The 72,089-nt window shown below is 37.1% G+C and overlaps 2 protein-coding genes and 1 non-coding gene across 3 annotated transcripts; 2 read left to right on the top strand and 1 right to left on the bottom strand.

The window, feature by feature from the left end:
- The first annotated feature begins 20,658 nt into the window (after positions 1-20,658).
- TRNAS-UGA (transfer RNA serine (anticodon UGA)) lies at positions 20,659-20,741 on the top strand. Its single transcript has one exon. It is a non-coding gene; the product is annotated as a tRNA-Ser (tRNA).
- A 24,032-nt stretch (positions 20,742-44,773) lies between these two features.
- Positions 44,774-46,134, bottom strand: LOC143555225 (uncharacterized). The gene is made up of 2 exons (XM_077044813.1): positions 45,716-46,134; positions 44,774-45,404 (listed from the first exon to the last, which is right to left on the bottom strand). The coding sequence occupies exons 1-2, from the start codon at positions 46,132-46,134 to the stop codon at positions 44,774-44,776; spliced, it is 1,050 nt and encodes a 349-aa protein (XP_076900928.1).
- Positions 46,135-69,220: 23,086 nt separating this feature from the next.
- Positions 69,221-69,796, top strand: LOC143555226 (uncharacterized). Its single transcript, XM_077044814.1, has one exon. The coding sequence runs from the start codon at positions 69,254-69,256 to the stop codon at positions 69,794-69,796; it is 543 nt and encodes a 180-aa protein (XP_076900929.1). The 5' UTR covers positions 69,221-69,253.
- Positions 69,797-72,089: the final 2,293 nt, after the last annotated feature.

The following is a 72,089-nucleotide window of genomic DNA, read 5'->3' on the forward strand; positions in this document are numbered from 1 at the left end:
TTTATTTTTAGTTAATTAGTTAAGTATTATTAGTATAATTAATATAAAAAAATATATAAAAAATCAAAAGAAGGTCTAGATTAGTAATCTTTTAGGTTTAATAATTAGAGTTTACCCATAGTGTCCTAGGTTCGATATCCGTTCTTACTTGCAAACTACATTGCGACCGGTACACTTGCCGATTGTGTGTGTTTTTAGGTGAATTCGGTAAAACTTGGTTTTTTAATATTATATACGTTTTTCACGTATCACTCTGTCACAACGTCACGGCTCGAGGTCAAAGCGAGGGAGTTGTTAATTTAAGGGATCTTTGGGCACATTATTGCATGAAGAATGTTGTCCCGTGTAACATCACGATGTTATTCTGTAAGCTTTTCACAACAAATGCAAACGGCCAAAAGAAACACACCGATCTTTGGCGGACCTTGGATCTACAACCTCTGTGAAGCTTATCGTGTGGATACGGAAGGAACCCTCAGCCCAGATCCGATAGCCCTCAGCCTTGTTTATTGTGATAGCATGCAGATGATTCAGCGAATCGGGCAGAACCCAGATGTGTGGAGATTTTGTGACAGATACAACCAGGTTTGGGATCCGGAAGACCCGGCAGAGATGATGACACAGGATGTACCCGAGAGAAGGACACCACCACCCAGACAGTACCGCCGCCGCACCTACCATCAGCGAGGAGGCCCGTCTTCATCAGGGGCCGGAACCAGCTCGTCACACGACAACCGATACTCTTTAGAGGGTATATATGGACTAATTGATCAATTCTCAGCTAACACCACCGCCTCATTTAACGGTATTACAGAGCAAATGGCTGCATCAGATACACAACGAGCAGCCGAGTATGAAGAAACGAAGCGAGAAATTGATCGATTGGGCTATCGCATGGATAAACAGTGGGGACCATTTGACCCGGACACGAGTAACTGATGATTGGCAGCACTGGTAGGTTGGGCATGGGCATGGGCATGGTTTGGTAGTACTTTATGACATTATTATGTGTTTTTAAACAATTTACTTTATGTCGTATTTGTATGTTTGTTTATTTGCTGGTTTGGATACTCTATGGCCATAGGTGCCAAGACATTATGGTAGGAACTAATTTAGCCCGATAGGGCAAGGTATGGATGATTCCATACCCAATTTTCAGCAGTTTATGCTTGTGGTTGTTTGCATTTTTATATTATACAGTTACAAAAACAGGAAAACGGACAATATACAGGGGACGCTCTATCGAAATTTCGTAAACCCGTAGGGAAGTAACTCTCCATTTTAACCCACTATACTCAATTAGAATTTTTATCTTGTCATGAATCTTTCCACATTGAGGACAATGTGAGATTCAAGTGTGGGGAGGGGAATTACTTGACCAATTGTTTGTTCAAATAATTATAAAAATTCTCTAATCAACAAATATTTTTGCAGCAAACAAAGATTATTTTTAGAAAATCAGAAGAGAATCCAAGAAAATATTTTGCAAATAACCAACTAGAAATCTGTTATAACCAAAAAAAGTGAAAAAGTAAAAAAGAAGTTTTGTAATATTGAGAATAAATTTATGCAAAATATGGCATTTATACTCAATTCCTCCGTTACTGTGAGATAAACCTCACGCCATATAAATATTTTTTCGGAAGCTTTGAGTGAGTCGTGTTATTTAGAACTTGTCGCAATTATTCATTTCAAGACCGCACGAAGCATTGTATAAAGAAGAAGGTAATATTATCACAATTCCGTCAAACCATTTGCCAAATTACAAAACCCAAAAACCTCAAACCTAAACCCTACCACTTTATCTATCTCATCGATAAAATACAACACTGGTCTTTCACCGGCAGACCCTAAAGAACTGGAAATGCATTCTTTCGATTTCAATTTCCTTTGCTGCATACACTTCACAAAACCTAGGTTGCCTCCAGAACTTAGGGAGAGAATCTTTCTCTTTAGAAATGAGGTGAGGAAAAAGTGGCGCCAAGATGAACAAAGGCCACCATTTTGTGGAATTTCCAAAAATGCAATGAAGAGAAGAGCGAAAAGATACGAACGATGCTTAGGTTGCGGAAACAGGTCCCACAAAGGAAGATGTAGAAAAAGTCAAACTCAGTCTCAGCATGAATATACCGAACTAATGAGGGTGGGGGCTATTAGGCTCAAAGCCGAACGATCAATTAGAGTTGTGAGTTATGTTCAGAACAGGATTGAAGAAGAACTGATCCACATCCTTGATAAAACTGGTCTTGACGATCTGACCTTAAAAGAGTCACTAGGTGTATAAAAAAATCCAGAGAAAAGAGCTAACCGTTGAAGACATCTTAAGACTCCTGATAATCAGCAGAAGTTGTATTTGCCGTCCTCATCCTCATTAACCGAAACCTCGGACCACCAATACTAAAAATCCCTTCTTACCCAAAACCAACCATTATTACCTTCTAATTTATGCAACCCTTCAAAAAGGTGGATATTTGAAATTGTTACAAGCTTATTTATCATAGGTCACATTTTGGCTAAGGAGTGTTCACATACATACATCACAGGTATGAACAGATATAAAACCGAGAGTGAGTGAACATTGTGAGAACGTGACGTTTTGCATAAACAGAAACTCATTAAAACAAAACCTTTTTTATATATCACTACATATATTCCTATGATTTAAGGTTGGTTATTTTGTTCCCATTTTCTTGGAACTGTCTTGGGGATTTACTATAGTCCCGGTTTGCTGTTTATAGAGAATATTTATAAGTGAATTGCTTGAGGACAAGCAATGTTCAAGTGTGGGGATGTTTGATGTACATAAAAATATACATCTTTTCGGCATCAAATAATCTCTAAAAACTGTAATTTCTATGAAATAACATAGCATAAAAGGCTACTTATTGATGCGTTGCAAAACACATAGCGTTTTATCCCGTTTTTGTGTCGTTTTGTGCGTAAACCGTTAACGAATATAACTTGTTCTTGCATGAAATTAAATTTTTGTGTATATTATAGGTCCCATATTGAAGAGAGCAAAAAAAGAGTTCAATGAAGAAAGAATCATCTCAAACGGGATTCGGATGAAGCCGGTATGCGCGTTTGAAGATAAACGAGTCAGAAAACGAAGAAACGAGCACCCAGGACCTGTTCGCGCTACTCGACCAGGTGAGGCAGCCATGCCCGTGCTATGCGACATCCCACATGTCCCAAAGGCTGCCAAGAATGCTTAGGAATCAGCTACCCCATTTATTTTGTCTTCTAGTGTGCCTTGTGGGCTTGTTTTAACCTATTTTATATTAGGAAAGAGATGTTTAAACTTATATATAAAGGGTTTATACCCTATGAACGATTTGGACATCATATTTCCAGCCACCACACATGCTCTAGAGGAGAAACCAAGGAGGACAAGCTTACGGTTCTATCTTTTATCCTCCGGTTGTCGGTTTTGCTTGTTTTAACGTTTGTGAGTTCGTTTTTGCGTTTTAGACTTTGAAACAAGTTCCCATCAGTTTTTAATGGATACTTTGAGCTTAATTATGATTATTATCTGCTGTCCAAAAGTTATGAATAGCTAATCTTGTTAGTTCTACCTAGGTTTGATGATTATTGTTCGGTTTTAATGAGTTTATTGGATTGTTTGATCAATATGACTTGAATTGCTATTAAAAGTTTGGTTTAACATTGAATTAGGTTGTTCTTAGTGGCGGTGTTTTGATTAATAATACTCAATTACCTCTTGCTTTGATTGATTGAATCGGTTTTAGTTGATTTTAGCTTGTTTAAACTCTTTACTTTGTGTTTAGAGATTGTTTGCGGGGTGTACAACCGTAGGGTTTATTTGGGTATATTAATTAGTTAAAATCAGTGGGTAGGCACCTTCTTAGAGACCGAGAGGTGATAGGAAGTAGGGTCGTCTCATAGCTTTTACTTGTTAGGATTAGGATCGTGCGAGAGCGGGTTCGGTTCTTGTCGGGTTTGGGTTTGTGAGCGACTAGTTGACCTAGTTTAAGTTAAACTAAATTGTTCCTCTATCCTTGGTTGCGTAGTATTCGTCTCCATTAGGGTAGTGTGTCGGTGAGACCGAGAGGAGAGTCGGCATTAGAGCACTTTAACAATGCGTTACCCGGTTAGTTTTAAAAATCAACTAAGTGTAGGTTAGGGTTTGTTAGTGAGACCGAGAGGTGATCTAGCTTTCTTGAGTGAACCTTAGTTGTGTCATCCTTAGGAACCGGTGTCTTGAGATTCTACAATCCATTAGCTTATTATACCTTCAATAGGATTCTTACCTAGGTAGACGTTTTCTCCATTAATAAGTTTTATTCTCACAGTTTCGTCTAGTTTTCTTAAGTTAAGTCTTTTAAGTTAATTAAAGTAAGTTAGGATAAGTAGTTAATAATTAAAAAATCATTTAAATTATATTATTCTTAGGTGAGTCTTGGTTAGGGTTAAGTATTAAGTACGTTTTCTCGTGTCCTTGTGTTCGCTACTCGGACTTCCTTAGGTCTATACTATCAGTGATCGGTACACTTGCCGGTTGTGTATGGATTCGTTAGGATTTTCGTTTTATAAATTTAAAGCTAGTTGTGAGTTATTTAAAAAGTGCATTCATTAAACACACATCAAGTTTTTGGCGCCGTTGCCGGGGACATGGTTAGAGGCGTATTGAGAACGACCCGAGTTAGGATTTACCTATTGTATTTTCGTATATTAGATTAGATTAGTTATTTTAATTAGTTTAGTTTTAGTTTAATTTTATTTTAAGTATTTTATTTTATTTTTATCTGGTGCCCGTGATCCTTTTCTTTTGAGTGTTCTTTAAAGGAAATATGTTCGGACGACACGTTGGAACGCCATGGTGCAAAGTGTGTGGCGGAGATCACTGGGTACATGATGCTTATGAGCGAAGGAGGATAGAAGTCGAGGCACGGAAAGCTCCATGGGAATTACTTTTGGCAAAGCCTCCTCCATACCAATTTGCATATGATCAAATGGGGAACTTCTTAGGGTATAAAGACTTATCGGGAAATATATTAGAGCCCACCCCAGAATTGGAATCAATAATGGATGATGTATTGTTTGCCATTAGAAAGGATTTGGAATATATTCCACCTTTGAATCCACCTTTCTTTGTAACCCTGAGTGAGATTGAAGATACCAGAATGGAGGAGCAGAGAGTAGAGGAGTATGTTCCCTCTTGGGAGGACGAGTTCATGGGTGAGTTTGGTGAAGAGTCTATGGATTTTGCCATTATGGATGAAGGAGAGTTTGACCCACTTGGTGATTTAAAGTTGCTTGAGGATCTATTGTATAACGAGCCAAGTGCGGGGATCAAGAATGAGCCTTGTGAGGAGATCCATGAGGTGGTTGGTGAATCAGTCTTTCCACCATTGCACTTTGAATGTGAAAAACCAAAACATGAACCGTACTCAATCTGCATTCGGGATATGTTGAGGTTTAAAAAATTGGCTAAAAGAATAAGGAGGATATCTAGGCTCAGAGATCATGGTGTGCAGGAGTTCGTCACTCTCGTTTCACTTTAGGGGATCATTTTTTGGGGGATTCAAGAGTTGGTGGGCCGAGTTTAATTCATATGGTCGTGCCCATGAGAGTTGTGCAATTGGTTTCTTCCCGACCAATTGTAAGAGGAGAGTATTGAGGAGCATCGAAGGGAAGAGGATAAAGGAGAAGCCTCCTGATTGAGGTTTCGGGAGCGAGTCCGGCTGAAGACTATTCAATAAACTTAGCGCTTCCCGGGAGGCAACCCGGTAATATCTTTCCTTATTATTTTATTTTCATTTTTATTTTTATTTCCGAGTTTTACCGGGTGTTTATTCTCTTACTTGCAGGTTATTCCTTGATTGGTTGATGACGGTTGATGACTTGGAGTTTAAAACAAGTGTGGGGATACAATTTGCTTAAGGATTGCCGCTTTTGTTCGTTAGTGATAGCTTGATAGAGAGCACTGGAGTTTTAAGCTTCCGTTCGAATAGGAGGGCGAGGAACATGATTCACCGCACACTTGCATGATCCATATACCAGGGGAGTCTGTTCCACTTTATTTTTCTTTATGTTTAGTTTTGTCTTTTCATTGTCTCACATTGAGGACAATGTGAAATTTAAGTATAGGGATGGGGAACTGACGTTTTCATTTTGAAGAAAAATAAAAGAATATTGAAAATCTTGGGAGTTAACATTAAAATAAAAAAAATTAAAAAAAATAAATTGATTGAAAAGTTTTAAAGAAAAATGTCCCAAAAATTTAATAAATATTTTTGCAAATAATGGAAGATGATAGTAAAATCGGAAAATGGTTTTTCAAACTACTAATAATATGAGATAAATAGAGAAAACGCACTTAACTTGGGATGTGTCGGTAGGCTCAGCCTTGAGAATGAAAGGGCAATATGATAAAATGGTTAAAACGGAAATCTTTTGTAGGTAAAGCGTTTTGTCCGTGGAAAATAAGTAATGAAAGGTCGGGCCATACTCAAGCCTCAAATTTTGGTATGAAAAAGTGGAAATATCATGAGTTTTAAAAATTTGAATACGTTATCATATGATGCTTGGGTAGGTTTAACGTTAGAGTATGCCGTGTAGCCTGTGATATAAATCTTAAACTGCTAGTTTAGTGTTTTACACCTCATTGGCGTATAGTTTTATAACCTTAAATCCTGTATTGATGGGATGCTTCGGGTCCGGAGACCATGGGTCTGTATGCAATCTATTCATCTGGGTATTCACAATTCCTAATTGGGGTTGTGGATATTTAAAAATAAAGCCAAAAAGAGCAAATCCTTATAAGTCTTTAAACATGATCACAAAAGTACAAATACATTACAGACTTGATCATCCACGCTGTTAGCCATGTGGGGTCCCCTTGCTCGCGTCTCATTACCATTAAGAAACGGACCACAAGGGACACGCTACATGTAAGCCCTACAGATGAAATTTTGCATACTCACCTATGGTGATGGTTTCGGGGTATTGCTTGATAATGGGGGTACGTCATGTTGTGGGGAACACTAGCTATTAATTAATTGAACCTTAATTGTATCTAATGGCTGCTTGGTAGACTTTGATGCTTAAGCTTAGGTGGATAAACAATACCCTTGATCGTCTTAACTATTCACAAAAAAATAGAGCAATAAAAGTTTTAAATCTGCTAATTTTGAGGTTTAAGTCAATTTGGGGTGGTCTGGTCCGGTAAAAGCTGAAAATAAGCGGGTCTTAATTGTGTAAACCACTGAGTAATATAAATTGTTGGATCTTATTTGTCCCGCTAAAGATCAAGGCATGGGTTTAAGTGGACAACAATATCGGCAATTGCGGTTTTTGCGTTTCAATGAAATTTAAAATAATCTATACATTTTTAAGATCAGTTTTCCGATTATGATTCCATTGCATAAATATTTTTCAGGGACGAAAAAGGTTCAAGTGTGGGGATATTTGATGCGTTGCAAAACACATAGCGTTTTATCCCGTTTTTGTGTCTTTTTGTGCATAAACCGTTAACGAATATAACTTGTTCTTGCATGAAATTAAATGTTTGTGTATATTATAGGTCCCATGTTGAAGAGAGTGAAAAAAACGAGTTTAATGAAGAAAGAATCAACTCAAACGGGATTCGGATGAAGCCGGTATGCGCGTTTGAAGATAAACGAGTTAGAAAACGAAGAAACGAGCACCCAGGACCTGTCCGCGCTACTCGACCAGGTGAGGCATCCATTCCCGTGCTATGCGACATCCCACATGTCCCAAAGGCTGCCAAGAATGCTTAGGAATCAGCTACCCCATTTATTTTGTCTTCTAGTGGGCCTTGTGGGCTTGTTTTAACCTATTTTATATTAGGAAAGAGATGTTTAAACTTATATATAAAGGGTTTATACCCTATGAACGATTTGGACATCATATTTCCAGCCACCACACATGCTCTAGAGGAAAAACCAATGAGGACAAGCTTACGGTTCTATCTTTTATCCTCCGGTTGTCGGTTTTGCTTGTTTTAACGTTTGTGAGTTCGTTTTTGAGTTTTAGACTTTGAAACAAGTTCCCATCAGTTTTTAATGGATACTTTGAGCTTAATTATGATTATTATCTGCGGTCCAAAAGTTATGAATAGCTAATCTTGTTAGTTCTACCTAGGTTTGATGATTATTGTTCGGTTTTAATGAGTTTATTGGATTGTTTGATCAATATGACTTGAATTGCTATTAAAAGTTTGGTTTAACATTGAATTAGGTTGTTCTTAGTGGCGGTGTTTTGATTAATAATACTCAATTACCTCTTGCTTTGATTGATTGAATCGGTTTTAGTTGATTTTAGCTTGTTTAAACTCTTTACTTTGTGTTTAGAGATTGTTTGCGGGGTGTACAACCGTAGGGTTTATTTGGGTATATTAATTAGTTAAAATCAGTGGGTAGGCACCTTCTTAGAGACCGAGAGGTGATAGGAAGTAGGGTCGTCTCATAGCTTTTACTTGTTAGGATTAGGATCGCGCGAGAGCGGGTTCAGTTCTTGTCGGGTTTGGGTTTGTGAGCGACTAGTTGACCTAGTTTAAGTTAAACTAAATTGTTCCTCTATCCTTGGTTGCGTAGTATTCGTCTCCATTAGGGTAGTGTGTCGGTGAGACCGAGAGGCGAGTCGGCATTAGAGCACTTTAACAATGCGTTACCCGGTTAGTTTTAAAAATCAACTAAGTGTAGGTTAGGGTTTGTTAGTGAGACCGAGAGGTGATCTAGCTTTCTTGAGTGAACCTTAGTTGTGTCATCCTTAGGAACCGGTGTCTTGAGATTCTACAATCCATTAGCTTATTATACCTTCAATAGGATTCTTACCTAGGTAGACGTTTTCTCCATTAATAAGTTTTATTCTCACAGTTTCGTCTGGTTTTCTTAAGTTAAGTCTTTTAAGTTAATTAAAGTAAGTTAGGTTAAGTAGTTAATTATTAAAAAATCATTTAAATTATATTATTCTTAGGTGAGTCTTGGTTAGGGTTAAGTATTAAGTACGTTTTCTCGTGTCCTTGTGTTCGCTACTCGGACTTCCTTAGGTCTATACTATTAGTGATCAGTACACTTGCCGGTTGTGTGTGGATTCGTTAGGATTTTCGTTTCATAAATTTAAAGCTATTTGTGAGTTATTTAAAAAAGGCATTCATTAAACACACATCACTTATCGTAATAAAATATAATTTCAGGTGAAACCAAGCCCCAAACGAAGAAACAATCAAAAAAACGAAGAAAAACAGAAGAAAACACAAGAAAAACAAAGAAACACGCCCCCATGCCTCAAGAAACACGCCCCCATGCTTCTGAACACAAGAAAAGACAAAATCTGGAAGCAAAAGCACGGGGCCGTGCCTCTCAACCACGGGGCCGTGGACGTCTACACAGAAAATACAAAAAAAGAATTAGCACATGTCACTAAAAAGCACGGGGCCGTTCCTCTCAACCACGGGGTCGTGGTCACTTTTCAGAAAAGACAAAAAGAATTAGCACATGTCATAAAAATACACGGGGCCGTGCCTCAGAAAGCACGGGGTCGTGGTGAGTCATCATTTACGATCTGACAACATGCAACTGGGACATGTAGACACGAGGCCATGCTTAATAAAGCACGGGGCCGTGCTTTTCTCTCCAGACAGCCTATAAATAGTGGCTCTTGTGCCTTTTGAAGGGTGTGCCTTGAAAAGAATTCTATCGGGTTCTCTCTTATAAAAACACACACTAACACTCACATAAAAGGTTTAGTGAAGAGTTTGAAGGCTTGGAGATCATCATCATCAACCATCATCATCATCCATCATCATCATCATTAAGAAGGAAGATACATCTACATTTGGTTAGATCATTCCAAGTTTAATCATGTATTTGTTATCATCATTCATCTTAATGTTTATCATTATGCTCATTATGAGATAAACTCCTTTTACCATCTAAAATATATGAAGAAGCTTTGTTTTGCTTGATAATTATACAGAACATGTGGTGTAGTCTAGTAAAGTACATGGTTATATTACTATTATCTTTTGATGAGAAACGTTTCACCATCTTAAATCACTAATTCAAAGTTGGTGGTTGTCAATTATATTGGCAATCGTTCATGATCGATTCATGTTCTTGAAAGATAGAAATACTTTGATACATTATCGAAATATGGATCCTTATATTGTACTTAGAAATGATGAGATATAAGTTATGATGTATTTCTCTAAATCTTGGTAATCCGAAAATGGTTTTGCTTAGGATATCAAGCTAGTTAAAGAAATTATAAGTTAATGGAATGTGTAACCATAACCTACATAAATCAACCAAGGGGAGGTTGTGTGATGAACTACAACCACCCGAAGTTGTTAGAATTGGTATTTGAGAAATCGAAGTCAATCCTAATCTTTCTACTTTACGAAACTACTTGCCAACTTAAATTGACATCATTGAGATGGCATGACATTAGGAAAGGGTGGACTTTAAAATGCGCATGTTATCTTCTTAGTGCCAAAGATGCTCACTTAAGGTTTAAGGAGCTATCTATCATATATTGCTACGGCAAGTTTACCACATGTTTAAATATTAATTATCAATGCTAAAATGGAGTGGATTCTTGATCTTAGATGGTAACCTTCACATAATTGAACAACTCGTTTAGAATCTCTCGTCTTGGTCACCTATATATTATATATAAGTATTTATATTTTATAAAAAGTTCGAAAATTAACCCCAAAATGATTAAAACCTCCGATTAAAGTAAAACAACGATTTATTACTAGAAACATTTGTGTCCACGGATCGATACTTGGTTCTTACCAATACTATTCTACATATACGATAGGTACACTTGCCTATTTGGTGTGTGTTTAGTCTTTATAGAAATCACTTTTATAAATTTAAAACACGATCTTGTGCAAAAGCAAATCATTCAACCTCTTATATTTTATACCACCGCACGCACAATCGCTATCACATATCCGAAGATCCGTATCCATACTTAATCTGTTACCCTACTACCATACATACATGCATATCTACAACCACTAACCTCAGTCTACCGAGAGTACGTTCATAGTCCGCCGTCTATACCTGTACTCAAGGTCTTGAACACGTAAAAGGTCCGCAGTCCTTACCTATGTTCACAAATTTTGGTACGCGCAAGGTCCGCAGTCATTCCCTATACCATCCTATATTAACAAAACGTACAAGGTCCTCAGTCCTTCCCTATGTTGCAACCTAAACCATAGCACGTACGAAGTCCGCAGTCCTCCCCTAAGCTACCACAACACATTTACAGCACGTATAAGGTCCACAGTCCTTTCCTATGTTGGTGCCTATCTACAACACGTATAAGGTCCGCAGTCCTTATCTACGCTGACATCTATCACCCATAACATGTATAAGGCCCACCGTCCCTATCTACGTTTACATATATCACCTATATCACGTATAAGGCCCGCAGTCCTTAACTACACCATCACCTGACAAGTCTATGTCCAACAGTAGTTAGAGGGATTTACCATCCTAACTTACTATGTCGGGCGTAGAACTCACATACCATTCATGTACCTTATACGTGTTGTCCAACAATAGTTAGAACTCACATACCATTAATTTATTACTTATTTAATAAATTAAAAAACTTTGATTATATTTCCTTTGTTAAGAATAATACAAAATTGTGTCAGTCATGTGTGTTTGGCAAAAGTATTCGTCTGCTATTTTATGATTCAACTTCTTGCATTTATTATCCTTTTGATATCGTTCATAGTGATCTATGGACGTCACCTATCATTAGCACGACCGGACATAAATACTATATATTGTTTTTAGATGACTACACAAACTTTTTGTGGACCTACCCACTTGCCCACAAATCACAAGTATTTACAACATTTTCTACGTTTCATAAACAAATCGAAACCCAATTCGAACGTCGCATTAAAACATTACAATGTGATAATGGCACCGAATACATTAATACAAACTTTAAACAATTTTGTGCTCGCAATGGATTGTTATTCCGTCTCTCTTGTCCGCATACGTCGTCCCAGAACGGCAAGGCGGAACGAAAAATTCGCTCCATTAATAATATTATTAGGACCCTTCTTACCCATGCCTCTCTCCCTCTGAACCTATGGCATCATGCTCTTGAAATGGCCACCTATATCCTTAACATACTCCCTAGCAAACTCCATAAATATCAAACGCCCACTAGTCTCCTTTACAATCGTTCACCTGCATACGATCACCTTCGTGTGTTCGGATGTCTATGCTATCCCCTATTCCCTTCTACTACCATTCACAAATTAGCTAACCGATCCACCCCGTGTGTCTTTCTTGGATATCCACCCCATCACCGTGGCTATAAATGGCTAAACCTAAACACTAATCAAATTATCATATCCCGCCATGTCGTGTTCGATGAAACTATATTTTCTTTTTCCAATTCCTCTTCCTCTCTCGCATCTTACGAACTCTTAAATGATTCCATACATCCCTTGTTTTGGCAAAACATATCCAATCCACAAACTACCCAACCTAACCCCTCACCGACTACCCAACCCACTGCTACTATTCCTCCATATCCCAGCCCAAATAATACTTCCCCTCTACCCAACCCACCCACATCAGCTCGTAACACCTCTTACCCACCCACTCAAAATAATATGACTAGCCCACATACATTGGCCCAAAACACCTCGTCTTCTCTACCGACACAAAGTCCTCTCTCAACTTCAAGCCTGATAACCCCTAAGCCCAATGTCGAACACCATAACACACATTCTGCTACCACCAGTGACCCCCCGCCCCCCACCCAGCCAACCCGAACTATGCGCACTCGCGCAATGGACGGAATTTCTAAGCCAAAAAAATTATTTAACCTACATGCTTCCTCTCCCGTTCCAATTCCCAAAAACCCTATCCACGCATTATCCCAACCGGAATGGTCGAATGCCATGACCAATGAGTTTAATGCCCTTATTAAAAATGAGACTTGGGAATTAATTCCTAAACACCCTACCATGAATGTAATACATAGCATGTGGTTATATAAGCACAAGTTTAAATCGGACGGCAGCTTGGAACGTTACAAAGCACGTCTAGTTTGTGATGGTAGGTTGCAACAGGTTGGTGTGGATTGTGGGGAAACTTTTAGTCCGGTTGTTAAACCGGCTACAACACGGACGGTACTTACTTTAGCGCTATCTCAGTCTTGGCCCGTTCATCAGTTGGATGTTACTAACGCTTTATTGCATGGCAATCTTAATGAGACCGTCTACATGTATCAACCCATGGGGTTTCGCAACAAATCTTATCCTAATCATGTTTGTCGTTTGAAAAAATCATTATATGGCTTAAAGCAGGCACCTCGGGCTTGGTACCAACGCTTCACTGATTATGTTCTCACCATGGGTTTTCTACAAAGTAAGTGCGATAACTCGCTTTTCACGCTTCATCATGGTACGCACATCACATATCTCCTTCTTTATGTGGATGATATTCTTCTCATAACATCCACCAACGGCCTACGAGAGCACCTCATGACCGGACTTGCCAAAGAATTGACCGATTAATTATTTTCTGGGTATTCATGTCTCCCGCATTGGAGACTATATGTTTTTGTCTCAGCAGGCATATGCCATGGATATTATTAAGCGTGCTGGCATGCAACACTGCAAACCGGTGGATACACCAGTTGACACTAAACAGAAACTTGGCTCTCAAGCCGGGGACCATTCGAAGATCCTACATTATACAAGAGTCTCTCTGGGGCACTTCAATACATAACTTCACATGACCCGATATCACATACGCGGTGCAACAGATATGTAGGCACATGCATGACTGTAACATCCTAAAATTTATAATGTTGAATAAAGAAAGTTACGTTTAGTGATTTCGCGTTATTAATTAATTAATATCGAGTAAAGAACGGATCATGGACTTAGATTAATTGAGATGGGTTAAATGAGAATGGGCCTTAGTTCCATGGGCTTTAAGGGATATAAATATCCCCTAAACCAAGCTAAAACCCTAAACCCTCATTTCATTTCCATCTTATTCTCTAACACGCTCCAAACACACACACACACCATATTTGGGCCAAGAGAGAGAGAGACGTCCAAGACCAAAATCGAGCCAACCATTATTAGATCTTCTATATACGAGATAACCAAGCAAACCGCGACCACACCGAACGTATAAAAGGTATGTTCTTGACCTTTAAAGTTTACGTTTTATTGAACGTTTAGCCTTTTGACTGTCCTTAAGCTTAAAGATCCAAGCTTTATAGTATATACGGGATATATATACGACCGAAAATGGTTAGGGAACGTTAGTGGGTGATGTGAAACCATAACAAGGGTATTAAAATCGCCAAAATGCTTGATAAAAACCAAACCCGTAGCTGAACTGGGCAACTTCGCCTGCAAACTGATAACTTCGCCTTCAAAGCTTAACTTCGCCTTCAAAGCTTAACTTCGCCTACGACCAAGTTCGCCTAACTGGTAACTTCGCCTAAGGCCAAGTTCGCCTAATTGATAACTTCGCCTACGGCCAAGTTCGCCTAACTGATAACTTCGCCTAAGGCCAAGTTCGCCTAACTGATAACTTCGCCTAAAGCTAAGTTCGACCCCAGCCAGGGGCTCTGCCCCTTGGACCCTGCTAGGGGCTGCCGCCCCTAGACCCCGCTGCCAGGGGCGCTGCCCCCGGACCCCCGTTCGTTATGGGTAGTAGTTAAGACTAGAAAGATGATATGAGTAGTGATAGTTAATTGATACGTATACTTGTTATACAGTCAGCCGTGCACAACTGAAGAAAGGGATTACGATTAACGGTGAACGTAACCGTGTTCAGGTGAGTTTCTAGCCCCATTTATGTGTTATGTTTTTAGGGCTGTGTGCATACTCAATATGTTTGTTAATACGCTTATCCTAAGAGATAAGTGTATGCCTTATGTGAATAATGTGATATGTATGAATGATGGCTTGACGGTACGTGAACGATCTTCGGATATTGCACGTACTGTCAGGTTGTAACGCTAAGTATAAGGTAAGTATGATATGTATGCTTATGTGTATGAATGTGATAAAGTTAATAAAAGAAGGAAAGGATGGTTGTATGGTTACGAAGAGGGTACCGGGCCCTAATAATACTCGAGGTATGATGTATGGTTGTATGGTAACGAAGAGGGAATCGAACCCTACTAATATTCGAGAACTAGGGAACCGAACCCTACTAATATTCGAGGAAAGAGGGTACCGAGCCCTAATAATACTCGAGGTATGATGTATGGTTGTATGGTAACGAAGAGGGAATCGAACCCTACTAATATTCGAGAACTAGGGAACCGAACCCTACTAATATTCGAGGAAAGAGGGTACCGAGCCCTAATAATACTCGAGGAAATAGGGTACCGAGCCCTAATAATACTCGAGGAATGAGGGTACCGAGCCCTAATAATACTCGAGGAAGGAGGGTACCGAGCCCTAATAATACTCGAAGAATGTAGGGCGTAATGCTCTTTATAACGTAAGATATGAAAGTAAGTTAATACAAAAGAAAGTATGAAAGTATGAAAGTATGAATGAAAGAATATAAGTTTATGTGTATTGTATAGTGTATGATTAACTAGAACTCACTCAGCGTAGCTGACTTTTAGTATGCACGCAGGTGAGTAGGATGAGGCAGCTCGCTTGAGGAGACACGTGGCACTGAATAAGAGGCTGGCATCGGAAGACTCAAGACGTTTAAGTTTAATGTTTCGTTTATTTTGAATGACAAAATGATGTTTTAAGGCAAGACGTGTTTTGTTATGAAATGTTTTATGAAAGCTTTTATATTCCGCGAAAGTTTTAATTAACTCTGATATTTAGAACTGTGTTTATGAGTAAATCCAACACGAAAGTAGGGCTACCGGTAACGGGGCCTTACAATGACCCTCAAACCAATCATTGGGATGCCTTGCGAAGGATTATTCGTTACATTCAAGGGACAACCGATCATGGGCTCTTCCTTACTAAATCCAATGTTCTCTCACTTGTCGCCTATACGAATGCTGATTGGTCCGGGTGCCAGGACACCCGGCGTTCTACGTTGGGCTACTGTGCTTATTTGGGTAACAATCTTCTTTCATGGTCCTCCAAATGCCAACCCACTATTTCACGCTCTAGTGCGGAAGCCGAGGATCGCGGGGTGGCAAATGTGGTTGCAGAAATATGTTGGTTACGTAATCTTCTTCTTGAACTTCGTCGCCCTCTTTCACGCGCTACTCTTGTTTATTGCGACAATGTTAGTGCTATTCATCTTTCAGGTAACCCGGTTCACCATCAACGAACCAAACATATTGAAGTAGATATTCACTTTGTCCGTGAACAAGTTCAACGAGGGCGTGTCCGAATTCTTCATATGCCTACTAGATACCAAATTGCGGACATCTTCACGAAAGGGTTACCTCGGGCTCTTTTTGAAGACTTTCGGTCCAGTCTCAGCATCCGGCCACCTCCGGCTTCGACTGCGGGGTGTAATAGAATAGCTATGTATAGAAGTTATTGACCATATATTGTATTTATTATAGTTGATATCGCTACCATTATAGTTATTATCGTTACCATTATTAGTCATACATTGTAATATATTGAATGATGAATGAGAAGGAGGGCAAGGATCCTATTGTGATAACTTACAAAAGCAGACTGTTTATTATTACAAAAGTGACCAATGATTCTTTACAACTGATCGCCTATTTATAGTATATGTAATGGTACATACAAGGAGATTATATATCCCTTCGTTTAGGGTACCAGAAAACTGTCACAACCGTCAAATAATGGCCGTTGACATTTGTTATGTTTGACTTTTGTTTTTTGGCTTGTGACCATTATCAAATTATAATACATAATAATATAATTAGAATACATTATAATAGAGTGTGTGAAAGACAAGAGATGTTACATTGTTTAGTGGCATGTTGTATTTATTAGTGTTTTGACTAACATAAATATCAAGTACTAGAAAGAAAGAAAGAAAGAAAGAAAGAAAGAAAGAAAGAAGATCAAATGATCGATCATAAACTAGTTTTAAACTGGTTTTTGTAATGATCAGTTAGACTGATGTGTCTCATGCAAGACCTTAGGTAGAAAACATTGCTTTTAAAAGCATTCAAGCTTCATATTTTCTTTATCAACTTTTATTGTCTATCATGGATTCTGTTTGAATATTACTTCTTTTTATAACACATAATATTAAGTAAATGGGACACTGTAACTACAAACTACATGAAGAATGACTAAATATATATCACCGTACATATCTCAATCCGAGTCTAAAACAAACAATATTAAGAATTTAACATCCAACCTGTCTAGTTAGTCTATGGCTGATTCCGCATGCGGACACACCCAATCAAGTGGCTCGAAATCTGATAAGAAGGAAAACATTTGATAAGGGATGCCATTCAAAACAACCTTACTCACCATCTTCTTTCCTTGTTTAAACTTGTAAAACACTAGCGTATCTGCATCGACCATAACGCTTGTATCCGAACCATATAACGCCTGCGACTCCCTCTCATTCTCACTTTCAACAACATCGTCTATTTTCTCCCACCGTTCATCCACGAGAACCCAAATATCCCAAAAATTACCAATTGTATTTGTTGGTTTACAAGCTAGCCCCAACCTACCATCATACTTCACAAGCTCTATTGATGGATTTGAAGTGCTAGATTCATCATATGCAATAGGAGACGAAAAGACTTTCCATGTTTCTGAATATGCATCGAACTTTAAGATGTCATTATTTGATAGTAACATGTAGATCGAACCGCTCACTGTACAGTGGTTGCGAATTGGTAAAGTCTACACGATCACCCAACTTTACATGCTTTAGTGATAGCCATTCCCACGTCAACGAGTCGAATATATCACAAACATACATAAATCTGATGATCTTGTAGTGTAATGGCTTCGAAGCCATCACCACGATCGCAAACTTCCCTACTGTTCGATATCTTTTGGGATTTGGCAATGCCAAAACCTGCTTAGTTGTAGGTTTAGAAACATGGTAAAATTCTTTCTTGAAATCTAGGGCTGTAAATGAACCTATCGAACACGAACAAGGCCTTGTTCATGTTCGTTCTTTAAGAAAATATTGTGTTCATGAACGATTCACGAATACTTACCGAATGAGATTTTATGTGCGTGTTCGTTCATTAAGAAAATTAATGTGTTCACGAACACAAACGAACACAAATAAAATCGGTAGAGACTAGAGAATAAGACTGATGTATTCATCAATGTGAATATTGAAAGCCCGTAAATGAATCAAATGAACACGAACAAGGGCATATTCGTGTTCATTCATTTAACTTTATAATTAATCGAACAAATATTTATGTTCATGTGCGTTTATTTAAAAATGGACATTTGTGTTCGTTTATGTTTGTTTCTTTAAAATCTAAACAAATATAACTAAACAAAGATAAACGAACATAAATAAACATATATGAACCAATGTGAATGAACACAAACAAACATAAACAAACTTAAATCTGAAAACACATAAATAAACACAAATTAACAAATATAAAACCTTTAAGCAGATAACATATCCAGATAATATTTAATTAGTTTTTATTAATACATAAACGAACTTTCATGAACATAAATGAACGAACGGAACATGTGTTCATGTTCGTTCATTTAATTAAACGAACACAAATTTTGTGTTCATGTTCGTTCGTTTATTAAATAAACGAACATAAACGAACTTCCCGCCGAACAGTTCACGAACAGTTCACCGAAAGTTCAGTTCGTTTATAGGCCTATTGAAATCCATTGGATCGGGGTTCCGAAACACTATAATTCCTTGCTCTGACGTAGCAAGAATCATAGCATTATATGGAAGATCAGCTAGATCAAGACTGGTTTATTCAAGAGAAGGTGCAAACTCGGTGTTGTGCATCCAACCTCTTCTCGTATTTTGTATGAGATAACCAGACACGATCTTGTATTTTTTCTTCAACTCATCGAGAACATGTGGTTCGTATGTGAGTCTGTTAAATTCTTTGCTAACGCAACGCATGAGGCCAAGAGTTTTTAAGGATGCTCTTGACATAATCTCCATGTTCATCTCGTTGAAAAGCTCAGAACCCGTATTAGAGAAACAAGATTAACGTTGAAGAGCAATATTAATTTATGTTTTCGATCAGAGGTGAAAGTACATAAATGGAGCCTGGTCATCTTTATAGGGGAAATTGAAACACCTTTGCGTTATCGGATAGCGATTTTTAAATATGGTTACCATAAATAAATTTATATCTTTTTAAAATTAATTTGTCCACCTTTGTAATTATTATTCTTTTTCTTAATTGGTTTACACTTTCACTGCAAGTAACCTGCAATTTAATTTGATAGTATAATAAAATATTTGTCTCTTTTTAGAACTTAAAAAAATAAAGTTTAGCTAAAAACAATAAATAAATAATAAACATGGTTAAATAACTTTAAAATTTTCAGGGTTATACTTTCCCGCCAAATCCAGGTTAATGATCTTCTATTAAACTCCAATCATTGGAGAATTATAACAGAAAGTTAACGTTTATTTTTGGAAAGCCTATATAAAAAAGAAATTACAAATTTTTAGATACGAATGTGATGATGGTTGAGTTATTCTATAAAGGCTAACAAAAATGAAAAGTATGATAAGCCATAATTAACTGAAATGTGTGGGGACCAATGGAAAAATGGTATAAAAGTAATTGTACGTATTCTCTTTCTCCACATGCAAGTCACATGTTAACTTTTATATCATTTTTAAACGTATATAACTTTTTCATATGATATTTTTTTTAAAAAAAATCACCATAATAACAAACATTTTTTTAATGACAGAATTACAAATTATGTCATTTAAAAAAAGCCCAAATTACGGTTCGTGTCCTTTTTTAGTTTCTTTACAGGCGGTGTACTTTAAACATTTTTTTTCTACACGTTATGTCATTTACGCTAACTGGGTTAGAAAAACTCAGTTAAATACCCTCACGTGAGACGCATGTGAGGGCATTTTTGTCTTTTCGTTAATATCTACTCTCTCTCCCTACTTCTCTTTCTTTCTTAATCACCTACCACCACCACCAACTCACCACCACCAGCCACCCCCACACCTGCCCCCATCCAACCTCCGGCAACCACTACCGGAATCAATATCTGGAGCTCGCCGGAAAATCAAGATCTCCGGCTCGCCGGTAGTGGTTGAAACCGTAAAAATCAAACCAAATAATCACAATTTCACAAAACCCAACACCAAATAAAGATACCCAACAACCCAATTTCAAAAACCCACACCCACACAAAAAACCCCCAAATTCCACCCCCAAAAAACCCTAATTCAAAAACCCATAAAAATTAATCAAATTAACGTAAAACCCAGAAACCAAACCTCACGAATCGTAGCCAATCTCCTTGTTTCCTCTTCAATTCGACCCAATTGAGCTTGAACACGTTCCCTAACCTCCAATTTCTTCTTCTCAATCTCTTCTTCTTTCGCCTTGAAAGTAGACAAAGCAGACCTAGACATATATCGGGATAGATAGATTGACCATCACACCCGAGATCTTTGATAGTGGCGGTATCCACTCATATGGCCATGTTCTATTCAGAGGAATAAAATAAAATTGTATTTCGGAGAGATGGCTGAGTGGTTGAAAGCCCCGGTCTTGAAAACCGGTATAGTTTACTATCGAGGGTTCGAATCCCTCTCTCTCCTTTTTTGCTTGTTGAATATATTTTTTTATTTATTGGATTGATTTTGACCGGATGGTTTCATTCTCATAAATAAGGGGAAGTGGCTAGGCTATCCCGCCTAGCCAATCCAGAAAAATGGATTAAATATAAATAAAATCTTTTGTTTATGACAATATATGAGGGAACCGAAGTGACTCCTATTTCAAGTCTTTGATTTCCTGTCTCAATTAAGAGGGGTCATGGAAAGAACAGGTTCAAAATCACGATCAATTCCTTTTTCAAATCCTGCTGCAACTGCACGAGCCCTTCCTGCGTGCCACAAATGCCCTACGAAGAAGAAGAATCCTAGAACAAAATGAGAAGTAGCTAACCAACTTCTCTTCATCTTCCTTGGTAATCAACCCGTTAAAGCTCAAGCTGCCGGAGATTTGACCGGCTTGCATTAGGGTCTGTAGTTGCTCGCTTGATTGCCCCAGATCCATCAAGAATCAGATCCACTACCGGAATCAAGATCTGGAGCTCGCCGGAAAATCAAGATCTCCGGCTCACCGGTAGTGGTTGCCGGAGGTTGGATGGGGGCAGGTGTGGGGGTGGCTGGTGGTGGTGAGTTGGTGGTGGTGGTGGGTGATTAAGAAAGAAAGAGAAGCAGGGAGAGAGAGTAGAGTTTGATAGAAAAGAGAGAAAGAGTTTTATATTTTTTTATTATGTATTGACGAAAAGACAAAAATTGCCCTCACATGCGTCTCACGTGAGGGTATTTAACTGCGTTTTTCTAACCCAGTTAGCGTAAAGGACATAACGTGTAGAAAAAAATGTTTAAAGTACACCGCCTGCAAAGAAACTAAAAAAAGGATACGAACCGTAATTTGGCTTTTTTAAAGGACAAAATTCGTAATTCTGTCTTTTTTTATCTTTAATATGAGTATGATTTTGTTGTATAAAAATGAAAAAAAAATTATGTCATTTTGTCTTTTTGCTTACCATTGTGTCTTTTTGTTTATCATTGTTTTCTTTCGCCATTGTGTCTTTCAACTCATTATTGTGTTTTTTTAAAATACAAATAACATCCTTGTGCAATAATAATATGTGAATATAATAAAAAAATACAAACAAATTATCTAATACAAAAACACAATGATGCATACATATTACACAATAACATGAAACTTAAAACACAATAATGAGTACATATAACACAATGGCCTAAAACATAAGACATAATTAAATACATATAACACAATGACCTGAAACGTAAAACACAATGGAAAGTGTGTAACATCCCGAAATTTTGAGAATAATATTTAAAATATTAATTGCGTCGAGAGAAATAATTGAGTTAGTGGAGTAATAATAATAATAATAAAGAAATATGATAGGATAGGTAAGCTTTTTAGATGGAATTAATTATAGACCAAAAAGGAAAGATGGGCTTAAGGGAGTATAAATACCCTTTAAACCCTAATCCTTTCCATATCTATCCATCTCTACACCATAGCCTACACCATCAAAAACATACACTAACACTCTCCTATTTCCCGAGCCAAGATCCAAAGGTGGGAACATGAACCCGTTTGTGCTTGAACGTTGTAACGAACCAAAACAACATCGAGACTAAACCATGTTCGTAAACCGACTCGTTTAAGGTACGTTTATAGTTGGAAATCGTTCACTTAGGTTTGGATTCGTGTAATAATCCTAGATCTGAGTATACGTGGTAAAAACGAATCCAATGAAACAAAACTTACTGAAATTGGTTTATATTTGATGGGTTAATCGGTTGATAAATGAGCCGCACCTATATATATAAATCGCACCTTTTAAAACGAGATGTTTAAGTATTTGGATGGTCGAGGTTTGTAGGAGCTGGTTAGACGAATCCAATGATACCAAAACCATGCTGTTTCGTCATGATTTGAGGGATTAAATGCAGATCTAATAGGGTTGACTGCGTCTGTTCTTATTAATTTTGACTTTGACCCCTTAGTCAAAGTTTGGATAAGAATAGATGCTAATTAGTTATTATGAAGGGATTAAGATAACGAGTCTGGTAATTCGTTACTCGTCCATTCGTTTTGTCAAGATAACGAATTAGCTCACCCAGTTCGTTATGTTAAGAAAACGAATCAAGTAATTCGTTACTCATCCAATTCGCTACATTAAGATAACGAATCAAGTGATTCGTTACTTACCCAATTCGCTATGTAAAATATAATGAACCAGATGATGACGAATGGAGGAAGATTACATGACGAATCAGATCTGGAAAGATAACGAATTAAGCTAACAAATCAGGACAACGAAGCAGGATAACGAATCAGATCATGTGCAGACAACGAATTAGGCTGCCGCCCCTAGAACCCGCTGCCAGGGGCGCTGCCCCCGGACCCCCGTTCGTTGAGGGTTATAATTAGACTAGAAACACGATATGGGTAGTGATAGTTAATTGATATGTGTAATTGTTATACAGTTAGTCACGCACTACTAAAGAAGGGAATAACTATTAACGGTAAACGTAACCGCATTCAGGTGAGTTTCTAGCCCCATTTCTTTGTTATGTTTTCGGGGCTGTGTGCATACTTGATGTGACAGTTAATACACTTACCTTAAGTGGTAAGTGTATGCCATGTATGATATATGTGATAGATACGAATGATTGCTTGTCGGTACGTGAACGATCTTCGGATATTGCACGTATTGTCAAGGAAAGTGATTAGCTCCTTACATGGACATTAAATAATAACTTATATACAGTGTTCCTTCTATGGATAATATATAGAGTTCCTTCCATGAATAATGTATAATGTTTCTTCTATGGATAGCATAGTGTTCCTTCTATGGATAGCATAGTGTTCCTTCCATGGATAGTGTAATGTTCCTTCTATGGATAGTATAGTGTTTCTTCTATGGAAAGTATATAGGGTGTTCCTTCTATGGAAAGTATATAGAGTGTTCCTTCTATGGAGAACATATATATAGAGCGTTCCTTCTATGGAGAATATATAGCATAGGCAATAGTAATAGTTCTTTTAATAGATATTACGTGACGTTCCTCTTATGGATATTTATACAAAGTTAAGTTATGTATGTATGTACGATATGTGTATGTATTGTATGCCACCTGATTAAATAGAACTCACTCAGCGTAGCTGACTTTTTTTATGCACGCAGGTGAATTGTTTAATGAGCTAGCGTGAGGAGGGCACATGGCATGGATTGAACGGCGGACATCTGAAGATGGAAGAAATGATGTTCTAAATATGACGTTTTATGTTATGGTTTCAAAGAAAAGATTAAATGTTTTGTAACAAATTATTTAAGTTCACGTTTCCACGAAAGTTTTAATTAACTCTGATTGTAGGGCACCTGGTTCAGGGCCTTACAAAGTGCATATTACACAATGACTTGAACGTAATACACAATGAACATAAACTATTTTTTTAAATTAAGAGAATGTTGAACATAATGGATAAAAAATAATGATAAGTAGAAAGACAAATGTTAAGCACGAAGACATAATGACGAATAAAGACACAATGACGTAATATTTGTTTTAATTTTTATCTTTAATATGAGTACCAATTGAAAAACACAATGACCAAAATGGGGAAGGTTCATGTGCATTTTAATCTTAACATGAGAACGTAAGAAATAATAATAATTTATAAAAAAATGAGAACGTAAGAAACAATACGAACTACAATACCAATCTACATAAACAATGTTTCATAATAACAAAGAAAAAAACCTAAAAGATACAACAAAATAATCAAAATCAAGAACAAAATAATACCAGCAAATACCAACAAATACTTATAACAGCAAAAGAGAAAAACTAATAATAACAACAATATATAAATCAGCAAATACTTATAACGTCTCATAATCGAAAACTAGCAAAGACGAGCAAAAAATAACAACAAACACCTATAAAAATAATCCTAATACTAACAACAAATTGGTTCTCACTGTTTTCATGTTAAGAATAAAATGTATTTGATCCTGTTTCAATCTATAACACAATGCATATAAAACCCAATTAAAATACACAATGGACAACCATTAACACAATATAAAAAAACCAACTATTTTTTTTATTTTTTATAACAATATAATATTCATCTTAAAGATAAAAAACGTTTGTTATTACGGTAAAAAAATTCTAAAAAATGGTGAATGAAAAAGTTATAAACGATTTAAAATGATGGAAGAATTGACATGTGTCTTGCACGTGGAGAGAGAAAGTCATCATAATTAGGTTATTACCTCTATGCCATTTTCATTAATTTTTATTTTTAAATTAATCTCTACCATCCAAATTTAAGATCAGTAAGTTAGATTCCCTCACACCTTTCTCATTTTTCTTGTACTTTGTATTTTAACTTACCCACGAATGTGATATATATATACACACACACTAGTTTTTATACCCCGTATTACGGGGTTGTTTATATTAACCGTTTCTAATATCTATATATTTTTAGGATTTTAATTTTATTTATTGTAACAAAGTTAATAATACACTTAGGATTTTGATGATCATTGGGTTTCACAAATAAATGAATGTTATAACCCGGTTTATAACTATCTGGGTTTAGTGAGACCCATGATCCGCTTTTTTTACTATAAAGTTGTTTTGTAATTATAAATAATATATTTTAAAAAAAATCGAATACTAATTTTTAGTATATTTTTATTTTATAGAATTTTCATATCAAATATTTGATTATTATAATTTTTAATATGATGAGATGTTATAACCCGTTTAAGGGCTATCTGAGTTTGGTGAAACCCGTACCCGTGAATTCGAGTCAAATGCATAAGAAGCCTTCATTTACAAATAAATAAATCTGGTAGCTTGAGAGAATTTAGGGATTTATCGTTTATATATATTTAAGATTAAGATATATATAGCACTAGTTTTTATCCCCCGTATTACGGGGGTTGTTTTATATTATTTGTTTCGAATATTTATTTTTTGAATTTTTATTTTTTTTATTGTTTGAAAGTTAATAATATACTTATGATTTGATGATAAATTGTTTCACAAATAAATGAGATGTTATAACCCGGTTTAAAAGCTATATGGGTTTGATGAGACCCAAGACCCATTTATTCTTTTTATTATAAAATTGGTTTTTTAATTATAAATAATATATATCTTTTTTTAAATAAATCATATATTAATTTTTAGTATATCCTACTTTATAGGATTTTTATATCAAATATTTAGTGAGATTAGTTTTTAATTTAATGAGATTTATAACCCGTTTAAGAAAAATATGGGTTTGATGAGACACGTACCCCTGAATTCGGGTCAAATGCATGAGAAGCCTCAATTTATTAATCAATTAAATCTGGTGACTCCAAAAAAGGGGAGCGACACGTAGAATTTATATATATATATTTAAGATTGATTTCTTTTGAGAACCGCTTTGAGTTTTAAGAACTCGAAAGAACTCAGCTTAACAATTCTTTTTTGAATTTTTTTTACACATGTGTAATACGTAAGTATAAGTAATGTACAAAAAGTTACAGTATTTTTTTTACACACCGAATCGACTTATTACACATGTGTAACTAACATTTAAACTTATGTAATCATCTAAAATACTTATTCTCTCTCCTGATTAATTTTTTAATCAGATTTATTCTCAGCCACATATTCCATACTCATTTAATTAAATGTGTTGTCCATATTGAGTTATCAAAGTTCTAACAACACAAGAGGTTCTCAAATTATCTCTCCCATATATATATACATATATAATGTATATAAATGAAGACATAAAAATTCTACATGTCGCGATGTGGTCGCTCCCCCTTTTTTTGGAGTCACCAGATTTGCTTGATTTTTAAATGGAGGCTTCTCATACATTTGACCCGAATTCATGGGTATGGGTCTTACCAAACCCAGATATTCCTTAAACGGGTTATAACATCTCATTAAATTAAAATTAATCTTAACAAGTTATTGAGCTAAAAATCCTATAAAATAGGATATACTAAAAATTAATATCTTATTTATTTTAAAAATATATATATATTATTTAAATTAAAAAACCAATTTGATAGTAAAAAATAAACGGGTCTTTGGTCCCATCAAACCATAAGTACATTATTAACTTTCATAAATATTAATTATAATTAAAAAACTAATTTTATAGTAAAAGAAATAAACGGGTCTTGGGTCTTGGGTCTCATCAAAACATATAGCTTTTAAACCGGGATATATCTCATTTATTTGTCAAACAATTTATCATCAAGTATATTATAAACTTTCATACAATAAAAAAATATAAATGAAAAAAATAAATAAATATTAGAACAAATAATATAAAACAACCTCCGTAATATGAGGGATAAAAACTAGTATATATATATATTATGGATATATTCATGAAAAACAAAAGTAATGTAAAAACAGTTATATAAACTAATTATTATTTACATGAATGACGTTGATAATGTTGAAAACATGAAATTTAACAACAAAGTGACAAACACACTTGCATTTCAATACTTAATTTAAAGTTTTATTTAAAATCATCTTGTTTTAAATAAGGGTTCTACTATGGACACTGGACACCTCACACCCTATATACGTTTGGTATATGCCTATAGGGGGGGTATACGGGGGCCTATACGCTCATATAGGGCACATATGAGGGCCTATACGCCCCGTACACCGTTATACGACGTATTGGTGGGTGTTTTAGTAAAAAGAATCCGTGTCCTTATAAAACCTCTTAAATAATCTTACTACTCTAATAAATAACTACCACTACATGCCACTTGTCACACTATCATCCATTCTCATATTTTTTAACCCATTTTCTTAAATATGAATACAACATGGGTCATTACCCACCCACTTTATTTGTTATTCAAACCTCCTATCTTTTATCTAATCAAACCCTAAATCCCAAATATCTCCCAACTTGTAAGGCCCCGAACCCGGTAGCCCTACTTTAGCGTCGGATTTACTCATAAACACAGTCCTTCAAATCAGAGTTTATTAAAACTTTTCGCGGAATATAAAACATCAATCAATTGTTACAAAACATTAAATCTTTTCTTTGATACCATAACACAAAACTTATATTTAAAACATCTTTACTTCTTTCTTCAGATGCCAGCCGTTCAATCCATGCCGTGTGTCATCCTCATGCTAACTCTATAATCAGCTCACCTGCGTGCATACTAAAAGTCAGCTACGCTGAGTGAGTTCTAGTTAATCATACAATACCATACAATACCTTATTACATACATACGTACTTAACCTCATAACTTTCTTTCATACACACATAAGTACTCATACATTCATTCTTACTTACATACTTTCTTTCTTACTTACATACTTTCTTTACATTCATAATCATACGTTTTAAAGAGCCTTTCGCCCTATAACCTCACAGATATTATAAGGGTCTGGTCCCTAACATCACAGATATTATAAGGGTCTGGTCCCTAACATCACAGATATTATGAGGGTCTGGTCCCTATCCTCACAGATATTGTAAGGGTCTGGTCCCTAACATCACAGATATTATAAGGGTCTGGTCCCTAACATCACAGATATTATGAGGGTCTGGTCCCTATCCTCACAGATATTGTAAGGGTCTGGTCCCTAACATCACAGATATTATAAGGGTCTGGTCCCTAACATCACAGATATTATGAGGGTCTGGTCCCTATCCTCACAGATATTGTAAGGGTCTGGTCCCTAACATCACAGATATTATAAGGGTCTGGTCCCTAACATCACAGATATTATAAGGGTCTGGTCCCTTGTTTTCGAATATTAGTAGGGTTCGATTCCCTCTTCGTTACCATACAACCATACATCATACCTCGAGTATTATTAGGGCTCGGTACCCTTTTCGTAACCATACAACCATACAACCGTCATTTCCTTCTTTTATTAACTTTATTACGTTCATACACATAAACATACTTATCATACTTACCATATTTATAACGTTACAACCTGACAGTACGTGCAATATCCGAAGATCGTTCACGTACCATCAAGCAATCATTCATACATATCACATATATCACATATGGCATACACTTATCACTTAGGATAAATGTATTAACAACACATCAAGTATGCACACAGCCCCGAAAACATAACAAGGAATGGGGCTAGAAACTCACCTGAATTCTGCTTCTTTTTCTGATAGCTGCAAATCCCTTCTCTATCTGAGCTCGGCTGACTGTACAAGTTACACGTATCAATACTCGTCTGATCTAATCTGGTGGCCTAGTATTAGCTTACTTTAACTTATCGCTTTATAATTTATTTTCTAAACGAACTTCACTTCAGGCGAAGTTAAACCTTAGGCGAATTTCACTTCAGGCGAAGTTAAACCTTAGGCGAACTTGGCTTCAGGCGAAGTTAAACCTTAGGCGAACTTGGCTTCAGGCGAAGTTATCCTTAGGCGAACTTGGCTTCAGGCGAAGTTATCCTTAGGCGAACTTGGCTTCAGGCGAAGTTAAACCTTAGGCGAATTTGGCTTCAGGCGAAGTTAAACCTTAGGCGAACTTGGCTTCAGGCGAAGTTATCCTTAGGCGAATTTAAGCTTGAAGGCGAAGTTACGCTTGAAGGCGAAGTTCATCAGGCGAACTTAATCTTGCAGGCGAAGTTATCGCGCTGCAGATCTGTTTGCCCATAACTCCTTCGTTTCTTAGCCAAATAACTCGATTTTGGTACCCACGGAATCGTATGATCGGCGCCTACAAATCCCAACCATCAAATCGGCCTAAAATCGACGTTTTAGGGGTCCGATTTGGGCAGTTTGGGTTTCGGGTCCGGTTAACCCATCCAATCCTAACCATTTTCAGTAATATTAGCTTTGGAGGATTTGTTCTTACCTTACCAACTCAGATCTATCAACAAAATCTCGGGTCTCGGCTTCGAATCTTGATCGGTTAGAATGTGTGTGTATGTGTGTGTTAGGAGTTTTAGGGTGTAGGGTGAGAATGAAGATATTTTGGGTTTAGGGGATATTTATATCCCTTAAATCCCATTCTCATTTAACCCATCTCAATAATCCAAGTCCACAACCCGCATCCATTACCCAACACTAGCCCGATTCATACCAATTCCTATTCTGTTATTTATTTCCTAATAACCCGGGTAAACTTTCTCTCTAATATTAAGTAATATAATTAATATTATCTTGAAATTTCGGGATGTTACAAGTCTTCCCTCCTTAAAGAGGTTTCGTCCCCGAAACCTAACTTATTCCCTATAGAAGGAAAACTTCTTATATTTACACGCTTTATTGAATCGCCTTCGCTTTCTGAGTTATCCCTCTTACTCCTGACTTGTAGTCATCGAGCGGTGATCATGTGTTTTAGCTATTACGGTAGCTTGTCCATGAAGCCCTCGATGTACCAAGTCTCGTATCGCCTTCCCGAGGAACCTTGTTTTATATAATAACGCTAACTCCTAAGGCGACGCTTTACCATCACCCAACTATTTATTATAACCAACATGCATTCAAGTTAAATTCATAGATCGTTCATACAAAAGCACAAGAAGTCACAAGTACCTCATAACATAAAAGGAAATCATTTAAGCTTGCTAAACAAACATAGGTTCAAATGTAACATAAAACACTCTTTAACTACTAAACATAAAACAACTGTGACATTCCACTTACTTTCCTGCTACCTCCTTAGCAGTTAATAGACCATCCATTCACGCGTTTCCTCTTCCTTCCCTCACTGCTACGGCTTCTCCACACTCCCTAGCTATGTGACCTGACTTACCACACCTGTAACACTTCTGGTCCTCGGTGCATTCACGGGAGAGGTGCCCCTTCCTCCCACATCGGTAGCACTGGTTTGGACCAGCCTTGCATTCCCCCAAGTGCATCTTTCCACATACCTTACATGCTCCATTCCCTGCCATCTTCTGTGTCCTTCTCCCTGCATGCTCCACGATATCCCCAGCTCTTTTAGTTCCTTTCCCTTTTTCCTCATCTTCCACTCCCACATCATCCGCCGCCAGATCATCATAGACCATCTCCGCCAACTCGACCGCAGACTCAAAGGTGGCAGGTTTGCTTGTCCTGACTAACATGCGGACCTTCTGGGGAAGTCCTCTAACGTAGCACTTGATCCGTTTTACCTCGGTGTTCACCATGTCAGGTACCAACCTAGACATGCGGTTGAATTCAGTGGTGTACTCACGATGTGTCATTGTCCCAGCTTTCAAGTTTAGGAATTTCATCTCCGCCCTTTCAACCTCGGCGTCAGCACAGAACTTCATCATCACTAACTCCTTCAGATCATCCCACTTCATCTCTTTGATCTCTTCACGGGTCTTCCTCTGCTCCACACTCTCCCACCAATACATAGCCTCATCTTCAAATGATTGGGTGGCATAACCGACAGCTTGATCGGGACGGCACTCGCTAATGCGGATAACCTTGTCCATAGCGGTTATCCATTGGAGAGTAGCGATTGCGTCTCCCAACCCTGTCAGCTTTGGCGGGTCGCATCCTTTGAAGGACTTATAGCTGCACCCACCTTGTCCTCCTCTCCTATCATCGACTTTCACAGACTTATCCCCACTCGAGGCCCCTCTTTCACCTTCCCCATCCTTCCTACCATCACCACCCGCCCCTTCAGCAGTTCGTTCACGGCTTCCAGCAGATCCTTCGGGATTCAGGTTCTTCACAGCAGCAACTACAGCCTGAACAATGGCTGCTTGAACTGCAGGGCTAAGTTGAACTTCCTCGTTGTTGTTCTGGTCTCCTCCAGCTGCGCTTCCTTCATCTTCGGTGTGGGAAGCTTCTTCTACCGAGGGTTGCCGGACAAGACGAGGCCTGCCACGACGTCCAGCGCGACCCCCAGCTCCCACAAATTCTCCAGCTCCAGCCATCAGTATTCTTAAAGGGACAACACAAACATCATCACTCAAGGAACTATTTAGTACAAGGATAGCAAGGCTAACAGGTAATAACAGTGGCCAGCTGTGACTAGCTGATCACATTGCTTTCCGTGTCCTATACACTTCCCTTTATGAGTCTATTTGTGCTGGTTCTACTTAAGCAGTTAGTCAAATCAAACAATCAATTATTCCTATCCCTATCGTTCACATATCTTTTCTTTCTCGTTAACATATATCATTTAATCATACACTTTACCTTTACTGATCTTGCTTGAGCGACACATGGCATTCTTGAACTGGCATCTTCTTTCCTTTCTTACTTGAATCCCATTTTCTGTTCGAGTCTAAGCATGTAGGATGCTTAAATCTCTCGAACTTATGCTCTGATACCAACTTGTAAGGCCCCGAACCCGGTAGCCCTACTTTAGCGTCGGATTTACTCATAAACACAGTCCTTCAAATCAGAGTTTATTAAAACTTTTCGCGGAATATAAAACATCAATCAATTGTTACAAAACATTAAATCTTTTCTTTGATACCATAACACAAAACTTATATTTAAAACATCTTTACTTCTTTCTTCAGATGCCAGCCGTTCAATCCATGCCGTGTGTCATCCTCATGCTAACTCTATAATCAGCTCACCTGCGTGCATACTAAAAGTCAGCTACGCTGAGTGAGTTCTAGTTAATCATACAATACCATACAATACCTTATTACATACATACGTACTTAACCTCATAACTTTCTTTCATACACACATAAGTACTCATACCTTCATTCTTACTTACATACTTTCTTTCTTACTTACATACTTTCTTTACATTCATAATCATACGTTTTAAAGAGCCTTTCGCCCTATAACCTCACAGATATTATAAGGGTCTGGTCCCTAACATCACAGATATTATAAGGGTCTGGTCCCTAACATCACAGATATTATGAGGGTCTGGTCCCTATCCTCACAGATATTGTAAGGGTCTGGTCCCTAACATCACAGATATTATAAGGGTCTGGTCCCTAACATCACAGATATTATGAGGGTCTGGTCCCTATCCTCACAGATATTGTAAGGGTCTGGTCCCTAACATCACAGATATTATAAGGGTCTGGTCCCTAACATCACAGATATTATGAGGGTCTGGTCCCTATCCTCACAGATATTGTAAGGGTCTGGTCCCTAACATCACAGATATTATAAGGGTCTGGTCCCTAACATCACAGATATTATAAGGGTCTGGTCCCTTGTTTTCGAATATTAGTAGGGTTCGATTCCCTCTTCGTTACCATACAACCATACATCATACCTCGAGTATTATTAGGGCTCGGTACCCTTTTCGTAACCATACAACCATACAACCGTCATTTCCTTCTTTTATTAACTTTATTACGTTCATACACATAAACATACTTATCATACTTACCATATTTATAACGTTACAACCTGACAGTACGTGCAATATCCGAAGATCGTTCACGTACCATCAAGCAATCATTCATACATATCACATATATCACATATGGCATACACTTATCACTTAGGATAAATGTATTAACAACACATCAAGTATGCACACAGCCCCGAAAACATAACAAGGAATGGGGCTAGAAACTCACCTGAATTCTGCTTCTTTTTCTGATAGCTGCAAATCCCTTCTCTATCTGAGCTCGGCTGACTGTACAAGTTACACGTATCAATACTCGTCTGATCTAATCTGGTGGCCTAGTATTAGCTTACTTTAACTTATCGCTTTATAATTTATTTTCTAAACGAACTTCACTTCAGGCGAAGTTAAACCTTAGGCGAACTTGGCTTCAGGCGAAGTTAAACCTTAGGCGAACTTGGCTTCAGGCGAAGTTATCCTTAGGCGAACTTGGCTTCAGGCGAAGTTATCCTTAGGCGAACTTGGCTTCAGGCGAAGTTATCCTTAGGCGAACTTGGCTTCAGGCGAAGTTAAACCTTAGGCGAACTTGGCTTCAGGCGAAGTTATCCTTAGGCGAATTTAAGCTTGAAGGCGAAGTTACGCTTGAAGGCGAAGTTCATCAGGCGAACTTAATCTTGCAGGCGAAGTTATCGCGCTGCAGATCTGTTTGCCCATAACTCCTTCGTTTCTTAGCCAAATAACTCGATTTTGGTACCCACGGAATCGTATGATCGGCGCCTACAAATCCCAACCATCAAATCGGCCTAAAATCGACGTTTTAGGGGTCCGATTTGGGCAGTTTGGGTTTCGGGTCCGGTTAACCCATCCAATCCTAACCATTTTCAGTAATATTAGCTTTGGAGGATTTGTTCTTACCTTACCAACTCAGATCTATCAACAAAATCTCGGGTCTCGGCTTCGAATCTTGATCGGTTAGAATGTGTGTGTATGTGTGTGTTAGGAGTTTTAGGGTGTAGGGTGAGAATGAAGATATTTTGGGTTTAGGGGATATTTATATCCCTTAAATCCCATTCTCATTTAACCCATCTCAATAATCCAAGTCCACAACCCGCATCCATTACCCAACACTAGCCCGATTCATACCAATTCCTATTCTGTTATTTATTTCCTAATAACCCGGGTAAACTTTCTCTCTAATATTAAGTAATATAATTAATATTATCTTGAAATTTCGGGATGTTACAAGTCTTCCCTCCTTAAAGAGGTTTCGTCCCCGAAACCTAACTTATTCCCTATAGAAGGAAAACTTCTTATATTTACACGCTTTATTGAATCGCCTTCGCTTTCTGAGTTATCCCTCTTACTCCTGACTTGTAGTCATCGAGCGGTGATCATGTGTTTTAGCTATTACGGTAGCTTGTCCATGAAGCCCTCGATGTACCAAGTCTCGTATCGCCTTCCCGAGGAACCTTGTTTTATATAATAACGCTAACTCCTAAGGCGACGCTTTACCATCACCCAACTATTTATTATAACCAACATGCATTCAAGTTAAATTCATAGATCGTTCATACAAAAGCACAAGAAGTCACAAGTACCTCATAACATAAAAGGAAATCATTTAAGCTTGCTAAACAAACATAGGTTCAAATGTAACATAAAACACTCTTTAACTACTAAACATAAAACAACTGTGACATTCCACTTACTTTCCTGCTACCTCCTTAGCAGTTAATAGACCATCCATTCACGCGTTTCCTCTTCCTTCCCTCACTGCTACGGCTTCTCCACACTCCCTAGCTATGTGACCTGACTTACCACACCTGTAACACTTCTGGTCCTCGGTGCATTCACGGGAGAGGTGCCCCTTCCTCCCACATCGGTAGCACTGGTTTGGACCAGCCTTGCATTCCCCCAAGTGCATCTTTCCACATACCTTACATGCTCCATTCCCTGCCATCTTCTGTGTCCTTCTCCCTGCATGCTCCACGATATCCCCAGCTCTTTTAGTTCCTTTCCCTTTTTCCTCATCTTCCACTCCCACATCATCCGCCGCCAGATCATCATAGACCATCTCCGCCAACTCGACCGCAGACTCAAAGGTGGCAGGTTTGCTTGTCCTGACTAACATGCGGACCTTCTGGGGAAGTCCTCTAACGTAGCACTTGATCCGTTTTACCTCGGTGTTCACCATGTCAGGTACCAACCTAGACATGCGGTTGAATTCAGTGGTGTACTCACGATGTGTCATTGTCCCAGCTTTCAAGTTTAAGAATTTCATCTCCGCCCTTTCAACCTCGGCGTCAGCACAGAACTTCATCATCACTAACTCCTTCAGATCATCCCACTTCATCTCTTTGATCTCTTCACGGGTCTTCCTCTGCTCCACACTCTCCCACCAATACATAGCCTCATCTTCAAATGATTGGGTGGCATAACCGACAGCTTGATCGGGACGGCACTCGCTAATGCGGATAACCTTGTCCATAGCGGTTATCCATTGGAGAGTAGCGATTGCGTCTCCCAACCCTGTCAGCTTTGGCGGGTCGCATCCTTTGAAGGACTTATAGCTGCACCCACCTTGTCCTCCTCTCCTATCATCGACTTTCACAGACTTATCCCCACTCGAGGCCCCTCTTTCACCTTCCCCATCCTTCCTACCATCACCACCCGCCCCTTCAGCAGTTCGTTCACGGCTTCCAGCAGATCCTTCGGGATTCAGGTTCTTCACAGCAGCAACTACAGCCTGAACAATGGCTGCTTGAACTGCAGGGCTAAGTTGAACTTCCTCGTTGTTGTTCTGGTCTCCTCCAGCTGCGCTTCCTTCATCTTCGGTGTGGGAAGCTTCTTCTACCGAGGGTTGCCGGACAAGACGAGGCCTGCCACGACGTCCAGCGCGACCCCCAGCTCCCACAAATTCTCCAGCTCCAGCCATCAGTATTCTTAAAGGGACAACACAAACATCATCACTCAAGGAACTATTTAGTACAAGGATAGCAAGGCTAACAGGTAATAACAGTGGCCAGCTGTGACTAGCTGATCACATTGCTTTCCGTGTCCTATACACTTCCCTTTATGAGTCTATTTGTGCTGGTTCTACTTAAGCAGTTAGTCAAATCAAACAATCAATTATTCCTATCCCTATCGTTCACATATCTTTTCTTTCTCGTTAACATATATCATTTAATCATACACTTTACCTTTACTGATCTTGCTTGAGCGACACATGGCATTCTTGAACTGGCATCTTCTTTCCTTTCTTACTTGAATCCCATTTTCTGTTCGAGTCTAAGCATGTAGGATGCTTAAATCTCTCGAACTTATGCTCTGATACCAACTTGTAAGGCCCCGAACCCGGTAGCCCTACTTTAGCGTCGGATTTACTCATAAACACAGTCCTTCAAATCAGAGTTTATTAAAACTTTTCGCGGAATATAAAACATCAATCAATTGTTACAAAACATTAAATCTTTTCTTTGATACCATAACACAAAACTTATATTTAAAACATCTTTACTTCTTTCTTCAGATGCCAGCCGTTCAATCCATGCCGTGTGTCATCCTCATGCTAACTCTATAATCAGCTCACCTGCGTGCATACTAAAAGTCAGCTACGCTGAGTGAGTTCTAGTTAATCATACAATACCATACAATACCTTATTACATACATACGTACTTAACCTCATAACTTTCTTTCATACACACATAAGTACTCATACCTTCATTCTTACTTACATACTTTCTTTCTTACTTACATACTTTCTTTACATTCATAATCATACGTTTTAAAGAGCCTTTCGCCCTATAACCTCACAGATATTATAAGGGTCTGGTCCCTAACATCACAGATATTATAAGGGTCTGGTCCCTAACATCACAGATATTATGAGGGTCTGGTCCCTATCCTCACAGATATTGTAAGGGTCTGGTCCCTAACATCACAGATATTATAAAGGTCTGGTCCCTAACATCACAGATATTATGAGGGTCTGGTCCCTATCCTCACAGATATTGTAAGGGTCTGGTCCCTAACATCACAGATATTATAAGGGTCTGGTCCCTAACATCACAGATATTATGAGGGTCTGGTCCCTATCCTCACAGATATTGTAAGGGTCTGGTCCCTAACATCACAGATATTATAAGGGTCTGGTCCCTAACATCACAGATATTATAAGGGTCTGGTCCCTTGTTTTCGAATATTAGTAGGGTTCGATTCCCTCTTCGTTACCATACAACCATACATCATACCTCGAGTATTATTAGGGCTCGGTACCCTTTTCGTAACCATACAACCATACAACCGTCATTTCCTTCTTTTATTAACTTTATTACGTTCATACACATAAACATACTTATCATACTTACCATATTTATAACGTTACAACCTGACAGTACGTGCAATATCCGAAGATCGTTCACGTACCATCAAGCAATCATTCATACATATCACATATATCACATATGGCATACACTTATCACTTAGGATAAATGTATTAACAACACATCAAGTATGCACACAGCCCCGAAAACATAACAAGGAATGGGGCTAGAAACTCACCTGAATTCTGCTTCTTTTTCTGATAGCTGCAAATCCCTTCTCTATCTGAGCTCGGCTGACTGTACAAGTTACACGTATCAATACTCGTCTGATCTAATCTGGTGGCCTAGTATTAGCTTACTTTAACTTATCGCTTTATAATTTATTTTCTAAACGAACTTCACTTCAGGCGAAGTTAAACCTTAGGCGAACTTGGCTTCAGGCGAAGTTAAACCTTAGGCGAACTTGGCTTCAGGCGAAGTTATCCTTAGGCGAACTTGGCTTCAGGCGAAGTTATCCTTAGGCGAACTTGGCTTCAGGCGAAGTTATCCTTAGGCGAACTTGGCTTCAGGCGAAGTTAAACCTTAGGCGAACTTGGCTTCAGGCGAAGTTATCCTTAGGCGAATTTAAGCTTGAAGGCGAAGTTACGCTTGAAGGCGAAGTTCATCAGGCGAACTTAATCTTGCAGGCGAAGTTATCGCGCTGCAGATCTGTTTGCCCATAACTCCTTCGTTTCTTAGCCAAATAACTCGATTTTGGTACCCACGGAATCGTATGATCGGCGCCTACAAATCCCAACCATCAAATCGGCCTAAAATCGACGTTTTAGGGGTCCGATTTGGGCAGTTTGGGTTTCGGGTCCGGTTAACCCATCCAATCCTAACCATTTTCAGTAATATTAGCTTTGGAGGATTTGTTCTTACCTTACCAACTCAGATCTATCAACAAAATCTCGGGTCTCGGCTTCGAATCTTGATCGGTTAGAATGTGTGTGTATGTGTGTGTTAGGAGTTTTAGGGTGTAGGGTGAGAATGAAGATATTTTGGGTTTAGGGGATATTTATATCCCTTAAATCCCATTCTCATTTAACCCATCTCAATAATCCAAGTCCACAACCCGCATCCATTACCCAACACTAGCCCGATTCATACCAATTCCTATTCTGTTATTTATTTCCTAATAACCCGGGTAAACTTTCTCTCTAATATTAAGTAATATAATTAATATTATCTTGAAATTTCGGGATGTTACACAACTCCATCACGTATGCCTTTCCATCGGCCCTCACCATGGCCTCCACCACCACCCCAAGCACCGACAACGAAATAGACCCTCTCCACGGCCGCCGCCGCCACCACCACCACTACTATCGCCCCTCTCCACTATATCTACTATATATATATACATATACGACGCAACGGTGGACCTTAAAACCCCTAAATCTCTTTCTCTCATCTTCACTAGGTAATAATAATATTATTAACTCTTTTGATTGAATTTTGATATTAGATTGATTGTAGGTTCAGGTTTAATATGTTTAATTTGAGATTTGTGTATTAATTAGCTGTTTACAGATCATGTGTATTTGATTTATTATTATTATTATGTAAACGTTTACAGATCAAATTAAAAGAAACTATTATTATTATAATTATTAATAATATTATTTAATTGTTTACATATCAATGTTTAAACTTATTATTATAATTATAATATATCTTGATTTGATTATTATCAGCACTTTAATCCATCTAAATATACCGTGTAAACCTACGTCTTACTTTAAAGGTAATTATATAATAATGGTTGTTCACAAGAATAATATAATAATAATAATAATAATTATAATAATAATAATTATTATTATTATTATTATTATTATTGATCGTTGATAATATGTTATATGTTAGTTTAGAATGGATGTAGGTGATGATCTCTATGTAAATCTGGAGTAAGATGTTAGTATTGAACTGTTGAATTTACTATTGAATTGAAGAATTTGGTTGTATGATGTTTTGCATTGTTGTTGAAAGTGAGTTTATGTAGAAGTTTTTCAGGAATTGAAATTGATTGGAAGCTGAATTATGAATTTTATTGATTCAGGTTGTTGAAGATGGAAAGAAGAATTGATCCTGTTGCACCACTTGATTATGTTGAGCTCCAGATTTTTCCTAGCCATAACAGGTTTTCCTTTTCTTAACTTATTTGACTGAGACTTTACTTGAAAAATATATCTGTTCACTTGGTTTTCAATCCTCTAAAATTCAAATTAGAATATAATTCTTCATTGAATATAAAGTTATACACTTTGACATTTAGAAGACAACCTCATTTTTTATCAAATTCAGATTTATTACAAGATTACAACTTTTCATCCCAATTTTTCCTGTTAGTTGTAATAATCATTAAACTATATATTAGAAGTAACTATTATGATACAGTACAAATTTGCATTGCATATAAAGTTTTGAACCTTGACACTTAGAAGTCAAACTCATCGTTTATCAAATTTAGATTTTGTTACGAGATTACAACTTTTGACCCCAAGTTTTTCTGTTATTTGTAATAATCACTGACTTATATATCAAAAGAAATTATTATGATACAGTACGATTCTGCATTGCATAGAAAGATTTAAACTTTGCCATTTAGAAGTCAAACTCGATGTTTATAAAATTCAGAATTTGTTACGAGGTTACGAATTTTGACCTAAATGCATTCCTTCTATCTGTAATAATCACAAACCTCTATATACTTACAGCTTTTTCTTAAAATTTTTAAAAACATATATCAATTATAAAGAAAACAAACCAGCCATTTGACTTCAAAAGTCAAGCAATGAACTTTTAGTGATAACATTAATATCATTTTTAATAGTATTATTGAACATCTATCTATCCACTCTAATAAAAGAATACATCTTTTTGTCACTTGTCACTCTATCAATCATTCTCATCTTTTTTCAGCCCATTTCTAAAATATGGGTTTGTCTCAGGATCCCGTCTGGGTTATTACCCGAGTAACTTCATTTCCTATAATTTTAATGTAAAATGTGAGTCTATTAATGATATATGCTAACTTTGTTATGTATTCTACTTCACTTAATTATATTTTATATTTTAATTAGCTACCCGTGTATTACAGGGGCTTCAAACTAGTTAAGTAATATTTACATCTTATTGATTTTCACATAAAACTTTAATTATTTTTGGTCTAATATGGACTATGGAGATAAGTAAGTGTTAAAAACATATTTTCTATATAAAATTTGTTTTATCTTTATAAGTTCGAGTTTAATTAAAACAAACATTAAATATTTGTTAAACAACTATGAAAAATTTGAAAAATTTTAATGTACATTGACTTCCAAGTTATTTGTTTAATTAGCTACCAATATGTCGTTCTTGGAATAAAAACTGGTTATCGATATATCCGATAACTCGATTAAAATAACAACGAATAACATCATGATATGATCTTTAACTAGATTATGATTATTAACAGGGAACTGTTTCAATTTATTAGAGACGAATGTAACATATCAGGGGCATATTTAAGAAAGTAGTACATGTTATACAGTTTGATTATTATTTTTGCTGAATCATGTTAATTGTGTAGAAGTTTTCATTTTTTTGTTTAAACAGCAAATTATTATATATATTAAAAAGGGGATTTCATCCCCTTCACATAATCACTATTCAATTTCCTATACACTTATTTTTAATATTAAGTTTAATTTAAGTCCATTTTTTTTACGTTAAATATGAATTTTGGCTTACTAATTCCTGTTTACAGATTTGTGTTGGTACTGCCAATGCTAACCGAGTTTACGTCGGTTCGCAACTGTAACGGGTTGGTTATCTTGTTTCACATATGATAATTTGTTGTATTTTGGCGTTGACAAGTTTATTTCTTTTGTTTAGTTGCGATGTCGTGACCCGATACATACTGATTTCGCATCGAGTCATAGCATTGTCGTGGTTTTAACGTTTTTACGCGTGTTTTTTTTGTTCGGTTTAATGGTCCCGTCACGAAGCGCGATGTACTAAATCCTAGTTCCTATTATTTAAGACATTTAAACTCAAAACCTCTCAACCACTTAATGTTTAAAAAGGTTTTGTCTTTTACAATTGATCACCAACCCCATAACATACAATTCTAATTTAAAGTTTTATTATAATTCGGTCTACTACGAAGATAAAATGAACAATTACATGTAGCTCAATGGTAGATCACTCATTTTAATAGTGAGAGGTATGAGGTTCAAAGCTCACTATCACCAATTTATATGGGAGATATATATGAGGGATGACCCTGGCTTGTCAGGGTTCGAGTCCTGATCATACCCGGTTTTACCGGCTTCTCGCTGTCGTGCCGTTTAGCGGGCGTGAGGGTCGGGTTTTATCCGGTGAATCCCTCAATAGGTGGACCGCTAGGGGCTCCGTCAGTCCGGACTCGTGGCCGGCTCGAAGTTAACTGGACGAAATGATGAAACAAATGTTATGATATAAATAACAATTAGACTTTGGAAATTGCTTATTGTAACTTTTCCAATCAAGAAACTTGGGCTTGCAATCGACGATCCTTGAAGAATCAAACCTCAGTGTGTTGATTCGCAGAACATGGCGAGGACGAAATGACGAATTGCTGTAGTACTGCAATAATAGCCCTTATTTGCCAAACACGATTTGATCATAAATTGATGCAATAGTTTGCAATTTTTTCTAGCAACAAACAAACCATGCTATGTATATTTATATATCTTGAGACAAACCAGAATGGAAGAAAATGGCCTGGTGACCAGGTTAAATTTGAACGTTCATGACACTTAAGGTTGTTCCCGTTTACGAGTTATAAAAAACATAAAAGTGATCCCTACAGGTTAAATTTGAGCCAATAATTGTAAAACTTGATTTTTGACTCGTTAACGAAAGAAAAAAATTTGACCCGGTAACTAAGTTAAATTTGACTGTTCATGAAACTTAAAATTGTTCCCGTTTACAAGCTAGATTGACGCGACAATAATAAAACTAAATTTGTGACTCGTTAGTGAAACAAATAATTGACCCGTTTGCGGGTTAAATTTGACCCGTTTAATAAAGTTAAAATTGTTTTGGGGTTAATTTGAGCCGATAATAATAAAACTTAATTTTTGACCCATTAACGGAACAAAAAAATGACCTGGTAACCAGCGAAAAGAGGACATGTTAAAGAAACTTAAAATAGATCCTGCTTACGGGTTCAATTTGAGACAATAGTAAGTGTACTTAAATTTGGACCAGTTAATGTTACAGAAAAATGACCCGTTTACGGGTAATTTTGACCGTTCATGAAACTTAAAATTGTTCCCGTTTACCAGTTAAATTTGATTGTTCATGAAACTTAAAAAATGTTTATATTTTTAATTGAAACTTATTACAAATATAAAAATATATGATCATCAAAGAATGCCTAACCAAAATGTGATGAATGCTGCCTAGATTTTTAAATGTAGGTTAGCTACAATGAACTAATGATGGCAGAATAACAATACTCACCGAATGACCATGACATTTATCAGGAACCCACTGTGGTTGGTTTAAGGAACATGAAACTTTGACAAAAGAAATTTAAATGAGGATAGAATGTATACATTCCATCCTTCATTATTTATATGTTTTTGAGAAGAATGTTGAAGTCAAAGTGTCAATACAGATCAAATAATAAATTAACACAATAAAATAATCAAGAACATTTAATAAATTAATAGCTATAACAAATTAACGGAGTGAAAACAATTAATACAGATCATCTAATTAATTAACATAATAAAATAACCAAGAACTACTCAAAAACAATTACCAAATTAACATATTTTAAAAAGCAATTAAGAAATCGAAGTATCAAGCAAACCTGAAATAGAAGTCACAGTTATCGAAGACACCAGAAATCAAAGTGTCAACACAAATTTTGAAAGATTAGGGTTTTACATACACCTACAAGTATAAGTGAACCAAAAACTAAATACAGGTTCGTATACCGACATGGGTTTCAAAAGATTGGTTAAAAAACATACGATAATTAGTTAATTCTAATGAACAAAGTTGATTACATGTTTGTTTATATACCTGTTGACTGAAGATAACTCCTTTTACTTTGCATTTATCATTGCCACATTTTGTATCGCCAGGATTAGAAATCCCATTCTTAAAGGTGCTTATTCTCCACCCAAGCCTAAAAAAACAAATTAGTTTAGTTATAGATAAGCAAGTCAGTTATGACAATTAAGTGATTGAAATATTAAAAGATTGATGCAACCATAACCCTTCAACACACATCAAAGAGATCAAGGTAAACAGTTTTAATACAAAAAGTATAGAATTAACATTATGTCTATCGGGTTCAGTTTTCATTTATTTAGGTGTAATACACGAAGTAGAGAATTGGTGTGAAACAATGCGTTATGTACGACCATTAAATTCAATCCTCATATGAAACAACATGATTTTTACCATATTCATACATATATATGTTTAATGTCACATTTTTCATTTAAATCTCATACTTTATTTTATTGTGGCCTCAAACTGTAATGTAAAAATTTTCCAAGTTAATGTGTTCGATTAATACCAGAAACTGACAGGAACAACCAAAAAAACCAACAAGTAATCATCACTACCATCATTATCATAACATAAATGCATAGTTGAAGCAATCGGGAAAATGAAATCCAAATAGAGTAATTGTAATTGAAAATCGGATACCTTATGAAAATGATGAGAGATAATAAATCTGAACTTCTGATGCTTGTATGAAATCAACTAATTGGAAACAACCCCTAAATCGTTGTTCATTTTATTAGAGAGGGTAGTTGTAGCCAGATTTATCCCTAAATCAAATACATTAATTAAAGCATCGATTGACCATGTTATGACAATATCGATTTGAAAAGGCTATAAAGAATCATCATGGGTATCGATTAGTATTTACAGATGAAGAACCCGTTGATATTGTTGTTAGATGAAGAACCGATGAATTTTGATAATATGAAGTACAGTGGAATTATTAAGTATGGGCGGGAAAAAGAAAGGAATGGGTAGACACGTGGACAATTATTGATTCCTGTGGGTAGATTAACAAATATATTTACAACTAAACTACTTTACTTCCTAGTACTTTCTACAAGCTACTTTTCAACTTCCTTTGTTCCAACCATATTTAATTTGAAGGTACACCTTCCGTCCATTATATGTAGAGTTCAACGAGACTGTCGTAATGTATTAACACAATTATATTTAAAAATTATAAATCACAACCATTCCAGTTACATCTTTACCCTTCAAGTTCTATCAGTAGAACGTACTCGATTCATTAACGACACGCTACAAGAAAACGTATCACAGTGTATATATATATATATATATATATATATAATATCCATCCGAGGCTAAAACAAACAATATTAAGATCTACTTTGATCATCAGGAGAACTCAATTCCGCATGTGGCTGCACCAAATCAACTGGCTCGAAATCTGATCTGAAGGAGAACATTCGACAAGGGATGCCATTCAACACCACCTTACTGATCATGTCACTGCCACGCTGTTTAAACCTGTAAAACACGAGCGTGTTGCCATCAACCATAACGCTTGTATCCGTACCATATAATGCCTCTATCGACCCCCATTCGCTCTTACTAATTTCAACCGCAACATCTTCTTTCTCCCACATTAATCCATTCATCTTCAGAACCCAAATCTCCCAACAATCGTTTGCATTTGTTGATTCACATACCAACCCCAACCTACCATCATACTTCACAGGCACTATTGATGGATTTGAATACCCATATATATCATACGGAATGGGAGACGAAAAGACTTTCCATTTTTCTGTATATGCATCAAACTTTAAAACGTCGTTATTCGATAATAACATGTAGATCAAACCGCTCACTGTGACTGGTTGCATATCAGTCAAGTGTACACAATAAGCCAACTTTACATGCTTTAGTGATCGCCATTCCCACGTCAGCGAGTCGAATATATCACAACCATACGTGCTGTAGAGCTTCCCCCACCGTCTCAAAACACTGCAATAAATTTATAAAAAGAAAAACGTAAGTCACTACACATATTATATACATATCATTAATCCATGGTTAATACGAGTTGTTCTTTACACTTGAAGAAAACAAGAATGCAACAATATTCACATTCTTAATTTATTATTTATATCACAAATTAAATAATGCAATTAAGTTACTTAAGAGTCTTAATGCATAAAGCTTAGACTGTCATGTAAATATATAAAGAGCGAAGGGCGAGAGAGACTTAAGGTTGGTCAGAAAATCTGATGATCTTGTAACGTAATGGCTTCGAACCCATCACTACAATCGCAAACTTCCCTACCTTTTCATTTGGTTTGGGATTTGGCAATGTCAAAACCTGCTTAGTCGCAGGTTTACAAACATGGTATAATTCTTTTGTGAAATCCATTGGATCAGGGTTCCGAGTCACCATGATTCCTTGCTTAGACGTCGCAAGAATGCGAGCATTATAAAGAAGATGGCCAAGATCAAGGCCGGTTGAGTTAAGAGACGGTGCAAACTCTATGTTGCACATCCAATCTCTTCTCGTATTTTGCATGAGATAACCGGACACCATCTTTTTATTATTCATCAGCGAATCGTGAACACACGGTTCTTGTGTGAGTTTGTTGAATTCTTTGCTAACGCAACTCATGGTGCCGAGAGATTTTAAGGATGTTCTTGACAGAATCTCGATGAACATATTCTCGTTCAAAAACTCAGAATCCTTCATAGAAAAATAAGATGAGGTCTTAAAGGGATTAGTTAATGTCGAAGAAGATTATTGTGTGGGGTGAATTAAGGTTCTATCTTCGGCTGGTCATCTTTATATTGAATTGAAAGAACCTTGGGGGCCAAGTTTTTATTGTGCTATGGTTATTTTTAAAAATTTTATCCTTTTTAAATAGTTACCATAAATATAACTAATTCCTTTTAAAGTTAATTTGTGCGTGCCTTTGTAATTATTATTTCTTGTGTTTATTTGGGTTCACTTTCACTGCACGTTACCTGTAATTTAACTATTTGTTGGTTTAATAAACTATTTATTTCTTTTTGTAACTTAACTTTAATAATAAATATAGGTTATATAACTTTGAAACTTCAGAGTTATATTTTGTCAATATGTTTGGGAACTTGTTCGACAATAATTAACATATTGATTTGATGATCGTGTAGCTATTGTAGCTACAGCTAGTGTTGGTTGAAACTAATAGTTGTACTAATAAACTGATGTATTTAAGAGATATGTAAAAACACTTATGCAGGTGCCTTAACATGTGTTTTAGGAGCCTACAGTGGTTTTAGAATCGGTCTAGGGTTGTGCGTGCGCATATCATGCGCATGTGTGCGTGTGCGTACATTTGCGCATATGCACGTAAAGACCCGGCCATGGGTTGGAGGACACATGCCGAGGGCCTCTTCGCTCTAAAGCAACTCTAAGAAGGGAGATTGTAATAGAAAGTTACGGAAGACCTAGAATTCCTTTTATTCTTTTAGAATGACGATTTATTATATATAAAGTGGACCGGCAAACATCTAGATAAAAATAAAGTTCCAATTTATTGGATACGAGTGTGGTATATCATGAGCATATATATGATGTAAAAAAAGTGATGTAAACGTTATACTCCGTAAGCTAATTATTATGTACGTGAATCATGTTATAAACAATCTTGAAGTTTAAACAATCAACACACAATTATATTTAATACTGAACTAGTTATTAGACCCCATGGTGTTGCGGCGGGGTTATTAAACTTAGTAGATGTGTAGTTAAAGAAGTTATTACGTTGAGTTTATTATTTGTCTAGTAGATTAGTTAGAACTCACGACGGGGTTTTAAACTTAGTAGATGTGTTATTAAAAAAGTAGTTACGTGAGTTTATTAGTAGTTCCATTAGAACTTATTTCTAGCTCGACACGCCGGTTATTAACGTTAATATACATTTAATTTATGGTTTGTGTTTTAGCTTGAAGTTATTATAACTTGTTAAAAATGTTGTACTGTTAATGTATATTTAATTTCTAGTTTGTGTTTTGGCTTGAAGTTATTATAACATGTTAAGAATGTTGTAAAATATATATATAAAGCTTAAGAAAGTATACAACAAAATAAGCAAACAGTACAACAGAAGATGCTCAATAAAGTTGTCTTTTAATATACATATATAAAACTTAGTAAACTTATAAAAACTTCTCACACACGTAAAACAAAGGTAAAGAAAGAATAGCTCAATGAAACATTAAAATAAATAAATAAAGGGTAAACAAAAGAATAGAAAGAATGATGTTGAGCAAGGAGAAACTGAACCCTGTCCCTTGGTAATTAACATAGCATATTTACCATTAAACCGCACTTGAAATTGTCTTTACTTTTCATTTTTCATATATATATATATATATATATATACTAGTTTGAGCCGGGTAATTATTGAAAGTTTTTAACTTTAGCCATTAAGCGAAATAAAGTAAACAACACAATTATCATATATTTCTAATATAATTACAAATTATATTAAAACTAGGTTATAGACCCGCTCGCGTTGCGGCGCATTACTACGCCATCGTTTGTACATAGGTTTTTACATGACTCAAATTACAAAGGTGTTCATCTTTGGGTCCAACCCATCTATGTCCCAGATGAAAGTGTCATTTTAACTCGTTACCCAAATCTTGACTTGGTTAGTCTTCATTTGAAGGTTTCTTGGTAAACCGTTGCCCCAAAAGTGTTACTTTTGTGATCATTCTGCATTACTTGGCTGCAAACAGCATCATCATCATCATGATAATCTCATGTTGGATCGATGCTCAGTTTTTCTTCTACCAGATTTGATTACTTTAAACATTCCATCTTCAGCCACTGGTGAAACCTAAACAAACATTCAACACATGAATTTTAAACATCAAAACTAAATCAACACGCAAGAGTCATGTATAAATTAATCCCCTTACCTTATGAAATAATTAAATGACCAGAAGCAGTAGAAGACGAAGAAGTGTCAGACGTAAACACATTCGAGACATGACGACGAAGCATCATGCATAAACTATACTAACTGAAACAGTAATATAAACGATCCGGTTAACATGCTGTCTACAAACCAACAAAACATAGATATCCCAAAACTACATAAGCAAAATGGGGGCAAAAAGCAATCGAAATAAGAGTTGGAATACCTAAGAATCTCGAAATGCAAGCGGACGCCCAAAATGTTGCTGAACTTTCAATCTTTAATAATCGTAAACTGTTGCTTAGTCTCAACTTTTCAATATCAGTAACAAATGCTCTACCCACAGCAAAAGAAAATGTCTCTACATTGAGATCTCATATTGGAGTTATTATGCTATATTTACACTAAAAGGTGGAGTAACATGAGCTGAAATGCTGAATAATAAAGTAAAATATCAGTTTTTTGGAATGCTTTATTATAAATAATAAAAAAACACTATTTGGGAATAACAATAAATGTGTGTAAACAAAAAAACAGTAAAATGTTATGAAAACTATAAATGAAGTGAGGTTGGCATACATGGTAATCAATTAGAATGTTGGTTTACAAATAAAATAAATAAATAAATAAATAAAATTCGATCAGTAATAGCAAAGTAGAGTAGTTATTATCACCTGATTTGCTATTATGCTATTACCATACTGTAGTACGTAGAATGCTCCTTCGTCATAGCTTCCCTATTTGCATTCCTACATTGCATCAAAGTGGTGTTTTATTGGATACTACCTTTGACTTTGTAGTATGCTTGGAAGCTGACTCTGGTCAACTCTGTAGGAAAATTCAAATTGGCATTCAGAGAAAACCATAAATAAAAGAAATAAAATCATCACATGCAATTCCAACTGATGCAAAAGAAGCGCTGTATTTCCTTCTTTGTCTTGCTATTGCTTCATTATAATCCTCCTTATCTGGTTCATCGGCATCAACCTGATTACCTGAACTAATATATTCATTATCCAGCCAATAAGATTCAACTCCATCTCATTATATGGGAGGAAAAAAAAACCTACAAAAAACTTATATAAGTGAAGAAACACTAATCGACCCCGGGCAGATTACGGATAATCTGGGGGTTAAATAGATGTTTCCCACGAGGGGTTAGATCCGCCAAAGATGGTTCTTCTGATAACCTGCAAAACAGACACCGTAAGCTCGTCACTGAGAAGGGGGGGTTCCTCCTTGTGACCACCCTCCGGCGTGAGAATCAGACTAGATTGCTCTTGAATATAAATGTATATTAAGAGATTGCTAGAGCAGATATCAGGTATATGATGTAAGATACAAGATAAGATGAGATGATCATACCATTTGGGGTATTTATAGCCGAAGGTAGGTTTCCAAGAGGGTATAGCCGGCTGAATAGTATTCCTGTTCTACCAACTGTGGCCTACGCACGTGCCATGCTGGCAGTTGATGGGTAGGCAGCGGCTGACAGTGACCAGGCCTGCTGTGTACTATTCCTTTTCCACCAACTGTAGGCTATGCACGTGGTATGACAGGAGTTGGTGAGTAGGTAGCGGCTAATAGTGGCATACAGTACAAGAGCATGCTGCTCGCCATACTGTTGTCAATGGGCTGTCGTATCTCTGGTCAGATCTTTTGCCCATACCTCGTCAGGTACAGTACAAAAGATCTTCCAGTATCGTACGGACTGGCTCATTTGGGCGGGAGTATTCCCCATCCCGCCTTTGTGCGGGATTGTTCCCGGCTTTGCTCATTCCTTCAGGTGACAACTGAATTATTGAGAGCTAAGTGCCTTGTGCGTGTAGCCCTGCTGCGCGGGTGGCCTTCCCTGATGGCTTGTATCCGCAGCTGCTGGAACAGGAGGAGTACTTCACCATTGGGAGGCATTTCCTGCGGGAACAGCTTGCGTAGTGCGCGTAAGGACGTCACGTCTCTGAGCATGGTGGGTCCTGCGGATCCAGTTGGTTTCTGCGCAGACGTCTCTCTTCAAGGTGAGTCCTGTGGGTCCAACTGGGCTCTGCTGGGACCTACCTCTTCAAGTCCCCCCAGTCCAATGTTCTTCTCATGAGTGTTTAATAAGTGAGGTGAACTTTTGGACTTAAGCAAAGGGTTTTTGAAAAGGGGTTTAGTTTTAAGGTTTTCCATGGGGATTCTTCCCGCGGAAGTCCTTATGTCACTTGCAGAAATTCCCGACTTTCCTGCTTGATCTTTGGGTATGATGCAGGTAGGTCTGTAACCTCCTCGCAAGTCAGGAGCGTTGAGTCACACTTGTGTGGATTCTCCATGAGGTTTTGGTAGTTTTGAACATAGTGATCAATTATGTTAAAACCACCAATTCCATCTTGAAGCTTCAAACAATGTAGTTCTCGACGTTCCCGCTATGCGGGGATGTTATTTCCGTTTCCGCAAGCATTGCCCAGAAGATCCTTCTTGGTTTCAATTCCTTGCGGAGTGCTAGGTATGTGAAGGGTTTTGCCTTGACACTGTACCCGCACTCGTCTTACGGTTACTTTATTTCCAAGGTATTCCTGGCGTCAATTCCCTGCGGGTGCTAAGAATGTGAAAGGTTTTGCCTTAACACTGTACCCGCACCCGTCTTATAGTTACTTGGTCGCCGAGGTATTCTTGGCTTCAATTCCCTGCAGGTGCTAAGTATGTGAAGGGTTTTGCCTTAACACTGTACTCGCACCTGTCTTATAGTTACTTGGTTGCCAAGGTAAGGGGTATTTTCCCGCTTTTGAATCTTTTTGAAATTTTGAAATTCGAAGAGTTGGTGAAAGGATAAGAACAGTCCAAACAATTGAAACGTCGTCCGACGGTTTCTTCTGACTGTGTCAGGACGTGCAGGAAGTTATGGCGACGTGACAGTATATGGTCATTCCAGGCGCTTTTTCAAGCGCGTGGGCGCGAATTTTCGGGTGCGTGGCCGCGAAATTACTGGCACGCGTCCTTTCAACAGCTGTTGCCAGCTTGCTTTGCCACGTGTCATAGTTTCATTGCACCTGCGATTTCTCTCTCTTCCGCATTAAATTCATCGCATTAATTGCGATTAGTATATAAAGGGGGAGAGGGTCCATTGTAATCCACACTTTCACTTTTCTCTTCATCTCCAAAACGATTTCCGGCGAATACTCACCTTTTCAGTTGAGCATTCTTGAAATCGTTTTCTTTTTCATACCTGCAAGATGTCTTCTGCTTACGATCTTGAGGCTACAGCCCAGGAGGCTGGGGTGTACGCCGAGAACCCGTCATCCACGTCCGACAAGGATGACAAGAGTACTGCTGGCGAGTGCCAGTGTGCTCTGCCTGTCGATCTATATCAGTACATCGTCAGGAAGTTCATGCTCGAGTCTCTCGAGCCTGAGTTTCCTGAACCTCATCAGACGGTGTATGATGCCCCCAGAGGCAAGATCAGGGTATATGCCGCATTCTTTGTCTATGGGAATCTTAGGTTCCCTTTGACAAAGTTTGTGTACCGTGTCCTAGAGAGGCACGGTGTACACCTGACCGAGGTGCACCCGATGGCGATCGCGATTCGCCACTTCGAGTGGGTGTGCCGGATTCTGGGCGTTGAGCCCTTCGTCGACCGCCTGATGACCTTCTACTCTTGGAGGTGCATCCAAGGGTGGTATACTCTGATAACCCGGATCAAGGGTTTGAAGATTTGCGCAACCGAGCGCAGTCTTCGTTCATGGAAGCGGGAGTTCTTTTTTATCTCCGCTCGCGCCATCCCCCTTGCCATGAAGTTCAAGAATGGGCAAGCACTCCCCAGCCTTCACGCCTCCAACTACCAGGAGGCGGAATGGTTCTCAAAGATATCCCGAGTCCAATCTCCAGTTTACCGCTTTGCGGAGTCCGGGATGGTGATGCTCGGGATGAGCCGGGTGTGGAAGGATGCGGAGGCGCAAAAGATCCCGATCGTCCTCGAATACGGTTTGAACTCTGTTCCTTACGGTATGCTCTGTTTACTTTGTTTATATAGGTTTGTCTTCTAACTGTTTTTCTTTTATTTCAGAGGGGAACGACTTGCAGTCGCTCCTGTATCCGCGGGAGGCTGATAGTCCCGCCCGGATGGGTACTCGTGCTCTAGATGAGAACGAGTTGCCCATCCTTGAACAGACGGCGGATCGGTTCGTGGAGGTCTACCCGCCAGGCCACGAGATCCTGAGCGCCAGGCGGCCAGGTAAGGCGTTATTCAACCCTCGACCCCTCAATGCTGAAACCTCTGCTGGAATTCCTCTAATCTTGTGTTCTGATGAGGAATCCGCAGATGGTCCTCCGTTGGTGCGGAAGAAGAAGGCTGCCGGCGGGAAGGGGAAGGCGAAGGTGGCCTCCACTGCCGATCCGGTGCCTCGGTCTGATTCAGAGACCGAGAGCGAGGAGGTGGCGGGGAACCCCGGTGGTGATAAGACCACCGCTCCGGAGGCTGCGACGACTGTCACCTCCGGAGAGCCCAGGATGACAACGGTGAGCGGCGTGAAGAGGCCGGCTCCATCGGGTTCGTCCCCGCCTGTCCGCACTTTTAGGCTCAAGAAAACCCGTAAGTACAAACTTTATTTTTAACTTCATAGCTTTCCATCATTAATACTTATCTTCTTTGTGCAGGCGTGGATGCTACCGCATTCCAGGGTGGAGCGGGGAGGAGTACCTCCGGACCCATGACGGTAGGCTTGGTCAGCCTACCTGAGGCGACGACCCAGGCGGCTGCGCCTGCTTCCGTTGGTTCAGTTGCTCACCCAGTTGAGCCAACTGTTCCAACTGCGATGACATCACCGCCGGCTGTCAGTGCCATATTTACCGCATCTTTCACTGAGCCGGCGGTTAGTTTTCTGCGGACTCCGCAGCGGCGACCACGGTTGTGAGTTCACCTACGGTGAGTTCACCTCCGTTGGTTTCTACCACCGCGGCGGCCTTCACCATGCCTCCTCCGTCATCGGCAACGACGGCCGATTCTTCAGGTATGCATGGGGCTTCTCGCCAACCTCTGCCTCCTTCCCATCTACCTGAGCTCTTGGACGGATTTCCCTTGGGTTCAGGTGATGGGTTTGGCGGCTATCGGCCTGTTGTTGACCCTACAGGTGCGTAGGGTTCTTTTGGCCTCTTTTCTTTTTTTTTTTTTTATATATCATCTTTTCCTAACTACTTTTTGTTTTTTGCAGTGTCGGATTCCAATGAAGTGTATGTTCCACGATGGAACATCCGCCGAGGAACAACCCTTCGCACACCTGTGGAGTGCGTGGAGTGGGCTCGTCACGCAGCTCCCAGTGGTGCGTTGGGGGAAGCCATGGCTAGCTACCAGGAGGGTAGGCTAACCAATGAGCTTCGGGTTCTCCTGGCCCGGATGCAGCCGCGCGTCGAGCTGCTTTGTCGTGAAAACGACAAGTTAAAAGCAGCTCGTATCCAAGAAGTAGCTCAGGCGCGGGCTGTCCGGGAGGAGAATAGGAGGCTCTCCGCGGCTGCTGCGGAGAAGGAGAAGGCGTTCAAGGCCCTTGAAGTTGAAGTTCAGGCCCGTCTCGAGGCCCGTTCCAAGGCTGCCCAAGCTGTTAACGAACAGCTTCGGCTGGCTAAGGAAACTGCTCGGAACGCAACTGAAAGGGCCACCAAGGCTGAAGCTGTTGCTGAGCCTCTACGCCTCGAGAATGAGGAACTTAAAGCCAAACTAGAGGCGCTCCAACAGGCTCATGATGCCTTGGCGATGGAAGACGCGAAGAAGCTCCAAGAGATCCTGGACCAGAGGGGGGTGCTTGACCAGACTGAGCGGAAGCTAAAGGGCGTTGAAGAGGCTGCGGCTAAAGAAGTGTTGCTTTCCAACCTCAACAAAAGTGAAGCCGAACGCGCCCGTACCCAAGCTCAAGCTGCCCTCCAGGAAGCTCTGGTTACCAAGGAATGGCTTCTTCGAGAAGCGTTGTCTCAGGTAAGCTTAACTTCATAATGTCTTTACGCTTTTCTTTGTAAATAGAAAAGGTTTTGATACTTGTATTTTTTCTTGTAGGTTGTGCATCGAGTCTTCACGGATACGTCTTATGACGATGCTATGAACGCAGCCCTCAACGCTTCTCATGAGGATGGGGAAAAGGCTGGCTTCCTGCTTGGTCTAGGGTTTGTTGAGAAAGGCATCCCGCCTTCCAACTTCCCTTTGTATGATGTGGATACTGAAGCTGTTTATGACCAAGCAGTGAATCAGTATGCCGCCTTCCCGCATCCGGTGGTGGAGAAGGTGAACGAAGTCGCTGCTGCTGATGATGGGCTAGCTATCCTTAAAGCTTTCCTTGAACCACCACGCTCTACTGATGGTGCGGGTCCAAGTGGAAGTGGTCCTGAAGCTTGATCCTGAAGATCCCTTTCCACCATTAGAGTAGATTTTTATTTTTGTATAGCTTCTTTTGTATGCGGGTATGTACCCAGCAATCTTTGTAATATTTGAATTTCAATGGAATAAATATTATTTGCCAATCCCTTGCCTTGTTTATTTCACGCATATTCTGATTTAACTTAGCAATTTCTTTAGTACTCGGATAATTTAACTTTTTAACGTAGCAAATTATAAGTTTATGTTTCGCTTCCTCTTTCATGATTGTGCGGGTATGACCGTCACTTACACTTAGTAGGATGGCTTAACTTTACTTATATCTGACCTGCGTGGAAGTTTTCCTCATCTTTTCCTTTGAAATTTTCTAAGTGTTTAGAATAAGTTAACCTTTGAACGTGGTAGATAATAGGTTGAAGTTTTGCTTCCTCGTTCGTGATTGTGCGGGTAAGACCGTCACTTGCACTTAGTAGGATGGCTAAACTTTACCTACATCTAACATGCGTGGCGGTTTACCGTTTTTTGGGTTTATGCGGGTTTTGCCGCCTTTCCCACTCAACGACTTTCCCCGTAATTATGCGGTACCGGCATCAGTGTTGAATAAATTATCCGTTCGACGCGCGGTTGTTAATAGGTTAGTGTTCAGTTTCCTCTTTCATGATTCGTGCGGATAGACCGGCACTTTCATTTAGTGGGATGACTGAACTTTACCTTTAACTGACCTGCGTGAAGGTTTGTCGTTTTTTGGGTTTATGCGGGTTTTGCCGCCTTCCCCATGCAACGACTTTCCACGTAATTATGCGGTGAGTACCGGCATATTCGTGTGGAAAGTTCATAAGTATAAATGTAAAATCATCAGCGTCGATGTTCTAAGGAGAATCATTTCCATTAGAAGTGGCTCTGGGCCTTTTCTTTACAAATTTGGAATTGATCTACATGCAAACTGTGTCATTGAGCTCCCTTCCATGTTGTTGGGATGGGAGTGCCATCGAGCCGATATGCACCTGGTTCGGGATCTCGTTGTTTACGCAGTATGTAGTCTCCGGCATTGAAGCTGTAATTTTATTCGTGTTTTCCCCAGCTGGGGTTCTACACGCATCAGCCTGCTCAGCGTACGTTACGCTACGAGGTGTGCGAGCGTCCCATCTCTGACAAATGCTTCGACGATGTCCTTTACGTCTGTGCATTCTTCAGTGTTGTGGCCTTTTGTCCTGTGAAAGTCACAGTATTTGCTCCGATCAGCATTGTGACGATGTTGGATTATTGGAGCCTTTGGCCATGGGAGCTCCTCAGTGGCGAATATCTCGGTGACGCTTTTGGTGAGTGGCGTCCATCTGGAGTTCTGGTTCGACTGTACGTTATCCCTTCCGCCTAACCGATGTTGCAAGCCGGATGAGGTTTTAAAGTTTACCCTTGACTGCCAAATGCCTAGCTTCCGCTTTTTGTTTAGTCGGGCGGTAAGGACGTTGTCTTCTTTTGTTTTCTGGGTGTAGAGGTTTGTGCTCTGGGGGAGATCTCTACCCAGTTGCTTCTCCGTTTCCGCAAAGCGTTTAGCTGCTGTCATGATGGCATCCCATGTGGATGGCATGCCATCTTTACCCGTTAAGATGCGGATGAGCTCTGGGTCGTTTGCGCCCTGGATGAATGCAACGAACAAGATCTTCGCTAATATTACCCAGACTTAGCTTCTTTGAGTTGAAGCGAGTGATGAAGTCTGGCAAAGATTCATCTTCCTCTCGAATGCATTTGAGGATTGTCCATTGCTCTTCGGTATACTTTCTTTGTTGGCTGAAGTGTTGGCTAAATTTTTGCTGGAAGTCTTCCCAATCGTAGATGTGGTGGACCGGTAGACGATCGAACCACGCTCTAGCTGCCCCAACAAGCGTCATTTGGAACATGTAGCACCACGTAGGTTCCGTCCAACTACTGACGGTTGCCCCCGCTATGAACCTGTTCAAATGATCGTCTGGATCAGATATACCATCGTAAGTGCCGATGTTGGACATCTGTTTGGCACTTTTCGGGACAATTGCTTCCGCAATGTCCCTTGCAAATTTGGACGTTCCCGCCTTTGCAGCAGTTGGTGTAAATGTTTTGGAGAAGTCACGTGGGTTTCCACCTGCGTTTTTTGGTTTGAAGGTTTCTCCAAAACGCCTTCTCGGTTGGGAATCCGTTTCCTTACGCTTCCCTTTCGCCCTATGACGAGGGTTTGCGTCACTATCGGATTCTTCCGAATCATTGTCCCAGTACTCTCCGAATTCCTCAGGCTGTTGGAGTGAACGTAAGCGTTCATCCAACTCGGCTTGGAATTCTTTTTGACGTGCTTCCGCCCACGCTTTAACTTCATCGAGTGTTTGGCGGGGGAGCCTCGTTCGTTGTCTCTCTAACTGGGTATCGGTGAATCCCAGTGAGCGATTATTTACTACACTTGCCCCAGCTTGGGTAACTGGGGTAGTGTTCGTAAAATTTACTGCACTTGCCCCGGCTTGGGTAACCGGGGTAGTGTTCGTAAAAACTGTGTAGTCGCCGGTATTCCCCTGAATAGCTGGGGTTGTGGTTACCGTAGTTTCTTTAACCATCTTTCCAGAAGTTTGAAAAAACTGAAAAGAAATGAAGTTCTAGCTTTTATGCACGGATGGCGCCAATGAAGAAACACTAATCGACCCCAGGCAGATTACGGATAATCTGGGGGTTAAATAGATGTTTCCCACGAGGGGTTAGATCCGGCAAAGATGGTTCTTCTGATAACCTGCAAAACAGACACCGTAAGCTCGTCACTGAGAAGGGGGGGTTCCTCCTTGTGACCACCCTCCGGCGTGAGAATCAGACTAGATTGCTCTTGAATATAAATGTATATTAAGAGATTGCTAGAGCAGATATCAGGTATATGATGTAAGATACAAGATAAGATGAGATGATCATACCATTTGGGGTATTTATAGCCGAAGGTAGGTTTCCAAGAGGGTATAGCCGGCTGAATAGTATTCCTGTTCTACCAACTGTGGCCTACGCACGTGCCATGCTGGCAGTTGGTGGGTAGGCAGCGGCTGACAGTGACCAGGCCTGCTGTGTACTATTCCTTTTCCACCAACTGTAGGCTATGCACGTGGTATGACAGGAGTTGGTGAGTAGGTAGCGGCTAATAGTGACATACAGTACAAGAGCATGCTGCTCGCCATACTGTTGTCAATGGGCTGTCGTATCTCTGGTCAGATCTTTTGCCCATACCTCGTCAGGTACAGTACAAAAGATCTTCCAGTATCGTACGGACTGGCTCATTTGGGCGGGAGTATTCCCCCTCCCGCCTTTGTGCGGGATTGTTCCCGGCTTTGCTCATTCCTTCAGGTGACAACTGAATTATTGAGAGCTAAGTGCCTTGTGCGTGTAGCCCTGCTGCGCGGGTGGCCTTCCCTGATGGCTTGTATCCGCAGCTGCGGGAACAGGCGGAGTACTTCACCATTGGGAGGCATTTCCTGCGGGAACAGCTTGCGTACTGCGCGTAAGGACGTCACGTCTCTGAGCATGGTGGGTCCTGCGGATCCAGTTGGTTTCTGCGCAGACGTCTCTCTTCAAGGTGAGTCCTGTGGGTCCAACTGGGCTCTGCTGGGACCTACCTCTTCAATAAGATAGGCAGCCCATAGAATACTTGTAGCATGATTTCTAAAACCATTCCCAATTGAACTCTGCACCAGTTTTTGAAACTAATCCTGCATAATGCAAACATATCAAGTTTTGTTTATATGATTATATCAACCAAACTACATTAGGAATTTTTGGTAACAGGTAGAAAACATACAAATAACCTAACTATAAAATTACTATCAATAAACTTGAACTAAACTCATGCAAAGAGCTTACAATTAAAAAAATCATCATAACAGCTGTAACATCAAGGTGTATAATACATCAAATTAAGCAATTGGAACATGCTAAACGACTATTAACCTGATAGTAACCCTTTAGGTAAATCAAATAAATATTATTATGAGTGCATAAGTGAATGAAAATTTAAACCTTAATTTTACGTTTTAGGGCCAGTAAATCGATGGAAAAAATCTTGCTAACCTGATTGTAGGTTTGGATTACACAACGTTCGATGGAGGAAAGACAATCACCGCCATAGATTCCGATGAAAGCATCCAGACCCATGACGGGATCTCTATTTTGCGATTGAAGACCACTCTCCGATTTTACCTTTGTGGAGATCTGTTTTGTTTTGATGAAAGAGAGAAGGAAAACGTGGTACTGGCAGCAACATAAGCGTGGGTGGGAAAGAGCACACGTAGCATAGCAAAGTACACTTGTCAAACGGAAAACTGGTGTACAACAATCAAAACATGAAAAACAACTCTTTGAAGCACCTTGCTTCCACTTTTATAATTATATAAATTACATGAATTACAAAACAAACATTATATAAATATATTACAAACTAGTTTTTATCCCCCGTATTACGGGGGTTGTTTTATATTATTTGTTCTAATATTTATTTATTTTTTTAATTTATATTTTTTTTATTGTATGAAAGTTAATAATATACTTATGGTTTGATAATAAATTGTTTCACAAATAAATGAGATGTTATAACCCGGTTTAAAAGCAATATGGTTTTGATGAGACCCAAGACCCGTTTTTTTAGCATCAAATTGGTTTTTTAATTTAAATTATATATATATATATATATATATATATATATATAATGAGTATCATTACAGAACTCTTAAATTATTTAAGAACTTAAAGGAACCATTGAAAATTAACGTTTTCGATAAAGTTTTTTGTATGTTAGTGTTATTTAAGTGTAGTTATATCACTTTTTTTTATCTATAATTACGATTACAGTTATAAAAATTAGTTTTTACACATACCTAACTTTTTTCTACATATATGTAAATTTGCTAATACATAAATTTTACACATATGTAAACTTGTGATTTATTTATGTAATAATAAATTTATATATAAAATATGGTAAAACTAATCTCAAACAATGTTAATATATAAAAAAAATTAAAAAAAAAATTTGTTTCTTATGAGTTCCTAGAATTTCTTAATTTTTTTGGAGTTCTCAAATGATACTAACCCTATATATATATATATATGTAGGAGAGGGATATTTTGAGAAATTTATGAGTTGTAAGAACTTTAAGAACTCAATTTTAGACCACATATTTAATTAAATGAGTTAGAATATGTGGCTGAGATTAAATTTGATTAAGAAATGAATTAGGAGAGAGAATAAAGATTTTTGTTGATTACACAAGTTTAAACTTTAGTTACACATGTGTAAAAAGTAGATTCGGTGTGTAAAAAATTATGGTATTTTTTTGTACATTACTTACACTTACGTATTACACATGTGTAAAAAGAATTCAAAAAAAAAAAGTTGTTACGTTGAGTTCTTTCGAGTTCTTAAAACTCAAAGCAGTTCTCAAAATAAAACAATCATATATATATATATATATATATATATATATATATATATATATATATATAATAAATAAGATATTATTTTTTTATTATATCCTATTTTATATGATTTTTACATAAATAATTTGGTATGATAAATTGTTTTACAAATAAATGAGATGTTATAATCCGGTTTAATAACTATATGGTTTTGATGAGACCCAAGACCCGTTTATTTTTTTTACTATGAAATTGGTTTTTTAATTATAAATAATATTTATGAAAGTTAATAATATACATATGGTTTGATGAGACCCAAGACTCGTTTATTTTTTTTACTATCAAATTGGTTTTCTAATTATAAATAATATTTATGAAAGTTAATAATATACATATGTTTTGATAAGACCCAAGACCCGTTTATTTTTTTTACTATCAAATTGGTTTTTTAATTTAAATAATGTATATATATTTTTTAAAATAAATAAGATATTATTTTTTATTATATCATATTTTATAGGATTTTTACATAAATAATTTGATGAGAATAATTTTTTATTTAATGAGATGTTATAACCCGTTTAAGGAATATCTAGGTTTGGTAAGACTCATACCCATGAATTCGGGTCAAATGTATGAGAAGCCTCCATTTAAAAATCAAGCAAATCTGGTGACTCCAAAAAAATGGGGAGTGACCACATCGCGACACATAGGATTTTTATGTCTTCGTTTATATATATTATAGATAAGTAAAAATTGCATTGTACACTACATTTGTGGTTGTATTGATCAACATACCTTATTTATCAAGGATCAAAATCTTTAGTTCATGTCTACCTATAACTCTTGATAAGACCACATATGATTGACATTGGTTTTTTGTTTATGGTAAACGTGAAACGTACTACATGGAAAAACTGTCATGTTTAAAATTTAACCGCCATTTTTAGCTAAAATAAATAATGGTTATATTTATAAATGTCATAAATTTAAAACATTTAAATTTTGGTTATATTTAAGGTGTGAATTTTTAAATTTCAATAACAAAATGGCGAATTAGATTTTAATAATCTCAATTTAATGCATTTGGCCGACAATAATCCCAACTTAGAAAATAGTTGTTACCGGTCTCAACTTTCACACCATTTGTTTTCATTGAACATCCGTTCGGCGTTAAGTTTTTTTCAAATTTCAAACTAATGTTTTAGGGCTTTTTATCCAAATTTCAACATGAAAGAAATTGTTGTTCCTTTCACATAAATAACACGATGGCCCCGCCAAGATACAGATTAAAATCATATATATTTTGTACGCTATATATATTTTACCTAGCTGTATTCTTCTAAGCACGTATAGGCATTTAACGATGGTCACCGTCTAGATTGACAAAGTTAAGAACTATGGCATCCAGACTCTCCTCAATATTAGAAAGTTGTAATGAGCGAGGAGGTAGGACCTACAAATAAACATTATTTGTTTAAAAGTTAAACACGATGAGTACGTCAAACTCTTGTTTTTATATATAAACTAATATCAATTGTATTTTCGAATAAGTTTGATCGACTTGGTTGCATATTAGCATCCAGCCTATATTATATTTTAAGAAAAATGTTTGTCTAAAATCTTTTCAAATAATGAATAAATGATACATTTTCAAAAAGTCTACAAAAGGGTTATGCGTAATCTTTAAAAATGATTAGATACAAAGTAATAACGTAAACTCAGACTAAAATATACATGTGTCTGAATCCTTACACACATGGTAAGCAGTGGGCACACTGCAGCCATGCGCTCGGTTGAGTCGTGTATATGTTTAAGTGGTTAACAATCCTAGGAAGCGTTTGTTGTCCTACTGAGTGATAAAAGTTATTGATAATTGTAGTCTAAACAAATGAAAATTTTTTGTAAAGGTGTTTACTATTTATAAACAAATGGGTATGTGTATCCAGTTTCAAAGAGTTGAAAAGATTTGCAAAAGATTTAACTCAATCTTTAAAACATTTTGACACGTGGAAATAACTAACAATCAGACAATATGTGCATACTCTCGTTTGAGACACATGTACATTTAAGTGGTTAATGTTCCTAGGAAGCGGTTCCTGTCCTACTGAATTGTTAAAAGTTATTGTCTATTGAGGTCATAATGAATTATGAAGACCTTTTATTGAGTCAATGTTACTCACCTGCATTAGCTGACGTACATTTTCAAAAGAGTTTTCAGGTAATCAGGAATAGATGTATAGAGGTGGAAAAACACAAAGGGGATAGAAGATATCTAGACATAGCATATAACTGATGGCTCAACCAAATTTTGTAAAAGAGAGATATGTAAACTTGTTCTGAAATAAGTAAAAAAAATTTGAGTAAAGTGTCATTTTCGTCCTTGTGGTTTGGCAAATAATGCGAATTTAGTTCAAAAAGTTTATTTTTTGCATATGGACCCTCCACTTTTCCCAATTCTTGCCAATTACATCCAAATTACCGACCCCGTTAAATTTAATCAAAACAACACCATAACCCTTTCCCAATTCTCATGTTATCACATTTCATGTAATCATATCCTCAAATACTTATAACCTCAAGTGTGTTCACGTGTGAAATTCATCATACGACATTATTGTAAGTTGTATAATCGTTTATCCTAACTCTATGTGATCATTTATTGGACTTTTCATTTCTATCTATCGAGTTTCATCTTATCAATTTTATTTATTACCTCGATTTATAAACTTTGGTAACTATCTTGATGACATTTGACTTTAAATCCCGTTTCGTAATTTTTACCATGGATTTTATTTATTTGATCGTCTTTACTTATTTAAACCAAATAGTTATTTTCACCTTGATTATACTCTAAGATTTTAACTGTTTCATTTATTTATCCCATTTTCCTACTTACTAAAAAGTCAATCCCGAAATTCTCAACCACTAGTACTGTTTTGGTCAATATTGGTAAAAAATTCAACAAATTTATTTACACATCTATTATTTAAAGATTTCAAAATAAATATGTCTCTTAAACCACACAATGGAACGAACCATGTGGACCATACGGCGATCGAAATAATTATGGGTGCACACTTAATTATCGAAATCCCCGTATGGAAGTCATGGTAAGTACGGTTGTGTGCGATAACTCAGACCTAAGGATGATGGCAAAAAAAAACGATGGAAATGCGAATCGTGATAAAGGCATGGTGGATACGCCGCTGATACTTCATATATATAAGTGTCTTTATTATGTTCTCATTTGTAGCTTTTTTTTTTCGAGTCATGCTAGGATTTGACGTCATTCGTTTGCTTAAAATTTGTTCATGCAATTAACTTATTAAAGACAATATTCGTTAATAATTACTTTTCTTTAAGTTTATTTTAATTTCGGGACGAAATTTTCAAAAAGTTGGGGATACTGTGACATTCGTCAAATTTGGGTCTCGAGTTGTATTAGTTTTGTAAACTTTTATTTTGTAAAACCGACTCGACACTTTTGTTTCTTCTTTTAAGTATTATTTTATAATATTAAGATGGACCTCGACCTTAAATAAATCGATATTTATCATAATATAGTGTGGTTAAGAAAACTTAGAGGGTTCAAACTGAGTTTTGTAAAGTTATTATAAGCTTCGGAAATCTTTAAACTCGTTTTAAACCATGACAGAAACTTGAGGGGCCTTTTGTTAAAATATGCACACACATATAAACACCTAAAACCCTAAACCTAACATAACATCACACACACAATAACTCCAGCCGCCACCCTCTTTCTCTCTTGATTTTCCGGCGGCCGGAGCGTTTTTCCGGCGAACCTCCATTCCGGCGAAAAGCCACCATCGGCCACCACCTCCCACCGCACCACCACAAGCTTTCTTTCCCTCCGGTCTGCAAACCCTCCCCTGCAGCCACCCGCTCCCCCATTCTCCTTCGATTTCGTTTTGCGGCGATCGGAAAACCGGCCGCCGCCTACCCGGCATCGCAGCTCCGCCTAACTCTCCCTGTCGTGGCCTCACCTGATCGTCTCTCATCTCTCTCTCTCTCATCTCTCTCGGCTCTCTCATCTCTCTCTTCTCTATTTCTGTTTTCTTCGGCCGGAAACGACTCCGGTGACATGCTGTTTCTTCGTCTCCAACGGGTTCGGCTCGGTTCCTTCTCGGTGTAGAGCCACGACTCGGGGACGTTTAATAGGTAAATTAATTTGTGGTTTTGATGTTATTAGTTTTTCGTATATCGATTATCGGATTCAAATGGTTATTAATCGGTTTTACATATTTGGTTATATACTTTGATCGGGTAAGGGTTATGGTGTTGTTTTGATTTGGGGAAAAATGGTTTTGTCGACAAACTTAAACAAATCGGGTTTGGTTATTTAGACGGAATACACCTGGGTTACTAACCACTTAAAATCGGTCTTGGATTTTTATATAAAAATAAATATATATAAATGTTATATTATTATTTTAGATTTAATTCATATTAATACTATTATATATTACTATCACTACTATTATTATTATCATTATATATATATATATATATATATATATATATATATATATAATATAAAAGACTTATTTTTAAAGTTATTAATACTATATTATTATTATTACTATTACTAGTATTAGTATTATGGTTAATGTTATTGTTATTATCATTATTATTATTATAAATATTAAAGTTGTTAATATTTTTATTAAAGATCATGTTTCTATCATTTATTTATTTACAATGATATAATTATATTTATTTGTTAACTTGTTTTGAAATCAAACCGACATCGAGTATAGTATCATTAGTTACTATCAATAATATTTATTTTTATTATTATTTTTATCAACAACATTTTAATTAATACTAAGATCTTTATTGTTTTACTATTATTAGTAGGATTATTAATAATAATTACGGTTATTATTTTACATATATATATATATATGAAACATTTCTTTTTAAAATTATCATTATCATTATTATCACCATCATAAATAATATTATTATAAGCTTCATTATAAATTCATTTTCATAAAACCGAACTCTTGATTTAAACCCGTCTTTTTTCTTTTAATATTGGTTTAGCTATTTCAAAGCCCAATAAAATAATATTTTATTATTAATTATGTACGAGTCCCTAATCATTAACAAACTAAACCGGTAACCCGATTAACAACCGAACCGTCTCGTCCAATGTTTCAAATGTAGTTTCAACTAAAGTTCAAGTTCATTAATATGTTTTATTTATCCGTTTTCAATTAGCTTTCAAGTCGGATTCGTTCGTTTCGTTTACAAGCTTCCTTTTATGTCAATCACTTATTAGTTTCTCAATTCATCAATCGAGGTGAGTACTTTCATACCCTTTTTTCCATCTTTCGTTTTGGGGTGACATTTCATACTTATCAAACCCATAAACCCATAAACGTGATTGTATACCTTACTTGAATAATTGCTCGATTTGGTGTTGTATGCTTATTTGACTATGTGTTTACAGCTTTTGGATGGTGAAACTATAAATCCTATACCATTTGGCAATGGCAAGGTGTCGTTAACGTATGCAATTAACGATAACTATAAATCCTAGACTACTCGGCATCCCCTTGTAGTTAGGTGGTGCTAATGTAAGCTTATTAGCAACTGTCATAAAATCCTAGACTAATTGCCAATAGCTAGGTGTCGCTAACTTGTTTAGCGATAACTATTTATTCCAGTTTATAGCTCTTAATTATTGTTTTGTATACAAGTTTTGTGGATTTTCATACTATACACCTATACGCTCAAACTTATGAATTGCTCACCAACCTTTGTGTTGACAAACTTTATTTTATGAAATGTTACAGGTTTGACTTTGTTGACTCGAGTGCTTGACGGAAAACGTTACCAAGACCTTTAGAATATTAGCAAAACGAACAATATAATTATTACTTGTATTCAGTTTGTTTGTGTAGACGAGAAGTGTTGTTTATCGATTTGTTGAAATAAAATGAGTTAAATGAATATTGTCACTTTAAATTGTGTCTTGTGTATTTGTCCAATCACGTTGCACCCCGGCATGTTCCGCCTTTGGTCGGGGTGTGACATAGGCCCTTGAGGCCGGGTGTGACATGAATACTAGATTAATATATTTCAATTTTCAAATTTAAATTTTGAAATTTTATTCTATAAATATCAACTTTTTGACTTTTATATTTTTGTAACTTATTCATATAATTATGATACTTATTATTATGAAATTAAGAAACTTATTAAATTTACTAGGATTTACAAAAATAAAAATATTGGTATTTACTATATAATCTAAATAAACATTCTAAGATGCATTTCTCACATTTTCTCCGTCATCTGTCTTTTAGTTCATTCTTAATGATATGATGTACTTAAAACCTTTCCATGAACTGTTAATGTTAGAGTTTTGAGTGTTTGAACCATCAAGGATAACAAGCACGCTAACGATGACTTTGTGTATTTGAATTAAAATAATGTAATGTGTTATAGTTTAAGTAAAGTTGTCATATATTTTTCACCCATGTGTAACACGGGTCACTATCTTAATACAAAATATGAGAAATGACGACCGACATGGTTACAAAATCAAAACATTTAATTTTAAAAGTGCATTTTGCTCTATACTAATTAAACGACTTACAAGTAACATGAGTGTTACGGGGTAACGGCATTTCAAGACATGTATCGAGATAAAGTCGGTATCCCGAAACGCTCATGTTGTTCGTAGGTTGTTTAATTAGTATGGAGTAAAATATGTACTTTTAAAATTACGTGTTTTTAATTTATAACCAACTCGGCTGTTATTTAAAGTATTTTGGATTTTTAAAGTAATTAAAAAAACAGCCTAAACGAGTCAAATATGTGTTATACGAGTCATATAGTCTTATACGGCTCGTATAGAGGATACACGATACAAGGAAACATCACCTAACACACTCCGACATAAAATGACAAAATTCTGCACATATACAACTGGTATAGCCTCTATACAAATTGTATAAAGAAAAATATTGTTCAAATAACTTATATAGTGCATGAATATCCGTATGTTCTTTGAATCTAAGGGGGTGTTTGGCTAAGCTTTTTGTTTTTGCTTTTTTGTTTTTGGAGGGGTAAAATGTTTAAAATGTCCCTCCAAAAAGCAAAAAAGCTTTAATTTGAAGCTTTTGGAGGGGTAATTTGGACATTTTACCCTTGCAAAAGTAAAAAAAGCAAAAAAACAAAAAAGAAAAGTTTAGCCAAACACCCCTAACCACCATGCGTCCATGCCCACGGTCCACACTCTACATACCCAATATTACTGGTTACCTACCATGTTTGTCGGTTATGTGTGAACACGTTATAAATAATTTCATTAATGAATTACAAAAGATAAAACAAAAATGTATCTTTTTGGTTGACTTCAAAATCAACGGAAGGACCACGGTGTGAATGCACATTTTAGTCATTATCGATTTGTTTTAATAAATATGATTTACCACATGAGGTCACATTTATATATGGATAATGTGCAGTAAAAAATATACAGAGAATTTTGGTGTGTGACACAACTAATTTTTATATTTTCAACAAAAAAGTTGGTGTAGCAGTTTTGTAAGAAGATAATACGTCAAAAGTTAAAACAAGTATCAACTTCAACACTATACTAAGATATATAGCTTATAAGTCTTTATTAAATCATTTCTATATGTATGTCTATTTTTTTCACATTCACTATCATGTTAGGTAGTCGACAATCGACATAGTTGTCAAAAGTGGAGGAGATTTCGAAGAGAATGCAAAAGAACTTATGAATGTGTTAACATGTGTTATAAAATAATAATTGAAACTTGTTTCTTTTTATCAAGAACTCAATGAGACAAAATACGAAGAGTTTAATAGAAGATCACATACATAAACCAAAAGTTCTATTGGTGTAGTTCGTAATGATATTAGTAAGCCTATCGGTATATATATATATATATATATATATATATATATATATATATATATATATATATATTATATTTTCTTAATTTTACATTTTGTTTAGAAAACCATTAGACATTCCGCATCAGGGTCATCCATGGCTTATGTGAAAGATATTTGTGAGAATGATGGAAAAGACAACTATTGTGAAGATTGAGGTGGAGGTCATTCATCATTGAGCATCCTTCACCAAGGATAGTGAAGAATGGTGGTTGGTGGGTCCCCTAATGTTGGTAATGTGAAAAATATGAGGTTGTTTGTGGAATGAATGAATATGTTAGTGTTATAGGTAAAAAGTGTTTGTGGAAAGAATGAATGAAAAGCTGATGTGGCACGCTGACTAGGCTGTTTGTGTAAAAAATTACACCAAACTGATGCGAACAGTCTTAGGTAGTATGAAACAGTTAAAAGATAAGCAAACCTATAAATGATTAAATTGAGATAATAAGCTATTAAGAATTACACCAATTTATTACATGACCCTACTAGGTGTTATGGTGAGGAGTGGCATCGCCTACCACCTCACCCCACCTTCAACCATTTTCATTATAACACAATTCAAACGGCAAGTGTCACTCCCTGTAGTTTTATTTTTTGTTTTTTAATACCCCGGTTAACTAACCACCTACATAAAACTTGTTTTTTGAATCGTTTAGTTAGTTAGCCTGCGCTCACGTGACGATAGTTTTTTTAACCAACATTTGTATAGTCGGGCAAACCGTTTTAGAAGAATAATCCAAACTCAAAAAGTGTGATACTTTTCAAAATTTTATTTTCATCAACCTTAATATAATTATATAAACCTCTTTAACATAGGTATTAAGTTTATAGTGTTTGATTATAATGAAACTCATGATTATTTAGACCTAGTGTTATGGAGGTGGTGGTGGGGTGGGTGGGGTAGCACAGTGTAGATTGAACCATCCTAACATATTTTATTTTTATTTTTCTAAACTTTAATAGGCATAGTAGTAGCTTGTTTTCAATCTATTTATTTATAAAACCACACACACCTTAACCAACAAATTATATAAGGACAAAAAAATAACCAACAAATATAATTTTAAAAATATTTAAAATAATAGCTTTGTTTGTGAAGATGACTAGACTGATGGATGGGGTGTGTATATATATATATCTACCCTCAATGGCTTCTCCTATTTCACATCATCTCCTTGTTATCATTTGTCCAAAAAACTAAGATGTTATCCATGGCTATTGCTTCCATTGCTGCCTGGTTCACACCCACTGTTCTCTTTTGTTCTACTAATCTCATAATCGCCACCATTTTCATAGCTTCAAACAACACCAATAACAATAACAATAACAACCACCACAATAATAATAATAATAATAATATTCATCATGACAATCCACCCACTAGAAATATATCCAGAGTTTCTTCATTCCTCGAACGAGCCAGATCAATGAAGTTTACTTCCTATGAATCTGTATCAGAACCCACAACGGCGACGTTTAGCTCATCCAGTCCACTCGCTCAGTCAATCCATGATGAGCCACTGAGTCAACCCGCTCACTCTCCTTCTTTCTTTCAACGAGTTACGTCCTTCAAATTCTCTGAATCCGATTCCAACTCACCTGGTCATGAGCTCGCTCGTTCTCCTTCGATTATCGAACGAGTCAAATCGTTTAAACTCTCCTCCGCTTTCGACTTCGGAGCTACTTCTAGTTCTAGTTCTACTGAACCGGAAATAAAGAACCTCGAACACCCCCTAATAATCTAGGTTTGTCGTGTGTTGTAGACTTGTATCTGTTCATTCTAGTGTCACTGTGTCACATGTTCTGTGAGTTGTGCCTAGTGACTCCGTACACTTTTTAAAATAATGTATATGTCTTAAAAGTAGTTTGTCAACTCATTTTTTATATTTATTTTTATTATTTTATTATGCTAAACAATTTGACACTTTTTAATAGTTGATACAACTCTATAGGTAAGTTACTTATAAGTTGGTGATACTTTTCATCGACTATCCCACCACTCAAGATTGACTCATTCCAGAATATGAAGTACATAATAATATCACGTGAAATTATCTTATTATAGTAAAAAAGGTTGAACTGAATCTTACATCACTAAAGATAATTTACACACCAGCCATTTTCTGAATTATTGAAAACTTTATGCTCATGTGATGAACACTTTCCTTTAATTGTTTTTATTTAGTCTATGAATACAATTGCCAACGTGATGTGTTAAAAGAAAAGTTTACTATTTCTCATGGTACAAATAATGAACTTGTTATTGGTATATTCATTTTTCTATTTAAAAGTTACCAAAAATGTATTTTTCTTCACTTCTTTGTCAAGTTTTGTATAAGTTTTAATATTCTCAAGTCTTTTGTTTAGTCGTAAATCAACATCCTAAATTAGCGTCCCGTTCAAACTGAATATCGTTTGATTATTCATTAATTTGAGGGTTTGTGGCTCTTCGTATATGAATCGTGGATCCCAGTTAATGAACTGGACAACCTAAAGTTATCCGATTTGATTCCTATTGCCTGAAACACGTTCATAAAAATATCCAAATGAAATATCGAGAGCCTCATGTATTATTTCACCAATTCAAAATATTTGATAACTTTAAGGGGTTTTATTACAACTTTAACAAGTTGGATAGAAAATAAATATCATTGATGTCATATGCCTGACTAAAAATATAAACCTAATAAATTTTCCTTCTTACTATTGAAAATGTGAAAGTCGTTATTTTAGGTGATCATTTGGCGTCTTCAGAGCAATATCATTTTAACGAGCATCGAGTGTAACATCTCTAAAATTTCGATTTAAATTTAACTACTTAATAAAGATATTTAAATTTGACAACTTAATAAAGATAAATGACCAAAAATATTTCAGATGACAATTCCTTCGCGCGACACGAAGCGACACAAAAGTTGCTATAAATAGGGGGTTCACGGCATATCCCTCCACACACTAAAACACCTTCATTTTCACATAGTTTACCTTGGGAAGCGTTCGCACCTCATTTTATGTGCATATTCTTGTAGTGCGCGCCATGCTCCGAAGTTCTGTAGGTTTAAGCTTCGATACGCGATATAGAGTAGAAGTGTTGGTCGATTAGTTTTAGATGTCTAACTTTGAATACCCGTGTGAGGTAGGGTTTCTGGCTAAGTTATTATTTTATTATTATAAATGGCTTAGACGATAGTCAGGGGTATAGCCTGAAACTTGATTACAATTAAGCATACTATTACTTTTTCATAAGCAAGGTTATAGTTAAAATATGTTTCTTCATGATTTTAAAACGTAAGCTTTCATATACAAGGCATATAGTCAAAATAGTATTTCTTTATGATTAAGAAATATAATATTCATATAAAAGGTTATAGTTAAATTAATGATTTTTCTTGAAGAAGAAACTCAATATAGATGTTTTTTCCTGAAGAAGAAACGTAGAATACAATTGATAAATAGACAAAAAGACTAAAGGACCAAATGTTTTATATAAACAAATGATTTGTCAAGGTTAAAACTATACAGTACAGACTAAAGGTTTGAAGCTAGATTGTTGATCTAGATATTTATACAAAGGTTATTCTCATACTATAGGTCCGAGGTAACCATCAGAAGCAGAAATCAGTAACATAAAATGATCATAAACAAAACAAATGAATACGCCCTAAACTTTTACAAACTCTTTAAAAGTCAGAATGTTTGCATAAGATCTATGAATTCTTAAAACCTTGTGTTAAAATAATAAGAAACAGACACTCTGATTAAAAGTATACATATGTCTAGATCTATTCATACATGGTGACTCGGAGTTCCCCGAGGCCATGCATATCATCAACATGCCTCTGGAAGTCTACGGGATTGTTAAGAGAAATGATATTGTTATATGTTTTAATTGTACATGTACTTAGGGTAATTTTATCCCAAATTAAGTTGGGTGCCTAATGAGTAGTCACAAAGGTGTTATTGTTAATTTCATAAGGTATTGAAAAGATTTTACAACATAGTCAGCGTCATTCATCAGCTGTGTGCTGACGTATTTTC

The sequence above is a fragment of the Bidens hawaiensis genome, unplaced genomic scaffold, assembly GCF_021521415.1.
Source record: "Bidens hawaiensis isolate Kalapana, Puna unplaced genomic scaffold, B.hawaiensis_p1.1 tig00018026_1, whole genome shotgun sequence".
NCBI lineage: Eukaryota > Viridiplantae > Streptophyta > Magnoliopsida > Asterales > Asteraceae > Bidens > Bidens hawaiensis.

Excerpts from the sequence above, each read along its gene's own strand:
- LOC143555225 (XM_077044813.1), bottom strand. The coding sequence starts at position 46,134 with ATGAAGGATTCTGAGTTTTTGAACGAGAATATGTTCATCGAGATTCTG. Across the intron at positions 45,405-45,715 it reads CCAAATGAAAAGGTAGGGAA|TGTTTTGAGACGGTGGGGGA; the intron begins GTTTGCGATTGT and ends AATTTATTGCAG.
- LOC143555226 (XM_077044814.1), top strand. The coding sequence starts at position 69,254 with ATGTTATCCATGGCTATTGCTTCCATTGCTGCCTGGTTCACACCCACT.